The sequence below is a fragment of the Rhinopithecus roxellana genome, chromosome 2 (genome assembly GCF_007565055.1).
Source record: "Rhinopithecus roxellana isolate Shanxi Qingling chromosome 2, ASM756505v1, whole genome shotgun sequence".
Taxonomy (NCBI): domain Eukaryota; kingdom Metazoa; phylum Chordata; class Mammalia; order Primates; family Cercopithecidae; genus Rhinopithecus; species Rhinopithecus roxellana.
This window is the reverse complement of record NC_044550.1, coordinates 151,997,240-152,069,328: the sequence shown is the minus strand read 5'-3', so window position 1 is coordinate 152,069,328 and position 72,089 is coordinate 151,997,240. Positions and strand designations below refer to the sequence as shown.

General features: G+C 41.9%; 1 long non-coding RNA gene across 1 annotated transcript; it reads left to right on the top strand.

The window, feature by feature from the left end:
* The first annotated feature begins 15,863 nt into the window (after positions 1-15,863).
* LOC115893664 lies at positions 15,864-46,910 on the top strand. Its single transcript, XR_004053730.1, has 2 exons — positions 15,864-15,904; positions 46,330-46,910. It is a non-coding gene; the product is annotated as an uncharacterized LOC115893664 (long non-coding RNA).
* The last annotated feature ends 25,179 nt before the right edge of the window (positions 46,911-72,089 follow it).

The window sequence follows — 72,089 nt, the reverse complement described above, 5'->3', positions numbered from 1 at the left end:
GCAGCAGACTAATTGAGAAACCAGCACTCAAATCTGGCAACTCCTGAAGCCAAATTGAATGTTCACCCCAAAGTTCCTTCCCATGCACATCAACTCAGAATGCTTACAACACAATGACTGTGGCCTTCTCTAGTGAAAAAAGAACAACAGTCATGAGAATGACTGTATGGGAAGCTTTTAGTAGGGACGCAGCTGAAAAGCACCCTTTGCAGTTAAATAGAGCTTCTCTTAAATCTAGAAAAACCAAACACTCCATAGAATGCACTCATTTGCCATCAGACTTATGGGAATAATTGTATTGCAGATTTTAAACAAAACCCAGAGTTTTACTGGCAACCTGTCGGAGCCTGGATTGAGTGAGGCTAAAGGAAGAAGAACTAGATATGGGGAAATTTTTGATCCCAAGCACTACTGGAATTAAATACATGTGTGATCCTGGGTGGTGGCTACTTTCATAAAATGTGTTTTTGTAGAACTTGTGAATTTCTCAGAAACACTGACTTGCTAAGTTTGAGAATTTGTTCTACTTCTGGTCTGAATAAGCAAACGTTGTTTAGTTTCAGTTCCTCTTCAAATCCAAGACTCTCGTTAGATTTCTATGAAAGCTACTTGGCAAAGGACCCAGTCCATCTATAGAGGCCTGCTTCAGCGTGGAGTACAGTACACAATAGTCTGTATTTAGATTATGCTACAGCTGAGGGCTAGCCACTTGATAGAGCTCCTCTATGTTAATGGCGTTAGAACGGAAATTCTTTATCCTTGTAGCTGTACCATAGGGTGGGGACCAGGGACACTCAACAGAGTTGGGAGTCCTTGTGCCTCCTTACATTTTGCACCTCAGGCATCTCACATGCCTCATCCTGGTTGTGATCCTGCTGTAATCTGTTCTCACTCTGAACCACATGGAGTTAGCATTAAATGCTATGGGAAATCTAGAAATTTTCTCATGCTGAGTTCCTTTAAAGAGAGTCACCATCTTGGTTCTGATACTCTCTGACTGGTCTTGGACAAGCCTTTCTTTGTTAGCAACTTGAAACTGTGGGAGGCTCTCTGTGGAATTACTGTTATGTTTTGGAATAACAATAACAGTATTTTGCTGCTGAAAAAGGCCATTTTCCTTCTGTTTGCTTTTTTTTCACATATTGCCTTTCTTTTCTTTGTAAAATCTCTTTTGTTTCATTTTTGTTCTCAAATCACTGTGTTTAGAACAACAATAATTGAGAGTCTAGCGGGAAGTTTTTATAAACTAACAATTGGGTTTAAACAAAGGCTTAATAGTCAAGTTCTGAATAGTTGGACTCCTGAAAAGTTCTAGCTAGAACGATCATAAAGATAACCTTTTTAAAAAGTATACTAGAGGAGTCCTTTTTACTAATTTTTCTTTTTTAAGTGAAGAGTTTTGTATGCATTAGGTAAGACCAACCAATCCAGTTTCTCATAGCTCTGTATCTGTTGCTTGGTCAGATCACAGTGAATTTACCTGGGTTATAGGATACCCTGCACCTGGACAGGGGTGAAGTTTCATGAACATGGATTTATTGACTATATTGTGCCTGTAAGAGGCTGAGTTTGCTGGGAAAAAGGCACTAGCAGATCACATTCTTGAGAGTTAGTGATAATAATGAACATGATTATGTTCATGATTAATGTACAAAGACTGTTATCACTTTTTTTTTTTTTTTAAGAGATGGGGGCCGGGTGTGATGGTTCACACCTGTAATCCCAGCACTTTGGGAAGCCAAGGTGGGTGGATCACAAGGTCAGAAGTTTGAGACCAGCCTGGCCCATGTAGTGAAACCCCATCTCTACATGGTGGTGCGTGCCTGTAGTCCCAGCTACTCAGGAGGCTGAGGCAGAAGAATTGCTTGAACTTGGGAGGTGGAGGTTGCAGTGAGCCAAGATCATGCTACTGCCTTCCAGCCTAGGTGACAGAGCAAGACTGTGTCTCAAAAAAAAAAAAAAAAAAAGAAAAAAAAGAAAAGAAAATAAAAGGAAAAAAAAAGAGATGGGTGTCTCTTTATGTTGACCAGGCTGGTCTCAAACTCCTGGTCTTAAGTGATCCTTTCATTTTGGCCTTCCAAAGTGCTGAGATTACAGGCATGAGCCACCACACCCGTCCTGTATTGTATATTTTATATAAGCCTCATGACAATCAAATAAATTCTTTTTATTACTCATATATTTTAGGTGAGCAAAAGAAAATTCAACAAAGGCAGTAACACATCTAGAGTTACAAAGGAAAAGGTATGATTTGTGCTCAGGTCTTACTTTTTAAAGCAAATTGAGGCTGAGCATGGTGGCTCAAGCCTGCAATCCCAATGACTTGGGAGGCTGAGGCAGAAGGATTGCTTGAGGTCAGGTGTTCCAGACCAGCCTGAGCTGGTGAGACCCCCGTCTTTACAAAAAAAAAAAAAAAAAAAAAAAAAAAAAAAAAAAATTAACTAGTTTTGGTGGTGTTGGTGTACACCTATAGTCCCAGCTACTTAGGGGGTTGAGGCAAGAGGAGCGCTTGAGTCCGGGAGGTTGAGGCTGCGGTGAGCTGTGATAGCACGACTGCATTTCAGCATAGGTGACAGATTGAGACCTTGTCTATAAAGACAAGATAAACAAAAGGAATTGAGTGGTGTCACACAGAAGTTAATGCCGTTGAAAGATTTTTATTACATTTCCCAAGAGGAGAAGGCATGTCATGTCACACAGGGTCACATGGGGAAGTATTAGAGGTCAAGAGGTAGAAGGGGAAAGCATAGGCCACAGCCTGGACTGGGATTTCTGCAGGAAAGGCAAGGCAGGGCAGGGTAAACAGTGTAGGACTGGCTAGTCTGCATCCTTCTAAGAGCAGGCTTTGGGGCATTGGGGCCGTCCCTAGTCATCTGGTGCTTGGCCCTTGGGTGTGTGAATTTGATAGGGGAAGTGATTTGGGGTATGAACTGAGGACTGGTTGGAAGGTTTGTAAATGATTTTCATGCACCTGTGAAAACTGGATTTCTGGGGAGATGTTAACAACTTTGGTCATTAGTTTGGCCCTCTGATTAATGGATGCCAAATAGAAAACAGAACAAAGTGGCATCAGGGCAGGAGCCTTACTCTAGAGGCAAAGTTCTTCCCATGAAACCATCTAAACTCATCCAATTCCAACTAAAGCCACTGAGTTGCTTTAGTTGGAAATCTGGCCATTTGCTAAGCCCTTCAGTTCTCCTCACACTTGTCTCTTCAAGCTCTCTTTTTCTTTTTTTATGCCTCCCTCCTTGCCTTGGGTCAGACTGTCTTGACATCACAGTGTCCTAATCCATCCTTCTCCTCCAGTGCAACCAAGCTGCACCCTGTTTCCAGGACTATCTTTTGTAAATGATAGGTTTGATCGTGTCACCTCCTTTCTTACATCTTACATACCTCCCTATTGCCTTGAAATTTCTCAGCAGAACACAAAGAACCCTTCATGAGCAGACCTTTGCCTACTTCCTGACTGTCTATCTTACAAAACTGTGGTATTGTGTCCATTGATTTACCTGAGCACAGATTTTATGAAACGTTTGGAGAACTGGGGAGACAAAGAGAGATTCTTAACTCAGTTGGTTCTCTTACAGAATGAGCTTCACTACTGTGCAGAAAATGGATGCATTGCTAGTTTCTTTTTGGCTACTGTGAACTTTTTCTTGAAAGCTCTATGAGATTCTTCTGCCTAGAAGAGGGATTCTAATGCATTTGAGGTATCAGTTTCTTAGCCTTCAAACCTCTTACAGCTAAGAACGGGCCCTGGAAGAGGCACTAGGCTGCAGATTGTTTCAAGTACCACAAGGGGCTGCTAGAGAGCAACAGAAGCTCCAGAGAAATTTCTTTAAAATTTCCCCTTTTGGTAACATCCTCATTTCCTTAGTCTTGGTAGGAAGTAAGTTGCTTTCCTCTTTTTGCAGCTATATTAGTGGCTACAGCTCTGTCACAGGTTACCCATACCTGTCTACTTGTAGTAAATTTCTGTATACCAATCCCTCAAAGTGCTCATCTGCCTTCTCGCCTGTTTGGAGGGACTCTTGATAAGCCTTCCCATGCCTCAGCTTGAATGGATACGCCTTCCCATGTCTCAGCTTCTTGAATGCCATTTAGAGGAGCAAGATGAGTGCATGTATCTACCAGGGGACTTGCTAGCGCATTGGCATCTCAGGGTCAATTGCCAAAGGATGCCTCCTAAGGGGGACAAATTGTAAAAAGTACTGCTGCCTCCAGGCCAAACTGGCCCTACCCCTAGGTAGTCTTCGGGCAGAAAGACCCAGTTGGGTTTTGGCCTTCACTTACTTCTTTTGTCAGGCAACCTGGAGACCAACTTCTAGAAGAATTAGTAGACTAACAGGAACTGAGAATCACATTATATATACATATATATGTGTGTGTGTTATATATATACACACATATACACAGAATACACACACACACACACACACACACACACACACACACACATATATATATATATATATAATTTTCTGGAAATATTGCAAGCAAACTTTGTACAGAATGGGTATGCATCCCAAGCAGTTGAGATACCTGCACTTTCTAAATTGTCTGAAACAGACTTTGCAATTATTCAATTATAGTTGTTAGGTCTTAATCACATTGAGCACAATTTTTGTATTTGCTTTCAGTATACGGAATTGACATGCCCTTGTGATTTCAAAGATGCAGTTACTAATAGACTCCCAAGGGGAGGTACTTGGGACGTTCTGCTTTGGTTGTTGCACTCCCAGTTCAAGACATTGAAAGAAATGTGGAAAACTTCCCTGATGATATAAGACAGAATATTTTCTTCTTTCATGCAGCAACCCAATCTGTGTTATCCTTTCTTGTGTATTCCTATATAGTCTCTTGAATTCACTGTCATGTTTGATTATTGTATCTATCAGTTAGATTAAGTTTGACTGCATAAATCACACAATCCAAATATCAGTGGCTTATACAATACAGAAACTTATTTTTAATTTCATGTCACAGAAACCTGGAAGTCACCCAGACTGGTATGGTAACTTCACAGTCATCAGAGACCCAGAAACTATCTTTCTGCTCATTCTTCCACCCTTAGTGTGTAGCTTCCATCCTCACGTTTACTTCATGGTCCAAGATGGCCAGCGGAGCCCCAGCCATCAGGCCCAAGTTCCAGGGAGGAAATTAAGAAAAATAGAAGAGCCAAAGGTTATATGCCTCCTTGCTGAGTCAGCCCCCTTAGGACACTTTTTAAAAGTCTCATTCAACAATTTCCATTTATACCCCACTAGCCATTTCTATCTGCAAAGGATGCCAGGAAGCCTAGTTTTCTAGCTGGGCACATTGAGACCTTTGACAATAGAGGAGTCTGTTGCTAAGGCAGAGGAGAGAATAGGTGTGGGGTAAGCAACCATAGCCTCTACCACATATGAGAATTTAATTATCTGATGCCCAGGAAAATGCAGACTAGAAAACAAAATGCAGGAGGAGTTACCACACAGAGTTGCTGCATTGCCCTAGACAGTCATGGCGGCCTAGCCACTGGCCAGTCGGTGGACTCTCTCAAGATCCTCTTACCTGGACCCGTCCTGTTCATTTACCATTCACACTCTCTCTATTTCCAGCACTGCCCTCTCTCAGTCTCCAGACTCACATAGCAATTACTGACCATATGGCACCTCACAGGACACTAAATTCAAGATGCTCCCAAATGAGCAAGGAACTGGCTCCTTCTCTTAGTGCCCGTGCATCAGCTGCCCAAACCGCAAACCTGGGTGTTATCCCTGACTCCTTCTTCTGACTTGTATACTTTACAAGTTCTTCCTAAATTACTCCCAGATCCTCCCTGTCCTCCTCATTTCCAGGACTGCCACCAAGATCAAGCCTGCATCACCTTTCACCTGGACTGCTGCCGCAGCCTCTTGACGGGTCTCGCCTTCTTTATTTTTCCCTCTTACCAATCCATTCTCCACACAGCAGTCAGAGAAATTAATATTTTTTTTAAAAAAGAACAAACTTGATTATGTCACTGCATGGCTTACTACTTATCAATGGCTTCTTACTACCCTTAGAGAAAAGCCCAGCTCAGTAAGGACTGAAGGCCCTGTGTGATCTGGCCCCTGCCCCGTCACTCCATGCCCTTCTCCCCTTTTCTCTGGCCCAGCCACAGTGATTTTCTTTCCCTCTTGCTAATGAGCTAATCCCTTCCCTGCCTCGGGCCTTGGCATACACAGTTCTGTCTGCCTGGCACTCGTTTTCCTCAGATCTCCATCTCTTTGTTTAGTGCATTAAACAAAGCATTTTTTGAGGCATTAAGTCCATGTACCCCCAAACCATGCCAGGTTGCTAGAGACTCTCATAGCTCACTGCCCTTGTGCCTTGAAGCATTCCTCAGCCTTCTAATTACTCGCCCCACTATAAGATCCTTGAGGCCAGGCCTCCTCTGTCTATTCCTCTCTGGATCCCCTGTGCCCAACACAGCCACTGAACACCTATTCGTTCAGTAATACAGCCCTTCATTCATTCACTCATTCACTCAAAGACATTTATTGTCATCTCTGTCCGCATTTCTGGTTTAGTACTGGAGAAAGACTTGGTAAAATAAGTACCCAAATAGTTTCTTTGTTAGAGTAAAAATCAGGACTGAAAGCAGAAAGAGAAGGCATTATGAAAGATGTAAACAGGACACAGGAGGCGCAAGGAGGGTGGAAGGTGGATTTTCTATCAAGAACATGAATGGGAAGATTTTCTGCCATCTCAACTCTAATTTTCATCCCTATTTTCACCCCGAACCTTACACTAGACCAAGTTACATAAACCCAGTGTGAGATAAGTTTAGTTGAAATATTTTTTAAACCAATTAATTGCCATTAGTGCTGCCTCCTTGGAGCTTCTGACTTCAGAAAAATAATCCAGGAAGGTTCTGCCACTAATTCTTCTACCTTGCCCACCACCATTTTTCTGATTATTTTGCTACTCTCAGACACTGTGTCCGTCATAGGCTGGCTCTGGTCATCTTGGAGTCAGTGTAGAACAGGACTCCATGTGCCAAGCTAAATCTGCCCTGCTTCATCATCGCTCAGACTCCCAAATTGGGTCAATATAGTTTTAGAATGTAAAAGTATATTTCTATTCAGTATATATAATATCTATATAAAATATGTATTTATATATTCCAGTATATATATACTAAAATACATATTTATATATTCTAGTGTATATATATATATATACTGAAATACACATATGAAATTTATAAATTGTATTTATAAATACATAAGGAAAGAGTAGGAATACCAAGGAAGGCCTGAGGGCAGCTTTGATGAAGATTATGGGATGGTTAACCACCCATATTGTCCAGTCATCCTGGACAATTGGCCATTGCTTTCAGTCTATTAACACCCTCAAGATGCACTGAACATATGTTGACAGTCAAGCACTGATGTGTCTTAGAGCATCAGCCGGTGAACAATGTTAAGTTTCCTGGCTGGAATTTGGAGATCAGAGACTATTTTGGGGGCCCTAATCTTCAAACACCCAGCTTTCTTGTGGGCCAATCTGTCGTCCACCTGCCTTGCCCACGAAGGAATAGAGAGTGGATGAAGAAGCTAGATTTCTTCATGTGAAATCTCTGAGCCTGGGGCATGGGAGAGCCCACCCAGGTTCAGGCCCCAGCGCAGGCATCTTACCTGCCTAAGTGGTAATCCCTGAAAGGGGAAGACCTTCTGGAGAATTCTTTACTTCCTGTCCAAAGCGGCAAGTTGGCCACAAGGGGGAAGCATCACACAGAGAGAGTGTTCTGACCCATCTGCTGTTTGCTCTGACTTTCCTATTGTTATCTGGGCCAGGAAGGCAGGTGAGGAGGGGCCACTGCAGACGGCTGTGGTTCAGCTGAGACCATGCCCACCTGGTGTCTTGAATACGGCCATGAAACCAATGAACACTCGATGAATAGTAATTGACATGTGATGAATATTCAGGATTTAAATTATTAATGAAATTAAGCAGAGCACTGGAAAAGGTAAGTCTTCTTAGATCTGAAGATTCATCATGTGCTGAAAACTGGGAATTGAACAGTCTGGTTCCAACATGGGCCCTACAATGCAGTCACTGGTCGTGGACTTTACAGGTCATCTTTTGGCCTCATCTGTCACATGGTAGCATTCTCCTTTCTGTCTTTATCACAGTGCTGCTGTGAGGATGAAGCAAGAGAATATGAAACTGGTGATGAGGTATTGCAAATGTATAAGACCTACAACTCAGGCAAGCAAAAAAAAAAAAAAAAAAAAAAAAAAAAAATGCTGCTGACTATTACTGTAGATAGTCATTACTTTCCTGAGGTGGGATGCATGTGTGTGTGTAAGTGTGAGATTCAGCCTGGCATAACTTAGTTTAAATCTTGGCTCAACTTAATAATTGAAATAGCCTTTTAAGGCTATGATGCCAACCTTCCTGTTTTCCAGGACTTTTCCAGTTTTAATACCCAAAGTCCTGGGCCCTGGAACCTCCCTCAGTCCCAGGCAAACCAAGACTCAACTCAAGTCTCCTCAGGCTCTCTGATCCCCTCCTCATCTTCATTTCTTCTCCAAAAAGACTCTGAGTGTAATGGTGGAAAGGCGTGGCTCCCGGACTCTTAGCAGGAAAGAAGAGCCCAGACCTTTGGGTCCCTGTGCAATACGCTGAACCTTTTCTGCCTCTCTTGAGGGTGGCAGGACTGGCTTTGCAGACTTCATGAGCTCCCATGCTGGGACCCACTGCTAGAGTCTGTGGCTTTTGCTCTTTGATCTCAGTCTCCACCAACTCCATCCCCTTAACTCTGCCCTTTGGCCAGGCCAGCAGCCCTCATGCCCACCAGGGCCGCTCCCTCCACTTGTGCACTTCTGAATCATCTGCTCACCATGGGGTGGCCTAGGGCAGCTGGAAGTGCTGCCTGTGGCTCATTTGATTATCCACCTCCACAACAATGCCCATCACTGCTCTGTCCCATTATAAGCTGCTGTGGCAGACAAGGGCTTTTCCCCAGAATGCCTGGGGCCACGAGGACTACCAACATGTCTCCAGCCTTCCTCACACATCACTGGGTACAAGCGATGGCTTGTGCTGGGCAGAACTTGAAGATGATCCCCAGGATTCCAGGCCCTTGGTGCACACACCTTCTCCCATTATTCAAACACTCACGTAGGTGCTGTGTGTGGTGAAGGGCTTTTGTGGATGTGATTAAAATCCCAAATCAGTTGATCCTAAAAGAAGGAGATTACCCAGGTGGCACAGACCCAGTCACATGAGCCCTTTAAATACATGTTCAAAGGTTAGGAACAGATAAGTCAGAAAGATTGGAAGTGTGAAACAGCCAGAGGGAGGGGCCACATGGCAAGGAGCTGAGGGCATCCTCTAGCAGTCGAGAGCCATCCCTGCACAAAAGCCAGCAAGACATTGGTCCCACAACGGCCAGGAAAGGAATTCCAGAATTCTACTAACAGCTGGAATGTACTTGAAAGTGAACCTTTCTCTACTTGGTCCACCAGATGGAAATACAGCCTGTTGATACCTTCTTCTGCCTTCTTCCCTCGGATGAGGGTCCAACTGAAACATGCAGTCTCCTGACCCATGGAAACTGTGAGATGATAAACATGTGTTGTATTAAGCCACTAAGTTTATGATAATTTATTACATAGTATAGAAAACAAATACATTTCCCCTCCTTCGGGTAGATGGGAAGAGGAAGCACCTTTACATCTTTCTTTCTCCCCAACTCCTTTCTCTCTTCTCCTTTACTACAATCTTTCCAATCGGACAGGCAGACTTTTCCTTCCTTAGTACAGCCAGACCTGTGGTCTTACTGCCATGTGGGAAGAGTCTTTTCTCAACAATTCCAAGGATGCACATGATTTGAGACCTCCAGGTATAAAATGACTGTGCTCTGAGTACGCTAGCATGACTTGGAAATGGAGACAACTGAGGATTAATATGGTGGTTTACCATTCCCCAAATACTATCCCCCTTACACGTTATGAAGATGCAAATGTTATTTATGATCACAGCAAATGCTGCAAGCTGGTGGTCTGAACAAGGAGCAAAACAAATTTTACTACTTGACATTTTCTGAGTAGGTGTTCAAACCTACTATTCCAAGACTAATATTGTCTATTCCAAATTAATTTACTTCACAAATATTGTCTCGACTTTCTGTTACTGGTTGTCAACACAGACTTAGTATTGGCAAATCATTTACTCATATTTGTGAAATGTGTGTCTATTACCAGGGGCCACTAGGCTATGTGTTAAGGCCAGTTAGAAGCAACAGAATCAAAGCAACACTTTAAACTGGAGGGTCAATTTTATTTGAAGATTGTTAGAAAAAGTTAAGTACTTTTGATTTGTAATTCATTTTATTATGGAGACAACTGAGGATTAATATGGTGGTTTACCATTCCCCAAATACTATCCCCCTTACACGTTATGAAGATGCAACACGTTTTTTGAGATGGGATCTTGCTCTGTTGCCCAGGCTACAGTACAGTACAGTGGCATGATCATGGCTCACTGCAGCCTCAACCTCCCAGGCTCAAGCAATCATCTCACGTCAGCCTCTTGAAGAGCTGGGATTACAGGTGTACCACCACACCCGAATAATTTTTTTTTTTTTTATTTTAGAAACAGTCTCACCGTGTTGCTCAGGCTGGTTTCGAACTCCTGGGCTCAAGCGATTCTCCACCTCTGCCTCCCAAAGTGCTAGGATTACAGGTGTGAGTCACCACTCCTGGCTTGATTTCTAATTTAAAGCTTATTCGTAACATTTAAAAGGAACAGTGATCAGTTGTGGAGGTGAATGGAACCACATATGAAATTTCAAGACAAAAACAAGTGTTTTCAGAGAATGTATAGGCTTGATTTAGCCTGTGCCACAGAACTCAGGGGCAATGTGACTATTCTCTTCTATCATTGGCAATCCATTGGGAAATTAGAAGACCATTACCTAACCACACGTAGAAAATGGATAGGGGAGAGAGAAAGGAGGAAGGGGTATCAGGGTTTATAAGAAAAATGAAAAAAGATAGTGGTGGTAGGGGTCTACTCCCACTGTAGGAATACCAAAGACCCAAGGCTGGTTAGATTAAAGTCATAGAATCATAGCACATTTGAACTAGAAAGCTTTAGTTAGTCAGTTTTTAGATGTGTAAATGGTACTATGTTTTTATTTGTACATTATTTTCACATATTCAACCAGAGGTATAGTCCCTCAAGGAGGACTGGGATTTTTATAGTTGGGATACAAACAGAATTAAGAAGTCAATGTTAAAATTTTGACAATCAGAATTCACTCTCAATGCCCATTTCAGGAATAGTAGTTGGGAAAGCCACACATTGAATTGCAAGAGCCAGATACTTGAGAGAAAAAAATAGTGTATTTTTCAAATTCCAACAGCTTTTCTTTAAATATTTAGTAACAGAGCTTGGAGGACCAAGCATAAATTTTTTACTATAAACCAAAAAGCTAGAAGAATGTAGGATATGACAAATTCAATTTCCTGCCACACAGGAAGGCAATTTTAAACTTTCTTAAGTGGGAAGAAGAGCTTGAGGGGAGAGGAGAGGAGAGAGCAAGAAAAGGCAAATGACCCCGGGAGAAGGTGAGCATTGGACACTCCCTAGGCAGCTTTGAGGGTGAGAGGAGTGAGGAAATGTCTATGCCATATCCTGACTGAAACTCTGTGAGGATGGAGCTTGTTAGACACCCTGAGCCTATGCAATAAGATAATTAAATTAACATTTAAAATTTTGTGTGATCTTTCAGCCCTGAATTCTATGATGATAAATCTTCCTATGCAGATTGGATGCATATTTTGGAAATCTAGATTGCTGGCTTTACTGAAATTTTTTTGAGTTTCTTCTGATTGTGAAACGTTTGTTAGATTACGGTTACAAGCACTGCAGAGAAGTGTGAGGTAGGGATGAGTATTCCTCTGCTCACAACCCCTTTTTCCAATGTGGGCTGAGGGTGGGTCGTCAGCTTTCGCAGATGACTTCTGTGAACTTCTGTGAGAACTCTGACAGCATGAGCCTTTGGGTTTCCTTCTTCGTGCTGAGAAAGTAACTAGGAAGAAAAACCAGTGACCAATGGAAGACAATCCCAAAGGGAAGACCCACATGAACTGCTGGTCATTGCCTCATCTCATACTTCATTTTTAAAAAGGGTCTTATTGCAATATAATTCACATACCATACAACTCACCTAAAGGGTACAATTCAATGGTTTTTAGTATATTCATAGATGTGCAGTTATCACAACAGTCTACTTCAGAAAGTTTTCATAACACCCAGAGGGAGCCCTGTAATGCTTTAGCCATAATTTTTTTCCTCTCTTTGACCCACCCCCCCCAACCCTAGGCAACTAATAATCTACTTTATTTATTTAAATTGAATTATATTTATTTATTTATTTTATTTATTTATTTTTTAGAAACAGGGTCTTCCTCTGTTGCCCAGGCTGGAGTGCAGTGGTGCAATCACAGCTCCCTGTAGCTTCAAACTCCTGGACTCAAGTGATTCTCTTGCCTCAGTCTCCTGAGCAGCTGGGACTCCAGGTCCATGCCCAGCTAATTTTTAAAAATATTATAGAGATGGGGTCTTGTTATATTGCCCAGGCTAGCCTCAGGTTCCTTGGCTCAAGCAATCCTTTCACGTTGGCATCTCAAAGCACTGGGAGTATAGGCATGAGCCATTATGCCTGGCCTACTTTCTGTCTCTATAGATTTTTCTGTTCTGGACAATTTATATTTAGGAATCATACAATATGTAGCCTTTTGTGACTGGATTCTTTCACTTAGCATAATATTTCAATGTTGTAGCATCCATCAGAACTTTATTCCTTTTTATGAACAAATAATATTCCGTTGTATAAATATGGCACATTTTGTTTATCCATTTATCAGATATGAACATTTGGATTGGTTCCTCCTATACTACATTTTGTGTGTCCCCTAGTGTCTGGGGTTTACTACTAAGCTCCTAACAACTATCTACTTCCCTTTTCTGAGAACATAGGTGGACTAAGAAACCCTGTTCCCTCTGGAATTCAGACAAATCAAATTATATATGTGTTGAGTGACACTTGCGGTGATGCCAAAGAGAGAGGCTTAGAGAGTACCTTGTAGTGGTTTGTAATGACGGTGATCCAGGCAGAACCTGAAAGGCTCAGAGTCTCACATTCCCTCAGAGGTGATCAAGGCTCAGGAGGCCTGACTCACATCAAACTCAACTGAAACCCCAACCTAAAGCCAAACCACTTTATAAACCAGGACGCTAATTTATGATTTTACAATATTTCCAAACAGACCTGGAGGCCAGAGTTGGCTGATTTACATATGACCTTACTGTAGGAAACAGTACAGGAGATGTCAGGTTACTATCAGATAGTTGCCTCGCAGTGCAGGCATAGGGGACTGGATAACTTTAAATAATTGACATTTAAGCCATAACACTTGAACATGCTTCCATATATGCCTGCTAAGCTTTCTTCTGGTCATGACACTGCTTCTCAATAGTACTGGGTAAACACTGACCACTTCTTGCCATTTTCACCATCTCCTTCTTCTCATTCCAAGTTGAGCACTAGCCTTTTATGTGGGCTGAAATTTTAGAACACAATTATTTAGAACAGTAATATCCAAAAACATTTTGGGGAGTGCTAATCCCATATACATTTATTTATGAATTATATACATGCACTAAAATTTATTTGCATATTAATTTATATGTTAAATATTTTTCCAAAAGTCAACAAATGATGGATATTTCTACAAATAAATAAAAAAAAAATGCTTGTCCTCCCCATTTAGGGATCCCTGTTTTGCATTTTGTTGTTGTTGTTGTTCTTGCATTAAATCCATCTCAGGTCTACAGTTATATTTTAACCATCTGATCTTTTGGTTGGGTTTACTTTCATTTGTACCAGCCTTAGAAGCCTATCTTTTAAGGGAGGTTATTTAGAAGAGAGCAGAAAGGCTATCTCATCTGTTTTATATTGATTCCGTTAGTTTCCATTTTAGCTGAGGTGACATTTTTTGTTTACCTCCCAAGATTCCAGAGAGAAGCCCACTGCAGCCTTCTAAGCACTGACTGAAACATTGCATGAGAGTTATGTTATGGACTTAGGCTTCTCTGAGAAGAGAAATGGTAGGAGATGAGTGTCTGGAGTGGGCAGGGGAAGTTACTCCTAGCCTAGCAGAAATGTGCGTTAATGGTACCAAGATGGTGAAATTGGGGGTAGTAAAATAACATGGGAATTGGCAAGAATGATTGAGAGCCAATGCTCATTAGCAGTTAGCCTGTTGGAAGTAGGCACTGTGTTCTGCCTTTGAACTACACACATTAATGTATCGATTGGACTGTGGAGATACTCAGAGAAATTGAAGTGAGACTGGATCCCCTAGAGCACAGAACATGATGATTCCAGAAAATTATCTGGTGGTAAATGAGAGACACCATAATTGAGAGATACCAGTAAATTAGAATTTGGTTTCTCTGGAGGGAAGAGTTTTGGCTTAAAAAAAGAATGAGTTGGGTTTCAGATGAAAAGGAAACTGCTTCCTGAGAGACCAGTGTTGCTAAATGAGAGAATTCTATCCTTGAACTGTCAGTGGTTTTTAAAGTTGCAAATTGGAATAACCTGGGAAGCCATAAAAATGCTGGTGCATGAGTCTCACTTCTAGACTTTCTGATTTCATTCATTTGAGATGAGGTTTGGCCACTGAGATTAAAAAAACCACACACAGAAAACCTCCAGATAATTCTAATGTGCAGCCAAGGTTGGGAACCACTGCTCTAGAGGGTGAAAGAATGGAGTGGCTTAAGGAAATTAGAGAAGGAAGCTTGGGGAGGAAGTGGAGGGACCTGGAACAGCCTAAGTAATCCTAGAAGGCTGAACCTCAGAGGCTTTGTGACTTCATCTGCCTCACTCCCTTAGACACTGTGGAGAAGGGATTCACAAGGAAAAGGAAACAGGAAAAGCCTGGGATTTCTATTGCATGTCAGGAAGGTGACCATGAAACTGAATCGTGCAGCCTTCTGTTTAGGAGCTGACCTCCATCTTGGTTACAACAGCAGCTGTTACTCAGTAACTCCCTCAAAAGTCCAGTGCTGGAAGCAGCAAAAGTGCTCTGTAATTGGTGTCTCTCATTGGATCCTCTGCCTTCTCTTCCTTCCCTGCACCAAGCTCCCCACTCCCACCCTTGCCTCTCTGTACAGGGAGCCCTCCAGCCCAACCATGGGTTTCCTTTCAATTCTACCACTCTCCAGGCATGAGAAGGAAGGGGAGAGAACGATTTCCTTTGGCCTAGAAATATCTGGGAGAACCTGCTATGTGATCCTTGAGCAGACACAAAAGAGAATATTCTGGAGCTGCATTTTCCAAAGTGTGTTTCTTAGATGCTGGATCCTCAAGGTGTTTTCCCTGTATCCACGCAAGCTTGGGAAATGCAGCAGGCTTCTGCACCCTCGTTGAGATACACACCGCCTGTGAGTAGAATAAATGCTTTGAGATCTGGAGAAAGAAACCTGTTTGTTTTTCTTTAACCCTCATATCCCCAACTCATCTGGCCATGGAATTGTTTTTTTCTGCTTAGCACATTAACATCTTGCCTCTTTCTCATGACACACTTTTGGGAAACTGCCTCAGAAGCTACAATCAGTTGCTTCATTCACAAAGGACAAAGAAGGCAGCTGCATCCTGCACACATGAAACGGGGCGAGAACCCCAGTTAGGCCCTGGCCTCTCTTGGTAATTGTGCCCTTTTTCCACCCCCTCTGTAGCCCCCCTCCCGTTGCCATGGCAATGCCCCAGAGAGTAAGGACTAGGTCTTCTATTTCTTTCCTGCATCCCTCCTCCCCACCCTGCTCTGTGTCTAGAAGAGAGCTGAACACGCAGTAGGTAATGTTTGGAAAATTTGATTGATTGAGGGTTTGGGGGTTTCATTTGGACCATCTGCAGGTGGGCTGGGTAGCAGGAGAAGGCCTCCCACAGTTTGCTTCTATGTGTCTGGGTAGAGGAGTCGGAAAAGACGGTGGGAGAGTGCAGGTCTGGGAGCTCACACAGCTTTGGCACTGCCTGTTTTGTTTTTGTTTTTGTTTTATGCTACAATCATAAATATTTCACAAATTAGGAATGGTGAAGGGCATGACAAAAAAGAAAACATTTTGATTTCTTGGTATGTCAGGGTTCAGGGTTAAATTTTTCTTTCCATAAAATGTCTGGTCATGTTGCTTGTTATAATGTTGTTTTTGTAAAAAATAATTTCCTTTTAAGTTGGAGGGAAAAAAAGAATGTCTTACTTTTGCCTGTATCTTTAAATGGTGACCATATTTTCAAAGCCCCAAGCCAAGACACAGAGCCTGATACACAGCCTTACAGGACATTTGAAATAGGGAGACTTCCAGGACAGAGTATTTGGAGTGGAGGTATCTGGCCTCCTAGCTGCTACACCCAATGCCTTAGGAGTAACATCATTTCTAAATTACAGATGCAGTGAGGCCAATTTGGATATCCATTGGGGAAACCTGGGGACAATATATGTTCTCAATTGATATCTGCTTATCTATCTATCTATCTATCTATCTATCTATCTATCTATCTATCTATCATCTTCTATCTATCTATATTTCTCTATTTATTGCCAGAAAGTCAAGAGCAGCCTTCCTAGAGGACAAAACAACAATAAAACCTACAGGAATTCTCTCTAGAGTCTCAGTACATGCAAGACCCAGCTCTTTGCTGCCTGTGTGGCTGCCCAGCCCCAGCCTCCGCAATCTCTGAATGAAGGGTTTGTGGGCATCTGCATGATGCAAGCCATGCGCTGGGGAGCCTCACAGTGCAGAGTCTGTCTTCTGGCTGGCTGAGAAGGCTTCCCAGGCTCTGAAAGTATCAATTCTTCAGGCGAGAGCGTTGGTGGAGGATTATCTTTTAAATCAGCTGGTTCTTATTTTCTTAAGTGTGAAAGAAGGAGGGTGGTCAGGAGTGTGTGTGCGTATGTGTGTGTGTGATGGGCCAACATTTGTATAGTATCTGCCATATGCTGAGAACTTTATGCAAATCTTGTATATAATTGCCATCTATCTATAGGTATGTATGTATATATATGGATGTATATATATGTTTGTGGATATAGGTATATCTATAGATAGATAGCAATTTATATATGTTTTATGTATATCAGATATATAGCTATATATATTTCAGATATATATCTGAATGTATATCAATATATCTATACACATCAAGTTGTTTTATTTTTACAACACTCTTTTAATGCTGATAAACAGAAAGGAAAATGGGCTGGGCACAGTGGCTCATGTCTGTAATCCCAGCACTTTGGGAGGCCCAGGCAGGAGGATTACCTAAAGCCAGGAGTTTGAGATTAGCCTGGGCAAAATGGTGAGACCCCCATCTCTACAACCGTTTCATTTGTTAAAGAGAGAGAGAAAAGGGAATAGAGGCTGAAAGTGGGAAAACAGAAGGCTTACCTTGGTCACACGGTGGGAGAGCAGCTGAGCCTTGTTCCCAGGTAAGGTCTGTCTGATCCGGAGAGTTCTCTCCATGTCACCATTTTCCCTACCATTTCAACCTTTAGAATACTGTGGACTAAGGCAGGAATGAGACTGAAAATATGGGCCAGGGATAGTGCAGCAATCCCAATGCCTGCCTGAAATTTCCAATTGAAAATCCTACTCTCCAGGTGCTGTGGCTCATGCCTGTTGTCTTGACAGTGTGGGAGACAGAGGCAGAAGGATCAGGTGGGGTCAGGAGTTCCAATACCAGCCTGGGCAACAGCGAGACCCTGTCTCTACAAAAAAGAAAAAAGGAAAAACAAATCCTACCTTCCTTCCACACCACACTTCCTCTCCTTTCTTCTTTTCTTCCTTCCTTCCTTCCTTCCTTCCTTCCTTCCTTCCTTCCTTCCTTCCTCCCTCCCTCCCTCCCTCCCTCTCTTCCTTCCTTCCTTCCTTCCTTCCTTCCTTCCTTCCTTCCTTCCTTCCTTCCTTCCTTCCTTCCTCCTCCCTCCCTCCCTCCCTCCCTCCCTCCCTCCCTCCCTCCCTCCCTCCTTCCTTCCTTCCTTCCTTCCTTCCTTCCTTCCTTCCTTCCTTCCTTCCTTCCTTCCTTCTTTCCTTCCTTCCTTCCTTTTTCCTGGGTCTTCCTCATAGCATAATCCTGGACCTGGACTCTCCTCTCTTTCTCCACAATCACTTCCTAGATTATTTTACCCATTTCCAAGGCTCTACACACCATCTCTACAGTCTGATAACTTGGAAATTTTTATTTCTTGCAAAGATCTCTGTCTTCCGAACTTCAAATCTATATATCAAAGCATCTACTCAACATTTGCCCTTGGATGACTCATAGTCATTTACCCAAATATGGCCCAGATGGAACTTATGACCCATTCCTCCGCCTGCTTCTTTTGAGTTTCCTATCAGCAAATGAACTTCATGCCCCCCCAAGTTTCTCACACCGGAAACCTTAGGGTTCTTCTTGATGGCAGCCTCCTTCTCATCCCCACATTCAGTGAGTTCCCAGATACTGTCTGCTTTACCTCCTAAATCTGTCCCGAACCTGTATTCTTTTTTTTTTTCAATGCGATGACTTATTTACTGGGCAACTAATGTGAGCTAGGTACAGCTTTGGTAAAGGTATTTGAACTGCCTAAAAGCCCAAGCAGGTATGGATGGTTTTCTCTATTTTCAGGTGAGAAAACAGAGGCTCAGAGAGGGCTGTTACTCTCCTAGCATCACATAGCTATTCATTTAAGCCTCTTGTTCTTTTCAGCATATTTTCATATCTACCCTTGAAGGCCCTCCATAAAGAACTCAGGGTCCCAGTTTCTCAAAAAGGTCCTAGTAGTTCACAAAGATGTTTCTGGAAGCTTCTGGATTAGAAGTAAATGCCAGAGCTGTGCAGGAACTCTAAAAGGAGGGGACAGGAGGTGGGTGAACAATGGAGCCTGGAGAATCATCCAGGCAATTCTGACAGTAGTTATTCCATGAAAGAAGGAGAAAATCAGGTTTTGAAGATATTGCGAATATGGAGAATTACTAACATTGGCCTGGGCAGCGATGGTTGTCACCCTGTAGAGCAAGACCTGGCAACTGACATGCTGGACAAGGTTCCTAGGAGGAAGAGTGGGGAAGGAAGTACCGCGACATTCCTTGGAATGCCTTCTGGTGTGCGAAGCCAGCTAGTCGATAAAAACTAGGGAGCCTGTGAGAGCTGTTTCCATTTTAATTGCCCTGTGTGGTGATAGTCACCCAATGTCTCTTTTTAAATATTTTTTTCTTATGCTTTGACAGTTTATAGCTTTTGTAGATCAATCCTTATATTTCATGTAGGGGAGAGAGACAGAGAGAAAAAAGCAAGGTTATTGGTGACCTAAACTGGATTAACAGAACCTGTATTCTTATGCCCACATCATCAGCCTAGTCTAGGCCACTATTATTTTTCACCTTGTCGAGTATAATAACCTCCTAACTAACCTCTTAGCATTCATTTTTGCCCTCTTTCCAATATATTCAGCATACAGTAGTCAAAGTAATCCTTTAAAATATACATTTGATGATGTCAGGCCACTGTCTACAATCTTCTAGTGGCCTCTCATTGGATTTAGAATCAAGTCTAAAATTATTTCCATATTTTACAGGGGGATGATATTCAAAATATTTACTCCTCTATACAGCAGAAGCATAAACAAATTAGAACTGATGTTAATTTCAGCGCTGGAGCAAGATTTGGAGATGGGTGCCTGTGGTGCTGCTGTCACTTCTTTAATCCCAGGGAGTCCAGGGGGTTTATGAGAAGGGCCACAGCAGCAGGGAGTGGGGAAGTGTCATCCTATTTGTTGTCAGCATTCAGTTTAGCAACTTGAATGTGTTGAAACACCCTAGGTATTTCAAACACAGGAGTAATCAGGAAATTTGTCACACAGATGCCCAGATATGAATAACTTCGGGAAGCAGCTACCATTCCTAGGACTGAAGCAATTAAAAGGGAAGAGATGGGGCCAGAAAGTAGCAACTCAGAGAAAGGACTCCTGCCTGCTGGTCCTGGCACCTCAGGAGGGACATGGTGGGGCTGGTGATGGGTGTGACAAGAGCGGCGCAAGGCTGGAGGAGCTGACCTGTGTTGTGGGAATGACAGGAACTGATATTTTTGCACGGTGTACATCCAGCCCATTGTATATCAGCTGACTGGTAGCCTGCCTTCAAGGATTCCTTGGCCTGCCCCCTCTAGCCCCTTCTGTCCCCTTTACTCCACACCCTCCCTTGCTCATTATGCTCCAGTCACACTGGCTTGTTTTCGTGTCCTTGGACAGGTGAAGCTCTTCCTACCTCCAGTCTGTTACTCTCATTGTATACTCTGTCTTCTGGTTATCTATTGCTGTGTAAATGACCACCCCAAACCTAGGGTTGGAAAACAACTGTAATCATTTATTTTGTTCACACAGCTGCAATTTGCAGGCATTGGAGAGAAGGCTCGTCGGCTCCATGCAGCATCACCTAGGGTGGTTTGACTAAGGGTAGCAGCATCCCCTCAAGGTGGTTCCCTCATGTGGCTGCAAATATGCTGCTGTCAACTCAGCCACTGCTGAGGCCTGAGGTCTCAGTTCATCCCCACAGAGGCCTCTGCATGTGGCTGGGTTCCAAGGGTGAGCTTCTAAGAGAGGAGGCTGATTGGAAGCTGCATCACCTTTTATGACTTACTTCCAAAGTTATACGACATCATTTCAGATATGCTTTCTTGGTTAAAGCAGTCACAAAGACCTGTCCAGGGACAGAAGGAGAGGACGTGGACTCTGACACTTGATGGAGGAGGGACAGGTTCCAGAAGGGCATGTGGGGCAGACATATGGTGGTGACTAGTTTTGGAAATACAATCTGCCACTCTATTTTAAACTAGTCATTTCTGAGAATCTAGTTTAAATTTCACCCATTTCCCTAGGTTAGTTAACCCAGACACAAATACAATCAAGGCATTCCTCTCCTCCTTTGTGGCTCTTATCATAATTTCACACTATACAGTAATCTATGTAGCATTTTTGTTTGTCATCTTTTGTTTCTTGTTTGTCTTTACTGTAGACTGGAAGCTTCTGAATCTAAAACCATGTCTTCCTTAATTAGCCTTAATTTGCAGTACTTGTTTCATCACCTGGCATGCAGCAAGTGCTAAATAAAATCTCACCGAATGAATACTGTAATAAATGTTGAGCAAAATCTGCCCCCTGCAGTCCAGACAAATCATGAATTCAAGTAGTATTTGGTCATAGCTTCATCACGAAATCATGCATTAAATGACTGCAAATAGAAAGGAATGGTAACACAAATTTCAGTTATCACTTTGTAAATGGCTAAAAATGTCCTGACTTAATTTCACTGTTGTTGATAGATGTTCAGTACAGAAAACCACATATTCATGTGGGCATTTCTCCCAGAAAGGCTCTTTTCAAACCAAAGACAAGTTTCATTTGAGAGACTTTTGGCCCAAACAGCCTGGTTATCACTCACAGGGCTGATATAGTAAACTCCAGCCAGGGGGAGTCTGGCAATATCACAGAAAGGACAATTTCTCTTCTTTATTTGTAAACTGTTCACCTTCAGGCTGAGTGTGGTGGCTTATGTCTATAATCCCTGCACTTTGGAAGGCTGAGGTGGGAGGATGGCTAGAGTCTAGGATTTCAAAACCAGCCTAGTGAGACAACATAATACAACATAGTGAGACCCCATCTCTAAATTTTTTTTTTTTTAAATTAGCCAAGCATGGTGGTGTGTGCCTGTAGTCTCCTCTAATTGGGAGGTTGAGGTGGGAGGATTGCTTGAGCCTGAGGATTGCTCAAGGCTGCAATGAACCATAATTGCACCACTGAGCTTCAGCCCAGGCAACAGAGGGAGAAATTGTCTCAAATAAAATAGGATAAAACAAAATAATTAAATTGTTCACTTTTGGTCAGAGACTTCGAACATCAAATCAAATAAAAATATTAGTAATTTATTCAAACTCAGAATCCTAAGATGTTAGAGAAGCCACTGCTGTCATTGATGAGGTGGGGGCGGGGATGAGATGGAGGAACTGGTGGAATGGAGAAGGGGGTTTGGGTGGGGTGCTGGGTGGAATATTAATACTGGTTAAGGACAAGCTTCCTCCCAGGTGCTTTACACGTGTGATTTCATCTCAACCTTACCATAGTCTTGTAGGTAGGTAGGGCCATCCCCATGTGAAAGATGAGAAGATCAAAGGTACAAGTGGTTCAATACTGTGCTCATAGTGACACAGTTCACAAATGTATGTGTTAGGATTCCTTCTTCAGTTCTCAGTGGTTCCCAAGCCCACATAATTCCTACTGCACCAAAAATGCAGGTTCAAGTCAAGAGATGTCAACAAGCTGTTATTGGGGGCTCTCAGGTACACCAAGCACTGAGCAAACAGTGGCCCAATAGGGACCACATATGCTTCCTCCATTTGCTGATATGGGTTTGATATGGATCCAATTCTTCCAAATCCTAAAATTATAATAAAATAGGGATATCAGTGGCAGAATAAATTGGTATATTTCAGAATGTCAATTTTCCAAAATGTAGTAAGAGACTAAAAAATCTTTTTATCCTAGAATTTCAGAATTCTTCAAGGAAAATAGATAATCAAGATCATGCATGAGGCCAGGTGCAGTGGCTCATTCATGTAATCCCAGAACTTTGGGAGGCTTAGGTGGTGGGATTGCTTGAGGCCAGGCGTTTGAGACCAGCCTGGGAAATGTAGGAAAACACCATCTCTACAAAAAATAAAAATTAGCCTGGTGCGGTGGCATGTGTCCATGGTCCCAGCTACTCGGAAGGCTGAAGTGAATGTATTGCTTGAGCCCAGAAGGCTGAAGTGAATGTATTGCTTGAGCCCAGTTCAGGGTTGTTGAACTCCAGACAACGATGGCCATTGTAGTTATACCTACAAAACAGAAAAGAAAAAAAGAAGGCAGGAAATCCAGTAGGGGATTTAAAAAACTGGTATTTTTATACAATGGAACATTATGCAGCCATTACAAATCACTCTTTGGAAAAAATATATAATAACAAGGAAATGCTGAAGATATATTTTTAAAATGCAAAGAACCAGCATATACTCTTGTTCAAGCTGGGCTACTTTATTCTTCCCTTGCTACCCTATGGTAGAGCTAAGATACAGCTCTAGCATTTGACTGGACCATATTATCGGTTTAGAGAAAATGAAAAATACAAACATAGAGAGTAATAAGAACTAGACAGGCTGGCCTGTGACCTGCAGGTTATTCATATTCAGCTGTGACTCCATAAGGAGATGCCTCTGTCTCTGGCCCTGGTCATGGGCAATGGGCATGGTTAAGCCTCTGATAGGAGAGTATCTTTGTGACTGAGAAACATCCGAGTCTCCCCATCTACCCACAAGGCCCATATTCCAAGTTTCATCCTCCTGTCCACCCACCTACCTCGTCCTGAATGATCAATACAGGGAGCACCCAGCTTGTCTGGAGAGGACCACAGGACTGTAGATTGGAGGTGCCAAGAGATCAAACAGCATCAGAATAGGCACATGAAACACAAAAACTACTTTTAGTATATACCAGTATAAAAATCTTATTTCCCCCAGGTAACTGGAAAGAACTAGAGCTTTGAATTGTGTTGATTTCTGAAAGAATGGCTTGTTAGCTCAAAGTAGCAAATAATTAATGGAAATTCTGTGTCCTCCCTTAAGAGTCTAGACCCTCACTAGTCCAATAGAAATATAATAAAAGTACCTATATAATTTAAATTGTTTTAAATAGGCACATTTAAAAAGTAAAAAGAAACAGGTGAAACAAATTTTGTATTATATGTAATTAATAACATGTTATTTAACCCAACATATCAAAAATATCACTTTATCATATAATAGACATAATGAATTATTAATGAGATAGTTTATATTCCTTTTTTGGCATCAAGTCTTGGAAATGTGTTGTGCATCTTACATTTATAACACATCTTAATTTGGACTGGCCACATTTCAAGTGCTTGGTAACCTTGTGGGGCTGTGGCTACATATTGAATACCAAGTCTGGACTCTAAATAAACCTAAATAGAAATTGGAACTAGAGGATCATGGCGGATGGGAGGCAGGACTAGATTGCACCTCCAGAGAGAGCAGCATGTGGAGGCTTGCATTGTGAATTTTAGCTCCAGATCGACTGCAAGAACAAACCAGCAATCCCGAGAGGACCCACAGACCCTCTGATGGAAGTGGACTGCCCCTGCAGGACCGAGGAGACTCTCCAAATACCGTGAGTGCCCCAACTGCAGAAGTGGGAAAGGTAGAACCCCCTCTCCTGAATGCACACCCCCACTGGAGAAGCTGAAGGTTTGTTTGCGGGAGAAGTTTCCGACTTTACCTGTAGCTGAGTCAAGTTAGAGAGCCGAGCAAAATACAGGGGTAGAGGAAGCAGCAGAAAGGCCTTGGGAGCTCGCTGGGTCCCCAAGCAGCCCATTCCTGCCCTGCACCACAGAGATCCATAGGGAGGATGGACAGAGGGGCAGGAGGTAAAACTCCACAGGGAGAAAGAATTATCTAGCTGAACTTTGTAACAATTGGAATGGGGCGGGAAGCCTCCTGGCCAGAACTCAGGGGAGGGCACAAATCTGGAGTACAGACTTCACAGGCAAGGGAAGAACTAAAGCCCCCCCCCCCCCCTTTTTTTTTTCCACAGCTGGGAGACAGCCTTGGGCAAGTTTTCAAGCCCTTCTCACCCTCTGCCTAGAAACAGACTCAGAGATGTTGGTGGGGGGTCACGGTGGAAGTGAGACTGGCCGTTCAGTTTGCATGGGAGCTAGGTGAGGCCTGTGACTGCTGGCTTTACCTCACTTCCTGGACAACCTGCATGACTCAGCAGAAGCAGCCATAATCCTCCTAGGTACACAACACCAGTGACCTGGGAATCTCACCTTCATCCCTGACAGCAGGTGCAGCAAGACCCAAAGAGAGTCTGAGCTCAGACACACCTAGCCCTGCCCCAACCTGATGGTTCTTCCCTATCCACTCTGGTAGTGTAAGACAAAGGACGTATAATCTTGGGAATCTAGGGCCCAGCTCACCACCGGTTCCTCTTCACACTACTGCAGTTGATGCTTTCTGGAAAGCACCACCTCCTGGCAGGAGGTCAACCAGCACAAAAATAGAGCATTAAACCACCAAAGCTAAGGACCCTCACAGAGTTCATTGCACCCTCCACCACCTGCACTGGAACAGGCTCTGGTATCCATGGCTGAGAGACCCACAGATGGTTCACATCACTGGATTCTGTGCAGACAACCCCTGGTAGCAGCCCAGAGCCAGGTAGACTCACTGGGTGGCTAGATTCAGAAGAGACACATCAGTCACTGAAGTTTGGTTCACAGGAAGCCACATCCATAGGGAAAGGGGGAGAGTATACATCAAAGGAACACCCTGTGGGACAAAAGAATCTGAACAACAGCCTTCAGCCCTAGACCTTCACTCTGACAGAGCCCACCCAAATGAGAAGGAATCAGAAGACCAATCCTGGTAATATCACAAAACAAGGCTCTACGACACCTCCAAATAATCACAGTAGTTCACCAGCAATGGATCCAAACCAAGAAGAAATCTCTGATTTACCTGAAAAAGAGTTCAAGAGGTTAGTTATTAGGGTAATCAGGGAGGTACCAGAGAAAGACAAAGCACAATGCCAGGAAATCCAAGAATGATAGAAGAAGCGAAGGGAGATATATTCAAGGAAATAGATAGCTTAAAGATAAAACAATCAGAAGTTCAGGAAACTTTGGACACACTTTTAGAAATGCAAAATGCTGTGGAAAGTCTCTGCAAAAGAACTGAACAAGTGGAAGAAAGAAATTCAGAGCTCGAAGACAAAGTCTTTGAATTAACCCAATCCAACAAAGACAAAGAAAAAAGAATAACAAAATATGAACAAAGGCTCCAAGAAGTCTGGGATTATGTTAAACAATCAAACCTAAGAATAATCAATGTTCCTGAAAAAGAAGAGAATTTTAAAAGCCTAGAAAATGTATTTGGGGGACTCATTGAGGAAAACCTCCCTGGCCTTGTGAGAGACCTAGACAACTAAATAAAAAAAGCACAAAGAACACCTGGGAAATTCACTTTAAAAATATCTTCACCTAGGCACATTGTCATAAGGTTATCCAAAGTTAAGATGAAGGAAAGAATCTTAAGAGCTGTGAGACAGAAGCACCAGGTAACCTATAAAGGAACACCTATCAAATTAACAGCAAAGTTCTCAGCAGAAACCCTACAAGCTAGAAGGGATTCGGGGCCTATCTTCAGCCTCCTCAAACAAAACAATTATCAGTCAAGAATCTTGTATCCAGTGAAACTAAGCATCATACATGAAGGAAAGATATAGTTGTTTTCAGACAAACAAATGCTGAAATAATTTGCCATTACCAAATTTGAGAGAATTTGCCATTACCACCACTACAAGAACTGCTAAAAGGAGCCCTAAATCTTGAAACAAATCCTGGAAACAAGTCAAAACAGAACCTCTTTAAAGCATAAATCACACAGGACCTATAAAACAAAAATACAAGTTATAAAGCAAAAGTAAAAAACAAAAAAACCCAGAGTACACACAATAAACTTTAAAGCAACAATGGTAAAAAGAGACTAAGAGGGACATTATATAATTATAAAAGGCCTTTTCCAACAGGAAAACGTCACAATCCTAAACATATATGCACCTAACCCTGGAGATCCCAAGTTTATAAAACAATACTAATAGACCTAAGAAATGAGACAGAGAGCAACATAATAGTGGGGGACTTCAGTACTCCACTGATAGCACTAGACAGGTCATCAAGACAGAAAGTTACCAAAGAAACATTGGATTGTTTCTTGGAACAAATGGACCTAACAAATATGTACAGAACATTTTATCCAACAACCACAGAGTACACATTCAAAAGTGCATGGAATTGTCTCCAAGATAGACCATATGATAGGCCATAAAATGAGCTTCAATAAATTTAAGAGTACTGAAATAATATCAAGCATTCTCTCAGACGACAGTGGAATAAAACTGGAAATCAACTCCAAAAGGAACCTTCAAAATCATACAAATACATGGAAATTAAATAACCTGCTCCTGAATGAGCACTGGATCAAAAATAAAATCAAGGTAGAAATTAAAAAATTCTTTGAACTGAATGATAATAATAGCACAACCTATCAAAACCTCTGGGATACAGCAAACACAGTGCTAAGAGGAAAGTTCAAAGCCATAAATGCCTACATCAAAAAGTCTGAAAGAGCACAAACTGACAATCTAAGGTCACACCTCAAGGAATTAGAGAAACAAAAACAAACCAAACCCAAATCCAGCAGAAGAAAGGAAATAACCAAGGTCAGAGCAGAACTAAATGAAATTGAAACAAACAAAAACATACAAATGATAAATGAGACAAAAGTCTGGTTCTTTGAAAAGATAAATTAAGTAGATAGACCATTAGCAAGATTAACCAAGAAAAGAAGAGATAAAATCCAAATGACGTCACTAAGAAATTAAACGGGAGATATTACAAGTGAAACCACTGAAATACAAAAGATAATTCAAGGCTACAATGAATACCTTTACATAAATAAACTAGAAAATCTAGAAGAATTAGATAAATTCTTGTAAAAATGCAACCCTCCTAGCCTAAATCAGGAAGCACTGGATATTCTGAACAGACCAATAACAAGCAGCAAGATTGGAATGGTAATTAAGAAATTACCACCAACAACAAAAAAAAATGTCTAGGACCAGATGGATTCACAGCAGAATCCTACCAGACATTCAAAGAAGAATTAGTACTAATACTTTTGACACTATTCCACAAAATAGAGAAAGAAGGAACCCTGCTTGATTCATTCTATGAAGCCAACATCACCCTAATACCAAAACCACAAAAGGACGTGTCCAAGAAAGAAAGCTAGAGACTGAAATCCTTGGTTAACATAGATGCTAAAATTCTTTTTTTTTTTTTTTTTTTTTTTTTGAGACGGAGTCCAGCTCTGTCGCCCAGGCTGGAGTGCAGTGGCCGGATCTCAGCTCACTGCAAGCTCCGCCTCCTGGGTTTATGCCATTCTCCTGCCTCAGCCTCCCGAGTAGCTGGGACCACAGGTGCCTGCCACCTCGCCCGGCTAGTTTTTTGTATTTTTTTTTAGTAGAGACGGGGTTTCACTGTGTTATCCAGGATGGTCTCGATCTCCTGACCTCGTGATCCGGCCGTCTCGGCCTCCCAAAGTGCTGGGATTACAGGCATGAGCCACCGCGCCCGGCCGATGCTAAAATTCTTAACAAAACACTAGCTAACTGAATCCAACAGCATATCAAAAAGATAATCCACTATGGTCAAGTGGGTTTCATACCAGGGATGCATGGATCATTTAATATATGCAAGTCAATAAATGCGATACACCACATAAACAGAATTAAAAACAAAAATCATATGATCCTCAATAGATCATGAAAATGCAGATGCAGAAAAAGCATTTGACAAAATCCAGCATTGCTTTATGATTAAAACTCTCAGTAAAATCAGCATAAAGGGACATGCCTTAATGTAATAAAAACCATCTACGACAAACCCACATCCAACGTAATACTGAATGAGGAAAAGTTGAATGCATTCTCTTTGAGAACTGGAACAAGACAAGGATGCCGACTTTCACCACTCCTCTTCACCATAGTACTGGAAGTCCTCGTCAGAGCAATTAGACAACAGAAAGAAATAAAGGTCACCCAAATCAGTAAAGAGGAAGTCAAACTGTCACTGTTTGCTGATGGCATGATCATCTATCTTGAAAACCCTAAGGACTCCTCCAGAAAGCTCTTAGAACTGATAAAAGAATTCAGCAAGAGAGGTGCGCCCAAGATGGCCAAATAGGAACAGCTCCAGCCTCCAGCTCCCAGCGTGAGTGACACAGAAGACAGGTGATTTCTGCATTTTCAACTGAGGTACTGGGTTCATCTCACTGGGGTGTGTCGGACAGTTGGTGCTGGTCCGTGGGTGCAGCCTGGCCAGCAAGAGCTGAAGCAGGGCGAGGCATTGCCTCACCTGGGAAGCACAAGGGGGAAGGGAATTCATTTCCTAGCCCAAGGAAATTGAGACACACAACACCTGGAAAATCGGGTAACTCCCACCCTAATACTGCACTTTACCAAGAGTCTTAGCAAGCGGCACACAAGGAGATTATATCCCACACTTGGCCCAGAGGGTCTCACGCCCACGGAGCCTCCCTCATTGCTAGCACAGCAGTCTGAGATCTAACTGCAAAGTGGCAGTGAGGTTGGGGGAGGGACGCCTGCCATTGCTAAGGCTTAAGTAGGTAAACGTAGCTGCTGGGAAACTTGAATTGGGTGGAGCCCACCACAGCTCAAGGAGGCCTGCCTGCCTCTGTAGACTCCACCTCTGGGGACAGGGCATAGCTAAACAAAGAGCAGCAGAAACCTCGGCAGAGGTAAATGTCCCTGACTGACAGCTTTGAAGAGAGTGGTGGATCTCCCAGCATGGAGGTTGAGATCTGAGAACGGACAGACTGCCTGCTCAAGTGGGTCCCTGACCCCTGAGTAGCCTAACTGGGAGACATCCCCCACTAGGTGCAGACCAACACCTCACACCTCACACGGTTTGGTACACCCCTGAGATGAAGCTTCCAGAGCAAGAATCAGACAGCAACACTCACTGATCTACAATATTCTATCTTCTGCAGTCTCCACTGCTGATACCCAGGCAAACAGGGTCTGGCGTGGACCTCAAGCAAACTCCAACAGACCTACAGCTGAGGGTCCTGGCTGTTAGAAGGAAAACTAACAAATAGAAAGGACACCCACACCAAAATCCCATCAGTACGTCACCATCATCATCAACGACCAAAGGCAGATAAAACCACAAAGATGGGGAAAAAGCAGTGCAGAAAAGCTGGAAATTCAAAAAATCAGGGTGCACCTCCCCCTCCAAAAGAACGCAGCTCATTGCCAGCAATGGAACAAAGCTGGATGGAGAATGACTTTGACGAGTTGAGAGAAGAAGCCTTCAGTCAATCAAACTTCTCAGAGATAAAGGAGGAACTATGTAACCAGTGCAAAGAAACTAAAAACCTTGAAAAAAGATTTGATGAATGGCTAACTAGAATAATCAATGTAGAGAAGTCCTTTAAAGAACTGACAGAGATGAAAACCATAACATGAGAACAACGTGACAAATGCACAAGCTTCAGTAACCGACTCAATGAACTGGAAGAAAGAGTATCAGTGATTGAAGATCATATGAATGAAATGAAGCGAGAAGAGAAGTGTAGAGAAAAAAAGAGTAAAAAGAAATGAACAAAACCTCCAAGAAATATGGGATTGTGTGAAAAGACCAAATCTATGTCTGAGTGGTGTGCCTGAAAGTGCGGGGGAAAATGGAACCCAGTTGGAAAACACTCTGCAGGATATCATCCAGGAGAACTTCCCAAACCTAGTAAGGCAGGCCAACATTCAAATTCAGGAAATACAGAGAACACCAGAAAGATACTCCTCAAGAAGAGCAACTCCAAGACACATAATTGTCAGATTCACCAAAGTTGAAATGAAGGAAATAATGTTAAGGGCAGCCAGAGAGAAAAGTTGGGTTACCCACAAAGGGAAGCCCATCAGACTAACAGCAGACCTCTCGGCAGAAACTCTACAAGCCAGAAGAGAGTGGGGGCCAATATTCAACTTTCTTAAAGAAAAGAATTTTCAACCCAGAATTTCACATCCAGCCAAACTAAGTTTCATGAGTGAAGGAGAAATAAAATCCTTTACAGACAAGCAAATGCTTAGAGATTTTGTCACCACCAGGCCTGCCCTACAAGAGATCCTGAAGGAAGCACTAAACATGGAAAGGAACAACAGGTACCAGCCATTGCAAAAACATGCCAAAATGTAAAGCCCATCAAGGCTAGGAAGAAACTGCATCAACTAAGGAGCAAAATAACCAGTTAATATCACAATGACAGGATCAAGTTCACACATAACAATATTAACCTTAAATGTAAATGGACTAAGTGGTCCAATTAAAAGACACAGACTGGCAAATTGGATAAAGAGTCAAGACCCATCAATTTGCTGTATTCAGGAGACCCATCTCACATGCAGAGACACACATAGATTCAAAATAAAGGGATGGAGGAAGATCTACCAAGTAAATGGAGAACAAACAAAAGCAGGGGTTGCAATCCTAGTCTCTGATAAAACAGACTTTAAACCATCAAAGATCAAAAGAGACAAAGAAGGCCATTACATAGTGTTAAAGGGATCAATTCAACAGGAAGAGCTAACTATCCTAAATATATATGCACCCAATACAGGAGCACCCAAATTCATAAAGCAAGTCCTTAGAGACTTACAAAGAGACTTAGACTCCCATACAATAATAATGGGAGACTTTAACACCCCACTGTCAACATTAGACAGATCAATGAGACAGAAAGTTAACAAGGATATCCAGGAATTGAACTCAACTCTGTACCAAGAGGACCTAATAGACATCTACAGAACTCTCCACCCAAAAGCAACAGAATATACATTCTTCTCAGCACCACATCGCACTTATTCCAAAATTGACCACATAGTTGGAAGTAAAGAACTCCTCAGCAAATATAAAGGAACAGAAATTATAACAAACTGTCTCTCAGACCACAGTGCAATCAAACTAGAACTCAGGACTAAGAAACTCACTCAAAACCACTCAACTACATGGAAACTGAACAACCTGCTCCTCAATGACTACTGGGTACATAACGAAATGAAGACAGAAATAAAGATGTTCTTTGAAACCAATGAGAACAAAGATACAACATACCAGAATCTCTGGGACACCTTTAAAGCAGTGTGTAGAGGGAAATTTATAATACTAAATGCCCACAAGAGAAAGCAGGAAAGATCTAAAATTGACACCCTAACATCACAATTAAAAGAACTAGAGAAGCAAGAACAAAACACATTCAAAAGCTAGCAGAAGGCAAGAAATAACAAAGATCAGAGCCGAACTGAAGGAGATAGAGACACAAAAAACCCTCCAAAAAATCAATGAATCCAGGAGCTGGTTTTTTGAAAAGATCAACAAAATTGATAGACCGATAATAAGACTAATAAAAAAGAAAAGAGAGAGGAATCAAATAGATGCAATAAAAAATGATAAAGGGGATATCACCACCGACCCCACAGAAATACAAACTACCATCAGAGAATACTATAAACACCTCTACGCAAATAAACTAGAAAACCTAGAAGAAATGAATAATTTCCTGGACAGTTACACTCTTCCAAGACTAAACCAGGAAGAAGTTGAATCTTTGAATAGACCAATAGCAGGCACTGAAATTGAGGCAATAATTAATAGCCTACCAACCAAAAGAAGTCCAGGACCAGACGAATTCACAGCCAAATTCTACCAGAGGTACAAGGAGGAATTGGTACCATTCCTTCCGAAACTATTCCAATCAGATGGAATCCTCCCTAACTCATTTTACAAGGACAACATGATCCTGATACCAAAGCCTGGCAGAGATACAACAAAAAAAGATAATTTTAGACCAATATCCCTGATGAACATCAATGCAAAAATCCTTAATAAAATACTGGCAAACTGAATCCAGCAGCACATCAAAAGGCTTATCCACCATGATCAAGTGGGCTTCATCCCTGGGGTGCAAGGCTGGTTCTACATATGCAAATCAATAAACATAATCCAGCATATAAACAGAACCAAAGACAAGAACCACATGATTATCCCAATAGATGCAGAAAAGGCCTTAGGATTGTCTTGGCAATGCGGGCTCTTTTTTGGTTCCATATGAACTTTAAAGCAGTTTTTTCCAATTCTGTGAAGAAACTCATTGGTAGCTTGATAAGGATGGCATTGAATCTATAAATGACCTTGGGCAGTATGGCCATTTTCACGATATTGATTTTTCCTATCCATGAGCATGGTATGCTCTTCCATACCATACAATGGGGTTTTTGACATGATTGTATATTTAGAAAACCCCATGGTCTCAGCCCAAAATCTCCTTAAGCTGATAAGCAACTTCAGCAAAGTCTCAAGATACAAAATCAATGTGCAAAAATCACAGGCATTCTTATACACCAGTAATAGACAAACAGAGAGCCAAATCATGAACGAACTCCCATTCACAATAGCTTCAAAGAGAATAAGGAATCCAACTTACAAGGGATGTAAGGGACCTCTTCAAGGAGAACTACAAACCACTGCTCAGTGAAATAAAAGAGGACACAAACCAATGGAAGAACATACCATGCTCATGGATAGGAAGAATCAATATCGTGAAAATGGCCATACTGCCCAACGTAATTTATAGATTCAATGCCATCCCCATTAAGCTACCAATGAGTTTCTTCACAGAATTGGAAAAAACTGCTTTAAAGTTCATATGAAACCAAAGAAGACCCCGCATTGCCAAGACAATCCTAAGCCAAAAGAACAAAGCTGGAGGCATCATGCTGCCTGACTTCAAACTATACTACAAGGCTACAGTAACCAAAACAGCATGGTACTGGTACCAAAACAGAGATATAGACCAATGGAACAGATTAGAGCCCTCAGAAATAATACCACACATCTACAGCCATCTGATCTTTGACAAACCTGACAAAAACAAGAAATGGGGAAAGGTTTCCCTATTTAATAAATGGTGCTGGGAAAATTGGCTAGCCATAAGTAGAAAGCTGAAACTGGATCCTTTCCTTACTCCTTATACGAAAATTAATTCAAGATGGATTAGAGACTTAAATGTTAGACCTAATACCATAAAAACCCTAGAAGAAAATCTAGGTAGTACCATTCAGGACATAGGCATGGGCAAGGACTTCATGTCTAAAACACCAAAAGCAATGGCAGCAAAAGCCAAAATTGACAAATGGGATCTAATTAAACTAAAGAGCTTCTGCACAGCAAAAGAAACTACCATCAGAGTGAACAGGCAGCCTACAGAATGGGAGAAAATTTTTGCAATCTACTCATCTGACAAAGGGCTAATATCCAGAGCCTACAAAGAACTCAATCAAATTTACAAGAAAAAACACAAGCAACTCCATCAAAAAGTGGGCAAAGGATATGAACAGACACTTCTCAAAAGAAGACATTCATACAGCCAACAGACACATGAAAAAACGCTCATCATCACTGGCCATCAGAGAAATGCAAATCAAAACCACAAGGAGATACCATCTCACACCAGTTAGAATGGGAATCTTTAAAAAGTCAGGAAACAACAGGTGCTGGAGAGGAAGTGGAGAAATAGAAACACTTTTACACTGTTGGTGGGATTGTAAACTAGTTCAACCAGTGCGGAAAACAGTATGGTGATTCCTCAAGGATCTAGAACTAGAAATACCATTTGACCCAGCCATCCCATTACTGGGTATATACCCAAAGGATTCTAAGTCATGCTGCTATAAAGACACGTGAACACACATGTTTACTGCGGCACTATTCACAATAGCAAAGACTTGGAATCAACCCAAATGTCCATCAGTGACAGACTGGATTAAGAAAATGTGGCACATATACACCATGGAATACTATGCAGCTATGAAAAAGGATGAGTTTGTGTCCTTTGTAGGGACATGGATGCAGCTGGAAACCATCATTCTCAGCAAACTATCGCAGGACCAGAAAACCAAATACCGCATGTTCTCACTCATAGGTGGGAACTGAACAATGAGATCACTTGGACACAGGAAGGGGAACATCACAAACCAGGTCCTATTGTGGGGTGGGGGTAGGGAGAGGGACAGCATTAGGAGATATACCTAATGTAAATGACGAGTTAATGGGCGCAGCACACCAACATGACACACGTATACATATGTAACAAACCTGCACTTTGTGGACATGTACCCTAGAACTTAAAGTATAATTAAAAAAAAAAAAAAAAGAAAAAGAAAAGAAAGACACAGAGAAGTTAAGTGACACATTATAAATCATGGAGAGAATGAATGCCCATCCTAGAGCAAAACTCCCCTTCTTCTATTGTGCAAACTGGTACTCTTTCTTTGAGTCCACTTAAAGGTGATACCTAAATACTTTGCATACATCTTTCAGCAAATTTACACTCTTTAATTCATATCCAGCAGAAAACATTATTTTTTACTAGGATTTTCTTTGGAATTGACATGCCATTTTTCCAGTTTTATTCTTGCCTTGCCTAAGAATGCCTCTGAGACAAGTGACCATAGGCTTACTTACTTTAAAGGTGTTTAAAACAGCAGAGCCTTTCAAATAATTTTAATGACTTTAAAAGGTGGTATGGAAAGCATTTTTATTTTAACATTTTAGAAGGCATTTCCAGAATACAGTTGGTTTAAGGAAACTCTGGAATATGTTAAATGATGAAATGTGTTGTGATAATAAAGCAAATACATCAGCTTAAAAAAAAGAATTCGGCAAATTTTCCAGATACAAGATTAATGTATGCATATCAGTAGCTCTTCTATACACCAACAGCTACCAAGTGAAGAATCAAATCAAGAACTCAACCTCTTTTACAATAACTGAAAAAAAATGAAATACTTAGGAATATACCCAACGAAGGAGGTAAAATACCTCTATAAGGAAAACTACAAAACAATGAGAAAGAAATCATAGATGGCACAAACAAATGGAAACACATCCCATGCTCATGGATGAGCAGAATCAATATTGTGAAAATGACCATAGTACCAAAAGCAATCTACAAATTCAACACAATCCCCATCAGGATACCTCCAATCACTCTTCACAGAATTAGAAAAAACAATTCTAAAGCTCATATGGAACCAAAAACGAGCCTGCATAGCCAAAGCAAGACTAAGCAAAAAGAACAAATATGATGCATCACACTACCTGATTTCAAACTTTACTGTCAGGCCATAGTCACTAAAACAGCATGGTACTGATACAAAAATCGGCACATAAAACAATGAAACAGAATAGAGAACCCAAAAATAAACCCAAATACTTACAGCTAACTGATCTTTGACAAAGCAAACAAAAACATAAAGTGGGGAAAGGACACTCTTTTCAGCAAATGGTGCTGGGATAATTGGCGAACCACATGTAAGAGAATAAAGCTGGATCCTCATCTCTCACCTTATATAAAAATCAACTCAAGATGGATTAAGGACTTAAAGTGAAGACCTGAAACTATAAAAATTCTAGAAGATAACACTGGAAAATTCCTTCTAGACATTGGCTTAGGCAACGATTTCATGACTAAGAACCCAAAAGCAAATGCAATAAAAACAAAGATAAATAGCTGGCACCTAATTAAACTAAAGGGCTTTTGCACGGTAAAAGGAACAGTCAGCAGAGTAAACATACAACCCACAGAGTGGGAGAAAAATCTTCACAATCTATACATCTGGCAAAGGACTAATATCCAGAATCTACAACCAACTCAAACAAATCAGCAAGATAAAAACTAACAATCCCATAAAAAAAATGGGCTAAGGACATGCATAGACAATTCTCAAAACAAAATATTCTCAAAACAAAATATACAAATGACCAACAAACATATGAAAAAATGTTCAACATCACTAATGATTAGGGAAATGCAAATCAAAATCACAGTGCAATATCATCTTACTCCTGAAAGAATGGCCATAATAAAGAAATTAAAAAAAAAAAAACAGTGGATGTTGGCGTGGATACAGTGAACATGGAACACTTCTACACTGCTAATGGGCATGTAAACTACTACAACCACTGTGGAAAATGGTGTGGAGATTCCTTAAAGAACTAAAAGTAGAATTACCATTTGATCTAGCAATCCCACTACTGGGTATCTACCCAGAGGAAAAGAAGTCATTATATGAAAAAGATACTTGCATACACATGTATATAGTAGCACAATTCACAATAGCAAAAATGTGGAACCAAACCAAATGCCCATCAATCAACGAGTGGGTGAACTGTGGTATATATACACAAAGGAATACTACACAGCCATAAAAATGAATGAATTAACAGCATTTGCAGTGACCTGGGTAAGATTGGAGACTGTTATTCTAAGTGAAGTAACTCAAGAATGGAAAACCAAATATTGTATGTTCTCACTGATATGTGGGAGCTAAGCTGTGAGGATACAAAGGCATAAGAATGACACGATGGACTTCGGTGACTTGGGGGGAACAGTGGGAGGGGAGTGACGGATACAAGAATATGAATATGGTGCAGTGTATACTGCTCGGGTGATGGGTGCACCAAAATCTCACAAATCACCACAAAAGAACTTACTCATGTAACCAAATATGACCTATACCCCAATAACTTATGGAAAAATAAAAAAATTAATAAAATAAAATTAACATAAATTCAAAAAAATAAACCTAACTAATATTTATAGAGGTGAAAAAAGGAACCCATTTGAATAATTGACAATGCTGGATTGGTTAAATAAACAATAATCTATACAATAGAACCTTATGTAGTCATTAAAAATACTGGTTTTTTGTTTGTTTGAGAAAGTGTCTTACTTGTTGCCCAGGCTGGAGTACAGTGGCATGATCTCGGCTTACTGCAACCTCCACGTCCCAGGTTCAAGTGGTACTCCTGAGTAGTTGGGATCACAGGCATGCACCACCATGTCCAGCTAATTTTTGTATTTTTTGTAGAGACAGGGTTTTACCATGTTGTCCAGGCTGGTCTCCAACTCCTGACCTCAAGTGATCCACCTGCCTCAGGCTCCCAAAGTGCTGGCATTATAGGTGTGAGTCATCACACCTGGCCAAAACATCTATATATACTGTTTTAAAAGAAGCAGGTTACCAAATGGCCTTTTTGGTACTATTTTTCTAAATCATGTGTTGTATGTGTGCATGTACATAGACCCCCATGTCTCTCTCATTCTCTAGTCCCTTCCCTGCTTCTTTTTTCTTCTTAGCTGAAATCATTCAATTATATAACATATAATAGGATACATTTGCCCAGTCATTTGTTCAATTTCTGTCTCCCCCGAGAAGACAAAAAGCCTATTGTGCATAAAACATGTTTCTAGGTCCTGAGTATCAAACACCAAACCAAAATCTAAAATATGTCCCTGTCTGCCTGAGGCTTAATTTTCAGTGGGGGAAGAGTGTAAACAAACAACCGAATGAGCAAATCTGCCATGTCATATATACCCTCCTTCCAGATTTTATCATCTTATATGTGCTTTAATGAAAAGAGCAACACAGCATAACAGAAAAGGCCAAGGATGAAGCACAATGGTGGGAATGGGGAGCCCCTTTTTTAAGTAGGTGCTGAGGGAGGATTTCGCAGCTGCTGTTTGAATAGAAACTTGAACAAAGTGAAGGAGCAAGTCAAGCAGGTATCTGGGGGAACAGATTTCCAGGCAGAGGGAACTGTAAGTCCAAGGATGTTTACAGAAATGAGAAAGACTGTGAGAAGATGGAGCACTAGGGGGCTGGAATCAAGATTTCAGTGTGGCCATTTTAAAGTTGAGATGCCTTCGTCAAAATCAAAGTGTCAACTGGTGTCTAACAGGCTGGTTAATCAGAAGGGATTCTCAATGAATCAAAACTGATATCACTTATAAACAAACAGTAAGGCCATATTGGAGCCTACCAGGAATGCCTATTAGATGTCCAAGTGGAGATATGTAATTCTGGAGTTCAGGGGAGAAATTTCTATCAGGGCTGGAGATAAAATGTGGGGGTTATCAACATACAGGTGGTAGTTTAAGGCATGGGACTGATGAGATCACTAAGCAAGTTGCTATAGAGAAAAAGAAGTGAAAAGGTTGAGCACTGGGCCAATCTTAGAGTTGGGGAGAGGAAGAACCTGCAAAAGTGAGAAGTGGTCATGGAGATAGGAGTAAAACCAAGAGAGGATGGTGTGCTGGGAACCAAAAGAAGAGTGTGTTTCAAAGAAAGTGGGATAGATGTCAAGTGCTCCTGCAGGATTAAGAAGAGCACTGAGGACTGACCACTGGATTTGGACATGGGGAGGTCACTGGCCTGGACAAAAGCAGTTTTAGTGGAGTGGCAGGAATGCAAGCCTGCGTGGAGTGTGTTCAAGGCACAACAGGAGCCAGGGAGTCTAGATAACTTTGAAGACTGTGTGCTGAAAAGGAGAGCAGAGAAACAGGGCTGCCGTGAGAGAAGGAGAGAAGGATGTGGGGGCCACAAAGAGTTGTTCATTGTTTGTTTCTTTGTTCTGGATGGGAGAGATTACAGTATATTTGCTTACGGATAGAAATCGTTTGGCATGGGGGAACCACTGATTAGGAGCTAATTGCAGAATGAATCTCTGAGTAGGTAAAAGAAAATAAAATCAAGTGCAGAATAAATAGTAGGAACACGGTCAGTTCATCCCTTGTACCAGGAGGGAAGGCAGGGTATATAGACACAGATGTGGGGTTGGTAGACCGGTGGGGGAGAATGTAAAAGTTCTTTTTTTACTGCTTCAGTTTGTTCAGTGAAATACAAAGCTAGACCATTATAGCTGGAAGGAGCTATGTCAAGGTGCTAAAAGTGGCTCTCTCTGATAAGTGGAATCATGGGCATTTATTTTGCTTTTATATTTTAAATTTCTCTCTAATATCATACATCTTTTCTTAATGATAGGCAGCATCTTTAAGAGACCTCCTTTTCTGCTACTCATAAGGGTGAACCTAATCTGCCACTTACTAGTTGTATGTCTTTGAACTACTTACATTTTTTTTAACTTTTCAAAATTTAAAATTTTTATTTTTAAATGGGCAAACAGTTGTACATATTCATGGAGTACACAATGATGCTTCAATACATATAATGTAGAGTGATCAGATCAGGGTACTTAACATATTTGTAATCTCAAAGTTACTTATTTTGGGGGGTGGTCTTGGTTTCTTTTTTTTTTTTCTTTTTTTTATTTTGTATATGTATATTTTGTATACATATATATTTTTTATATATGTATATTTTGTATATGTTTTATACACTGTATTCTTAAACTAAGCTAGAGCAAAGAAAATGTTATCAAGAAAATGAAGAGAACATATATTTACTATTCATTAAATGGAAGCAGATCATCATAAAAGTCTTCATCCTCATCATCTTCATGTTAGGTAGGCTGAGGAGAAGAAGGAAGTGGAGGGGTTGGTCCTGCCCCTCAGAGGCAGAAGGGGCAGAAGGGGCAGAAGAGGCGGAGAAGGTGGAAGAGGAGGCAGGAGAGGTGGGCACACTCAGTGTAACTTTTATTTTAAAAATTCAGTGCATAAAGTGGACCCATGGTTTCTTATTTGTAAATGGGGATGATAATGTCTGTGCTATTTAGTCCACTGGTCTGGAAGAATCTTAAATGAGAAAATGTATATAAAAATAATTTGAAAGGAACCAGTATGGCATGGATAGAAAATGTTCCTATTGTGGTTATTTCTGGTTTCTGTAGGGAAGTAGGAAGCAGGGGAGGGATCTAAGAATAGGCTGGAATCATCAACTCATTCCTTACAAACTACTCCATTTCAAACTACTGAAGAGCAAAAACTACTTTTCTGATTCAGATAGTGCTGCATCCTTTAATCAAACTTCTGACTAATGTTAAAAGCTTTGTATTCAGCTCTGGAAAACAAAACACCAAACATGTTTCCTTTGCTTTTACGTTGAGTTAACTTCATTATTTGACACTCTAAGTTAAAATGTTTCCTACCGAGCCAGGTTTTTCTTTTTGGCTTTAGAAACATTAATTTTGAACATTTATCCACATTTTTGCATTTGCATTCAAAACCAGCCAGAGAATATATAGCCGCGATTATTCTTTTGTTATTTTTTCAAATTACTGTGATTGCATTGTTAGATATGCTTCAGCACATGGGCCCTGCTGGTCTGTCATCATTAGACAAATTCATAGAAATCTACCAAATAAAAAATCACAAGATAAAGATAAAACCACTTATTTAAGGCACTTTGTACGAATTAAGTAATGATAGTGGAGTCACATAACTCTTCCTAAAGTATAATTCTGAACTGCTTTTGTGTTTCTTGGCATTTGAATATTTCATTGTCAGACTTAAGATTATAAAATAAAGACAATAGTGAGCTTTTGCTGTTCTGCAATGTGTATACTATTGAAGATAAATGCTTGTTAATCTTTGCTTTCAATTTATTTACAGCCCCCCGCCCTTTTATGGTAAGAGAGTATAACCCCAGCATTAAAGAACATTTTGAAAAATGAGAAAAACACAACCACTGCATCATCTGAATATAATTATTTTCCCTTTTGTGTGTTCCTTGTCTACTTTTGTCTTTTTATGTACACAGCTTTACCTGGTTTCAATTGCAGTATGTGTACAATTTTGAATATAAATTTAGGGTTTCATTTAAAAGAGAATTTTTTCAGGCTACAGCATAATTTTACGTTTCTACCTTTTGTCAAAACTTGACTGTGTCAAACAAAGCCTGAGATCAGGAGACCTTGTTAAGACATCTGAAACAACTTCAATGATCTCGCTGCTCTGTGCTTCTTCAGGACTGCAGAAATAATTGATCACCTTGGGTACCTAACAAACCCTTCACAGGCCTGCAGTGATTTCATTCTAAAGGGGCCCCAGACTTGGAATAATCTTCCATAGAATCATCAGGGATCAAAGGACTCTTCTTCCAGAGCGAGAAATGCCTCTTAGGGGGTGGGTCAGGGACAGGATCTGATGGGTGTCTCTCGTGTCTTCTCAGATGGTGCTTAATTAAAATTTTGAGTACTTTTTGGTTTTCATCTTGGTGAAAATCCTATGATCTACACTGTTTCAGGATAATTTTCAGGATAATTAAAACAATGAAACTTATTTCATAATTGTTGCTTATTTCCTGTACCATTATGTTTCCAGTTTGTGGTAGGTTGATCACAAACGTGGCCCCAATTTTCCCTGCTTTTCGTATCCATACCCTTTGCAGCATGAGTTTGCAACTATTCCCCATCTGGAATCTGGGCTGGCCTGTGTTATGCTTTGGCCAGTGGAATGCAGTAGAAGTGATGGAGGATCAGTTCTGAGTTTAGAATTTAAGAGATTGTGGCCGGGCGCGGTGGCTCAAGCCTGTAATCCCAGCACTTTGGGAGGCCGAGACGGGCGGATTACGAGGTCAGCAGATCGACACCATCCTGGCTAACACGGTGTAACCCCGTCTCTATTGAAAAAATACAAAAAACTAGCCGGGTGAGGTGGCGGGCGCCTGTAGTCCCAGCTACTCGGGAGGCTGAGGCAGGAGAATGGCGTGGACCCGGGAGGCGGAGCTTGTAGTGAGCTGAGATCCGGCCACTGCACTCCAGCCTGGGCGGCAGAGCGAGACTCCGTCTCAAAAAAAAAAAAAAAAAAAAAAAAAAAAATTTAAGAGATTGTGCCCACATCCTCTCTCCTTGGTGGAACACTATCTAGCTGCCATGTCCACTAGAGTGTGTTAGCCTGTGGGAGAATCATGTGGATTAGGAACAAGTCAACCCAACTGAGGCCCATACCCCAAACCTGCTGACCACACATGCCCCAGGGGAGCCCAGTCAAATTTAGCTAAGCCCAGTACAGGTAAGCAGAACTGTCTAGCTGAGAAATCATACCTAATTGCTACTTAAGCAAGTAGGTGTTTTTTGTTGTTGTTGTTGTTGTTTAAGACAGTCTCACTCTGTCACCCATGCTGGAGTGCAATAGTACAATCTCAGCTCACTGAAACCTCTTCCTCCCAGGCTGAAACCATCCTCCTGCCTCAGCCTCCCAAGTAGCTGGGACTACAGGTGTGTACCACCATGCCCCACTAAATTTTGTATTTTTTGTAGAGGCAAGGTTTTGCCATGTTGCCCAGGCTGGTGTTGAACTTCTGGGCTTAAGTGATCTGCCTACCTCGGCCTCTCAAAGTGTAACTATTACAGGTGTGAGCCACTGCACTCAGCCTATGTTGTTTTTAAAAAACTATTTATTCATTTTCCATTTTTTGTTAATGAAACACATTTAATGCATATGCCCTTTGACCCAGCAATGCCACATCTAGAATTTACAAATGTGTATACATTACATATGTGACATGACAAAGTACAATGACTTTGGTGCACTGTTTATGATAGCAAAATACTAGAAACAGTCTGAAGTGGTTAAATAGGTTATGTGCATTTATTTATTTGTTTCTGTTTATTTTATTTGTACAAATTTATGGGGTACAATTCTAATTTTGGTTACACGGATATATTGCATAGTGGTAAAGTCAGGGCTTTTAGGGTATCTATCAAACAATGTACATTATACCCATTAATTTCTCATCACCCATCCCCTCCCACCCTCCCACCCTTCTGAGTCTCCATTGTCTATCATTCCGCATTCTAAGTTCATGTGTACACATTATTTAGCTCCACTTACAAAAGAGAACATACAGTACTTGTCTTTCTGTGTCTGAGTTGTTTCTCTTAAGATCATGGCCTCCAGTTTCATCCATGTTGCTGCAAACAAAACAAAACAAAACAAAGCAAACATAATCTCATTTTTTTTAATGGCTGAGTAGTATTCCATTCTGTAGACATACTACATTTTCTTTATCCAATCATCCACTGATGGACACTTAGGTTGATTCCATGACTTTGCTGTTGTAGATAGTGTTGCTATAAACGTGTGCGTTCAGGTGTCTTTTTTAAATATAGTAATTTTTGGGGGGTAGATTTTAAGTAGTGGAATTGCTGGATTTTATGGCATTTCTATTTTTAGTTCTTTGAGAAACCTCCATACTGTTTTCCATAGAGGCTGTACTAATTTACATTCTCACCAACAGTGTAAAGTGTTCTCTTTTCTCTGCATCCTTGTCAACAGTTGTTGTTTTTTGTTAAGTGACTAAGTAGTTGGGTGATTTACTGTACAGTAGTATTTTGGAAATACATATTAATAAAAGGTTCTAACACATTTTGGACAATTATTTTTTTCCTCTTGGGTTCCTACTGTTGCAAAATTGAGGTGGGGGGCCATAGAGAGAGAGAATATGCCTTACTCCCATTACCACTACTTACATTCCATGAGAGGCCTAAGATTTTTTGAGGCCATAGATTGAATGAGGAGGACTTCTAACTGCCCCTGCCCTTGAATTCTTGAGCTCTGACAGTCGACCTTAGAGCTCTCATGCTGCTTTCTTAAATAAGATTAGTGTAAAGTAGGACTACCTTTATTTTATTTTTTCCCCTTTTAATCCAATCTATCAAACCTGTAATGTATTCTCAACAGATTTTCAGGTGAACAGGAAACCAGGAAAGATAAATGAAAAGTTGAGTGGTATTGTTAAAGGAGAAACGGTCTCTACAGCTGTAAGGTAACATCTAATTAACCTCAGATTCAGGCCAGGACTCAGGTAATAGAAGTGCTCAATTCAAAAGGAACTCACAAACCACCTGAAATATAAGCAATTCCTCTTTACATAGGAAATATGCTGTTGCTTTTGTTGTTATTTATTTTCATTCTAATTTTAAATTATTTATGATATTTAAAATTCATACCTTTATCTCAGATGTAGCATTTCTTAGTACAGCATGTATGTAACTACATAATTCATCATATAAAATTATGTTGTTGTATGGGCTTAGGTATCTCATAGACCAAGAAAGTCCCCAGAAATAGCAACACTTCTTCAACGACCAGGCCCAGCATCAGCTAGTCTTGGTCCTGTATGTGACACTGAGTTCCTGATTTCTTTTTTTTTTTTTTTTTTTTTTTTTTTTGAGACGGAGTCTTGCTCTGTCGCCCAGGCTGGAGTGCAGTGGCCGGATCTCAGCTCACTGCAAGCTCCGCCTCCCGGGTCCACGCCATTCTCCTGCCTCAGCCTCCGGAGTAGCTGGGACTACAGGCGCCCGCCATCTCGCCCGGCTAATTTTTTGTATTTTTTAAGTGGAGACGGGGTTTCACTGTGTTAGCCAGGATGGTCTTGACCTCCTGACCTTGTGATCCGCCCGCCTCGGCCTCCCAAAGTGCTGGGATCTGATTTCTTAATTAATGTGCTCTGATGAGGAAGTTGATTGAGTTATTTCAGGAAAAGAAAGAGGTGAACTAAATCTGCCCTTCTTTCATATTTAAACATTCATTTTATACATTTTATTGTAAATAAACATGTATACATATACATACACAACTAGTTTTAGAAATTATCAAAATACAGAAAGATAGAAGGAAGAAATCTAGTCCCTCATAATCCTATCACCCCGAAACAATCACTATGAACAGCTTGGAATATTTATTTCCAGTGTTTAAAATTTTTTCCTATACCTAATTGGAACTGCAAATACATAAACAGAAGACACTCATATAAAACCTAAGTGAGAGACTGAGCATGGTGGCTCTCACCTGTAATCCCAGAACTTTGGGAGCCCAAGGAGGGCAGATCACCTGAGGTCAGAAGTTTGAGACCAGCATGGGAAACATGGTGAAACCCCATCTCTACTAAAAAAATACAAAAAATAGCTAGTGTGGTGGTGTGTGCCTGTAATCCCAGCTACTTGGGAGGTTGAGGCAGGAGAATCGCTTGAACTCAGGAGCTGGGAGTTGCAGTGAGCCAAGATCACAGCATTGCACTCCAGCCTGAGCGACAAGAGTGAAACTTCATCTCCAAAAACAAAACGAAACAAAACAAAACAACAACAAAAACCTAAGTGAGAATAAGAGCAAAGTCAGAAATTCTTCTGTATTTGGAAGACAAGTGCATAGCTCTCCACCCATTTCCTCCTGTAAAGGGTAAGTACAATGACGGTCACAGGGAGAGCGGTGGTGATAGTGAAGTGAAGTCATGGACAAACAGGCTTAGCTCAGGACCTGGTAGAGTGCAACATTCACCATTAATCACAACAAAAAGAGCAAATATCAATCTAGTGCTCACTACATGCCAGACACTGTTCTAATGACTTCCTGTATTTTAACTCATTTAATCCTCCCAGAAATCCCGCTAGAAGCAGGTATTAGAATTCCCATTTTACACCTGAGGAAATGAGGCACAGAATCATTAAGTAACTTGCTCAAGATTGGAGCTTGGATTAAAATCCACAGTCTGTTTATGGTGTCGTTGCTCTTAAACACCATGTGCTTATTTTATTATTTTCTTTATTATAATTGTCCATTTCACTCCCTCGTGGACTCCAACAGGCACGCTGACCATTTAGAAGGGCCCATTTGGCACAGCTGTGGAGACTTCGTCTCACCATTGCAATCATTTATCGACTTAAAAGCATATTCCTTTGAAACTGAAATCTGAATGTCATCCATCACAATTTATTTGTATTATTGCCCATCCATACATTTTCGTCTTTCCACTTTTCTTTCAGAACACAATAAATTATATTCAAATGGCAGTCAAGGAGGAAACTTTCCTTCCTCATCAACAAAGCTGATCGATGGGCACTGAAGCCCCAGGGAAGCAGCATCTGTTGTAACTCAAGGATCCCGGCTTGAGCTGAGAAGGAAATTAACAGGCGCAGAGTGGTTGGCAGCCCAACATTTGTGCAAGTCTGGCACATGCACACATCATTAGCAACTATGCTGGAGAAGAATGATCAAGGAGGTGAGGAGGGGAATGGATCTGATTAAAGGGATGTTCAAGAAAGGAAATTCCGAGCACTTGGGTAAAAGCTTCATAGCTAAAATGAATGAACTCGAGAGCAAAGCAAACAGCCAGGTACATTTGGGATATGCTGACAGACAATCTGGATAATTCTGCCTCTGAAACTTTCAAAACAAAGTCAGTTCATGCAGTGAATTCCCCAGAGTGGCTGCCTCTTTCACTTAGCTCCTTTGGCTGTGTCTCCTTCACTAAAATGAAGCCCCCATGAAGGCAAAGATTTTGCTGTCTTGTTCATGGCTCCAATCTTGGCTCCCGGTTGATAATATTAAATTTTCACGGAATAAGTTAATGTATACTTGTGTTGACTCAAGCTAGGCAGATAAGGTCAGAGATATTCAACAGCATTCAAAAGCAATGTGCATGCTGGAAGAATGGCATGGTTCAACTAAAACTGATTGTTTACGAAAGTGTATGGAATCAGTGGTGAAATACTGGCAGAATATCTCTTTGTGTGCCCACCACTACTGTAAGCAATGCAAGAGATACAACAGAAACACGATCATGATCAGCAGCAAACATTTGTTGAGGGCTTGCTGTTGGCTGGCATGTTCTAAGCTCATTACTCTCATTAGCATGTGTAATTCTCTCAGCACCACCTATGGGGTAGGTAGGTACAAGTGTAATCACCCCCACTTGACATACAAGGCAGCTGGTGCCAGGTCGATTTAGCAACTTGCCCAGAGTCCTACAGCTAGTACATGGTAGAGCTGGGATTCCATCTGCTCTGCTGTTTCCTGCCAATCTCTGTCGTCCTGACCCTCCAGGAATTTACCCTTAATTTAAGGACACAAAAGGGATACATATGAAGCAGAGAACAATTAAGTCTTAAACTCTGTGACCCTGGAAACAAAAAAGAGAGGAATAAGTGTAGGCTGGTTTTCAGAGAGACCTTCTGGAAGGAGGCAGTACTTGCACTGTCTTGAATTTCATCATTAGTTTGTATATCCATCTACGCAACCTCCCATCTAGTCATCCTCTCATTCTCCCATATAATCGCCTAACAAACATTTATTAAGCTCCAACTATGGGCCAAGCCCTGAGCACTGAAGTGTGGGTTTTGTGCTGAAATAGTCATATTTCGGTTGCCTGCTCATATAGGGGGTTTTCCTTAGGAAGGACCGATTGGTGCTGTTGATCAAAACTGAAAATGCTCACACCCTGGGTACAGCAATCCTAGCGGAATTACCCATGGTGAAATGATCTGTGTTTAAGGTTATTCTCTGCGGTACTGTTTTTGACAACAAAGGATTAGAAATGGCCCACATGTTCATCAAAAGGGAACTGCTTAAATAAAACATGATAGCATACCTAAAGAGATTACTAAGCTGCTGTGACAGGAGTGAAGAAGCTGAGAGGGAGATATCTTAAGACATTTAAGTGAAAAAAGCAAAGAGGATATATATAGGATGCCACCATTTGGATAAAGGGCAGGGGGGAATAGAAACATCTTTGGTTGTTTATCTATAAAATATTTCTGGAAAGATACACCAGATACTGATAAGATTTATGGCTTTTGGTGGAGGGAGCAGGTAGTTAAAAGGCAAGAGGAACAGGAGGGGTTTTCACTGAGTGTCCCTTGGTATGTTTTAAATTTTGAACCTTTTTGGTAATGTATTGTCTATATTCCCCTAAAAACACACAAACACAATAAAACCAAAACTCATGTGCCCAGACCCCAGTGTTAGTGGTATATCAATGGTGGAGTTCTAGTTTGGTTCCTCAACACTCCCCAGGCAATTAGAAGGGAATGCTGGGTGCCAGGATGGGTTCCACAGCTGCCTGACTTTCACCTAAGTGACATATTGTTTCTGTCCTTGGCTGAGCCAGGTTCCCTCACAGGGTTCCTCTCCTTTAGCCAGGGAGCTTCTTCCTCTATCTTGTGTTTGCAATTTGGAAGAGGGTGGCCAGCATGGGCCTGACTGAGAGGGTGACATTTGTGCAAAGCCTGAAGTAGGTAAGAGCATGAGCCCTGAGGGCATCTGAGGGAAAGGAATTCCAGAAAGAGGGAATAGCAAGTTCAAGCTTTGGAGGCAGACGTGAGTCAGACCAGGTGGCAAGTGTGCCTGGAATAGAGTAAACAAAAGGGAGAGAAGCAAGAGGCAAAGACAGAGGGAATGCACATTTTGTGTGGGAGTGAGGGAGCTGTGAACTGTGCTGAAATAGTCATACATTTCCTTGAAAATTCCACATCCAGACACTGCAGTTTGTTTGCTCTGCGGTTTGTTGGCACTGATGTCCCAGTTCTACTAATTGGCCTACCTGTTGGTTCCTGAGCCCCACTCCCCACCCTGCACTCAGGTCTGGTGTTGGTGTCCCAACCTCATTCCCTGTCTTGGTAACCAGCTCTGTAGCCTCGTCTCTCCCAGCTGCCACCTGGGAATGGGGACCTGTCGTGGAATCCTGGTCTGGGCTAGAGAGTGCTCCCAGTTCATACCCTGCGGGGACTATAGGACCATGAAGAGGAGAGACTGGAACAGGGAATCCAGGAGCTCTTCCTTCAGCCCTGGTGCTAAGGCGGTCTTCGTGATGTCTCCCAAACCACACACCTTTACCTCAGGTAACTTTGAACTTGTTGACTTTGCACAAATTACTTCCGCGTTTCGCTCAGGTGAAACATCCTTGGTGTCCTCAGAGAGGCACTCCCTAACCTTCCGATGTAAAGTAGCTACCTTCTAGCCCAGTCTCTGTCCCCATACCCGCGTAATTTCTTCGCTACGTATATGGTTTTGTTTATTGTCTCTCTCTCCCCACTGAACGCCGGCTTGAGGAGAGTGAGGGCTTTATTTAGGATCCCAACACCTGCGGGCAGTTTGGCCTCCTGTTACTTGTCTCAGTGAGAGGGTCTGGTTCCAGATTTGGTTTCTCCAAGTCAGTCCTCCGTCTCACTGAAGTGCCAGACTGACCACAGTGGGAATGGAGAGTCCTAGGAAGTTGGATGAGATGTGTGACCACACAGAATGGCATATGGATGGGGTGCTAGGAACACAAAGCTCTAGCCCTGGTCCCCATCCTGAAGCAGAGGTGATAGAGACAGGAAGGTAGCATTCACCAACACTTTGCAGAAAAAAATACAGGTCCTTTCACCTGCTCAAAATTGTACTTCTCTGGTATTATTAGAGCTTTAAAATGAGTGTAAAGTGCTTATTATTTGAAGGGTCATAGTCGTCATGAGATGGCAACCCACTTTTATTCTTATTGATTCTTTATTCTTGAGAAGAACTTTGACACCAGTAGATTTGGGTTCAAATTCTGGCTCTCAAACTTGCTGACTTTGGGCAAATCAAGGCTTTCTGAGCCCATGTTCTCATTTAAGATGTGGATGGGGCAGTGGGAATGAGGGGATAATATCTACCTTCACTATTGACAGGATATAACATGTGGAGTAGAGTCTTTAGTACATAGTAAATGCTCAATGGATGTTCAACATTTTTCTTCTTCCTCAGCCCTCCTCCACACCTGCCATTATGAAAGGTAATTTTCATGTACTTAGTGGTCTACAAGATTAATACTTGCCTGGAAATTGTGAGGACTATGAAAATAAAGCCTATGATCTTTGAGTTCACTCTTATTTATTATGTTCTTTGATGTTCAATGTCCTGGTCACAGTTTTAACATCCATAAGAGTGCATCAATTCATATTTTTCTTGTGTAGAAATCACACTATAATTCAGCCCATTTCTTCACCAATGCACAGGTGTGTTAGTCAAAGTCTAGGCTCAGCTGCTGTAACAAAAATACTCCCAAACACAGTAGCTTAGTGATAGGAGCTTATGTCTTCTTACACAATAATCTGGGAAAAGCTGGCTGGGCGGAATTTGCAGCTCTGATCTAGAAGGATATCCAGAGGCCCAGGTTCCTTCTCTCTTGTTGCTCCACTATTCCCTAGGTTGATACTTCTGTCCACACTATCCAAAGGAGAGCAACACCAGTATATCCACATTGTAGTCTGAGGGGAGAGAGAGGAAGTCCAAAGCTTATCCTTTCCTTTTAAAGAAGTTGCATCGGCTGGGCATGGTGGCTCATGCATGTAATCCCAGCACTTTGGGAGGCCGAGGCAGGCAGATCATCTGAGGTCGGGAGTTCAAGACCAGCCTGACCAACATGGAGAAACCCTGTCTCTACTAAAAACACATAAAAGTAACCTGGTGAGGTGATGCATGCCTGTAATCCCAGCTACTCGGGAGGCTGAGGCAGGAGAATTGCTTGAACCTGGGAGGCAGAGGTTGCGGCGAGCCGAGATTATGCCATTGCACTCCAGCCTGGGCAACAAGAGCAAAACTCCATCTAAAAAAAAAAAGAAAAGAAAAAGAAGTTGCATTAACTGCTTCTACTCCTAATCTTTTGGTACAAACTTAGTCATGTGACTGCCCCTGGCTCCAGGGGCGTTTGCAAAATTTTATCTTTAACTGAGTGGCCATAGGCTCTGTGAAAACTTAGTAACTGGAGGTCTATCACTAAAAGGAAGAAGAGGACCAACGATATGGGGGGAGGGTGGGGGCAGTAGACTTCTTAACACTCTTGGTCTGAATGGAATCAGATGAGGATATGTCTGGCTGGCTGGGGCAAGCCAATGGCCACTAGAGAAAAGCAACTGCTGACAGATTCCCAGAGCTTCCTCTGAGCCTACAGGTGGTGGATTTTGAGTAAATAGTGAGTACACACTTTTTTCCCCTACCATTAAAAAAGATGGATGTCGGGCGGAGCAAGATGGCCGAATAGGAACAGCTCCAGTCTCCAACTCCCAGCGCAAGCGACACAGAAGACCGGTGATTTCTGCATTTTCAACTGAGGTACTGGGGTCATCTCACTAGGGAGTGCTGGACAATTGGAGCTGGTCAGCTGCTGCAGCCTGACCAGTGAGAGCTGAAGCAGGGCGAGGCATCGCCTCACCCGGGAAGCGCAAGGGGGAAGGGAATCCCTTTTCCTAGCCGGGGGAACTGAGACACACAACACCTGGAAAATCAGGTAACTCCCACCCCAATACTGCGCTTTAAGCAAACGGGCACACCAGGAGAATATATCCCACACCTGGCCGGGAGGGTCCCACGCCCACGGAGCCTCCCTCATTGCTAACACAGCAGTCTGCAGCGATCTAACCGCAAGGCAGCAGTGAGGCTGGGGGAGGGGCGCCCGCCATTGCTGAGGCTTAAGTAGGTAAACAAAGCCGCTGGGAAGCTCGAACTGGGTGGAGCTCACAGCAGCTCAAGGAAACCTGCCTGTCTCTGTAGACTCCACCTCTGGGGACAGGGCACAGCTAAAAAACAACAGGAGAAGCAGCAGAGGCCTGTGCAGACACGAACGACTCTGACAGCTTTGAAGAGAGCAGTGGATCTCCCAACATGGAGGGTGAGATCTGAGAACGGACAGACTGCCTGCTCAAGTGGGTCCCTGACCCCTGAGTAGCCTAACTGGGAGACATCCCCCACTAGGGGCAGTCTGACACCCCACACCTCACAGGGTGGAGTACACCCCTGAGAGGAAGCTTCCAAAGTAAGAATCAGACAGGTACACTCGCTGTTCAGCAATATTCTATCTTCTGCAACCTCTGCTGCTGATACCCAGGCAAACAGGGTCTGGAGTGGACCTCAAGCAATCTCCAGCAGACCTATAGCTGAGGGTCCTGACTGTCAGAAGGAAAACTATCAAACAGGAAGGACACCTATACCAAAACCCCATCAGTACGTCACCATCATCAAAGACCAGAGACAGATAAAACCACAAAGATGGGGAAAAAGCAGGGCAGAAAAGCTGGAAATTCAAAAAATAAGAGCCCATCTCCTCCTGCAAAGGAGCACCGCTCATCGCCAGCAACGGATCAAAGCTGGTCAGAAAATGACTTTGATGAGATGAGAGAAGAAGGCTTCAGTCCATCAAACTTCTCAGAGCTAAAGGAGGAATTACGTACCCAGCGCAAAGAAACTAAAAATCTTGAAAAAAGAGTGGAAGAATTGACAGCTAGACTAATTAATGCAGAGAAGATCATAAACGAAATGACAGAGATGAAAACCATGACACGAGAAATACGTGACAAATGCACAAGCTTCAGTAACCGACTCGATCAACTGGAAGAAAGAGTATCAGCGATTGAGGATCAAATGAATGAAATGAAGCGAGAAGAGAAACCAAAACAAAAAAGAAGAAAAAGTAATGAACAAAGCCTGCAAGAAGTATGGGATTATGTAAAAAGACCAAATCTACGTCTGATTGGGGTGCCTGAAAGTGAGGGGGAAAATGGAACCAAGTTGGAAAACACTCTTCAGGATACCATCCAGGAGAACTTCCCCAACCTAGTATGGCAGGCCAACATTCAAATTCAGGAAATACAGAGAACGCCACAAAGATACTCCTCCAGAAGAGCAACTCCAAGACACATAATTGCCAGATTCACCAAAGTTGAAATGAAGGAAAAAATCTTAAGGGCAGCCAGAGAGAAAGGTAGGGTTACCCACAAAGGGAAGCCCATCAGACTAACAGCAGATCTCTCGGCAGAAACTCTACAAGCCAGAAGAGAGTGGGGGCCAATATTCAACGTTCTTAAATAAAAGAATTTTAAACTCAGAATTTCATTCCAGCCAAACTAAGTTTCATAAGTGAAGGAGAAATAAAATCCTTTACAGATAAGCAAATGCTTAGAGATTTTGTCACCACCAGGCCTGCCTTACAAGAGACCCTGAAGGAAGCCCTAAACATGGAAAGGAACAACCAGTACCAGCCATTGCAAAAACATGCCAAAATGTAAAGACCATTGAGGCTAGGAAGAAACTGCATCAACTAAGGAGCAAAATAACCAGTTAATATCATAATGGCAGGATCAAGTTCACACATAACAATATTAACCTTAAATGTTAATGGACTAAATGCTCCAATTAAAAGACACAGACTGACAAACTGGATAAACAGTCAAGACCCATCAGTCTGCTGTATTCAGGAGACCCACCTCACATGCAGAGACATACATAGGCTCAAAATAAAGGGATGGAGGAAGATCTACCAAGCAAATGGAGAACAAAAAAAAGCAGGGGTTGCAATCCTAGTCTCTGATAAAACAGACTTTAAACCATCAAAGATCAAAAGAGACAAAGAAGGCCATTACATAGTGTTAAAGGGATCAATTCAACAGGAAGAGCTAACTATCCTAAATATGTATGCACCCAATACAGGAGCACCCAAATTCATAAAGCAAGTCCTTAGAGACTTACAAAGAGACTTAGACTCCCATACAGTAATAATGGGAGACTTCAGCACTCCACTGTCAACATTAGACAGATCAACGAGACAGAAAGTTAACAAGGATATCCAGGAATTGAACTCATCTCTGCACCAAGCGGACCTAATAGACATCTATAGAACTCTCCACCCCAAATCAACAGAATAGACATTCTTCTCAGCACCACATCGCACTTATTCCAAAATTGACCACATAATTGGAAGTAAAGCACTCCCCAGCAAATGTAAAGGAACAGAAATTATAACAAACTGTCTCTCAGACCACAGTGCAATCAAACTAGAACTCAGGACTAAGAAACTCAATCAAAACCACTCAACTACATGGAAACTGAACAACCTGCTCCTGGATGACTACTGGGTACATAACAAAATGAAAGCAGAAAAAAAGATGTTCTTAGAAACCGATGAGAACAAAGATACAACATACCAGAATCTCTGGGACACCTTTAAAGCAGTGTGTAGAGGGAAATTTATAGCACTAAATGCCCACAAGAGAAAGCAGGAAAGATCTAAAATGGACACTCTAACATCACAATTAAAAGAACTAGAGAAGCAAGAACAAAACACATTCAAAAGCTAGCAGAAGGCAAGAAATAACAAAGATCAGAGCAGAACTGAAGGAGATAGAGACACAAAAAACCCTCCAAAAAATCAATGAGTCCAGGAGTTGGTTTTTTGAAAAGATCAACAAAATTGACAGACCGCTAGCAAGACTAATAAAGAAGAAAAGAGAGAGGAATCAAATAGACGCAATAAAAAATGATAAAGGGGATATCACCACCAACCCCACAGAAATACAAACTACCATCAGAGAATACTATAAACACCTCTACGCAAATCAACTAGACAATCTAGAAGAAATGGATAATTTCCTGGACACTTACACTCTCCCAAGACTAAACCAGGAAGAAGTTGAATCCCTGAATAGACCAATAGCAGGCTCTGAAATTGAGGCAACAATCAATAGCCTACCCACCAAAAAAAGTCCAGGACCAGATGGATTCACAGCTGAATTCTACCAGAGGTACAAGGAGGAGCTGGTACCATTCCTTCTGAAACTATTCCAATCAATTGAAAAAGAGGGAATCCTCCCTAACTCATTTTATGAGGCCAACATCATCCTGATACCAAAGGCTGGCAGAGACACAACAAAAAAAGAGAATTTTAGACCAATATCCCTGATGAACATCGATGCAAAAATCCTCAATAAAATACTGGCAAACCGGATTCAGCAGCACATCAAAAAGCTTATCCACCATGATCAAGTGGGCTTCATCCCTGGTATGCAAGGCTGGTTCAACATTCGCAAATCAATAAACGTAATCCGGCATATAAACAGAACCAAAGACAAGAACCACATGATTATCTCAATAGATGCAGAAAAGGCTTTTGACAAAATTCAACAGCCCTTCATGCTAAAAACGCTCAATAAATTCGTTATTGATTGAACGTACCTCAAAATAATCAGAGCTATTTATGACAAACTCACAGCTAATATCATACTGAATGGGCAAAAACTGGAAGCATTCCCTTTGAAAACTGGCACAAGACAGGGATGCCCTCTCTCACCACTCCTATTCAACATAGTGTTGGAAGTTCTGGCTAGGGCAATCAGACAAGAGAAAGAAATCAAGGGTATTCAGTTAGGAAAAGAAGAAGTCAAATTGTCCCTGTTCGCAGACGACATGATTGTATATTTAGAAAACCCCATTATCTCAGCCCAAAATCTCCTTAAGCTGATAAGCAACTTCAGCAAAGTCTCAGGATACAAAATTAATGTGCAAAAATCACAAGCATTCTTATACACCAGTAACAGGCAAGCAGAGAGCCAAATCAGGAATGAACTTCCATTCACAATTGCTTCAAAGAGAAGAAAATACCTAGGAATCCAACTTACAAGGGATGTAAAGGACCTCTTCAAGGAGAACTACAAACCACTGCTCAGTGAAATCAAAGAGGACACAAACAAATGGAAGAACATACCATGCTCATGGATAGGAAGAATCAATATCATGAAAACGGCCATACTGCCCAAGGTTATTTATAGATTCAATGCCATCCCCATCAAGCTACCAATGAGTTTCTTCACAGAATTGGAAAAAACTGCTTTAAAGTTCATATGGAACCAAAAAAGAGCCCACATTGCCAAGACAATCCTATGTCAAAAGGACAAAGCTGGAGGCGTCACGCTACCTGACTTCAAACTATACTACAAGGCTACAGTAACCAAAACAGCATGGTACTGGTACCAAAACAGAGATATAGACCAATGGAATAGAACAGAGTCCTCAGAAATAATACCACACATCTACAGCCATCTGATCTTTGACAAATCTGACAAAAACAAGAAATGGGGAAAGGATTCCCTATTTAATAAATGGTGCTGGGAAAATTGGCTAGCCATAAGTAGAAAGCTGAAACTGGATCCTTTCCTTACTCCTTATATGAAGATTAATTCAAGATGGATTAGAGACTTAAATGTTAGACCTAATACCATAAAAACCCTAGAAGAAAATCTAGGTAGTACCATTCAGGACATAGGCATGGGCAAGGACTTCATGTCTAAAACACCAAAAGCAATGGCAGCAAAAGCCAAAATTGACAAATGGGATCTAATTAAACTAAAGAGCTTCTGCACAGCAAAAGAAACTACCATCAGAGTGAACAGGCAGCCTACAGAATGGGAGAAAATTTTTGCAATCTACTCATGTGACAAAGGGCTAATATCCAGAATCTACAAAGAACTCAAACAAATATACAAGAAAAAAACAAACAACCCCATCAAAAAGTGGGCAAAGGATATGAATAGACACTTCTCAAAAGAAGACATTCATACAGCCAACAGACACATGAAAAAACGCTCATCATCACTGGCCATCAGAGAAATGCAAATCAAAACCACAATGAGATACCATCTCACACCAGTTAGAACGGCAATCATTAAAAAATCAGGAAACAACAGGTGTTGGAGAGGATGTGGAGAAATAGGAACACTTTTACACTGTTGGTGGGATTGTAAACTAGTTCAACCATTATGGAAAACAGTATGGCAATTCCTCAAGGATCTAGAACTAGATGTACCATATGACCCAGCCATCCCACTACTGGGTATATACCCAAAGGATTATAAATTATTCTACTACAAAGACACATGCACACGTATGTTTATTGCGGCACTATTCACAATAGCAAAGACTTGGAATCAACCCAAATGTCCATCAGTGACAGACTGGATTAAGAAAATGTGGCACATATACACCATGGAATACTATGCAGCCATAAAAAAGGATGAGTTTGCGTCCTTTCTAGGGACATGGATGCAGCTGGAAACCATCATTCTTAGCAAACTATCACAAGAAGAGAAAACCAAACACCGCATGTTCTCACTCATAGGGGGGAACTGAACAATGAGATCACTTGGACTCGGGAAGGGGAACATCACACACTGGGGCCTATCATGGGGAGGGGGGAGGGGGGAGGGATTGCATTGGGGAGTTATACATGATATAAATGATGTATTGATGGGTGCTGACGAGTTGCTGGGTGCAGCACACCAACATGGCACAAGTATACATATGTAACAAACCTGCACGTTATGCACATGTACCCTAGAACTTAAAGTATAATAAAAATAAATAAATAAATAAATAAATAAATAAATAAATAAATAATGGATGTCATCCAACAAAAACAAGGATAAACAATATCATGCCCATATTGTATTTTTAATTGTTTCATACATTTGTATCCATCTAATAATTCCATAATTGGACCCAGGTTGCTTTATAACTCAGTTGAAGTTTGTCTGAAACTCAGAAACAAGATGTTGCAGCTCAGGAAGTCCTTGTGACCCTTGGCCATCTTTAGGGTCAGTGCAGAAACTGAAAGCTGATGCGGATTATGTGCTCCTTTGATGGTGTCTGTGGTTGCATGGAAAGTTGTACGGTCACAGGCAAAGCATCTGGACCAGGGTGCCAGGCCTTAGGTTTCCTAATTCCAGCTCTCACGTTGATAAACTCTAACTTCAATTACCTCAGCATTCATGCTTCCAATTCCATTTCCATTATTAAGGCCAGAAGGAGCAGGGTGCCACAGTATTTGGGGGAAAGAATAACTTTTAACAATCATGAAGTTCTCTGCAAATGTCAACTACAGCTGCATGGTGCTAGGAGCTTTAGGATCCTCAGACTGGGTTGAAACACACACAGTAGAGAGCACACTTCGCTCCTGCTTGTATTCTTATTTCAGTTTAGGAAACAACGGTATAGCCATTCTCTCCTTTGAGCCTCCATTTGAGGTGAATAATTATTGTATTATTGCTATTATTTTCATTTTACAGATGAAAAAACTGAGATGCAAGGAGATTGTGGGTATGATTTGAGGACATATCAGTGATAGGTGGTTCTCTGCTGTCTCTAATTCCATGATATTGAGATCAGTTTTTTTTTTGAGACAGAGTTTCGCTCTTGTTGCCCAGGCTGGAGTGCAATGGCATGATCTTGGCTCACCACAACCTCCGACTCCTGGGTTCAAGCGATTCTCCTGCCTCAGCCTCCCGAGTAGCCGGGATTACAGGCATTTGCCACCGTGCCCGGCTAATTTTGTATTTTTAGTAGAGAGTAGGTTTCTCCATGGTCAGGCTGGTCTTGCACTCTCGACTCCAGGTGATCTACCCGTCTTGGTCTCCCAAAGTGCTTGATTTACAGGCGTGAGCCACTGCACCCAGCGAGATCGATTTAAAAAATTATATCAGGACATATCTGTGAAATGAATGGGTAGTACTGGAAAAAAAAAAAAAAAGCAGTCATGTTAGAACACTTTAGACTCTGTTCTAGTAAAGAGAACTCCTGTGGTCACCTCAGTTACCTTTCCACCCACTCCTGCTTTGGGTATCAAGGTAGGAAATGGTATCAGTGCTATGGAACAGGTAGGCTTTTGGGAACATCTCATGTGTTTTGGCCACACTCTGGTTGATAAAACTGGTTCACACAAATCAACAGGCCTGTGAGCTGAAGGAAGATGGGACTTAGTCATATTTCTCTTTGCAGGTACTTCTAAAATTCTGTGGGATGAATGCTCTTGTTTGGTCCTCAGAACAGCTCAGAAAAATAAGCATTCCATGACATTTCCATGGAATAGGCCCAGAGATGGAGGCTGGAGGAGGCCAGGTCATAGGCTGGGTGGCACGGAGCGAAGACACCGCATGGCTGGGACTGGACAGTGGTTCCCTGTTCTCCTATCTCAGTGCGTCTCTCGCCCCTCACCCTGCTCAGCCCTCCAGCTGCCTTGTCTCTGAACCCAAAGCCCTCATTTGTATGCCCTCTGAAGCCTCCTGTGATTATCCATTTTCTCTCAGAAGAAGCTGAAGGCTTTTCTTCAGGGAATCATTCAGAACTTGAGACAATTGGTCTGCTTCTTGCTTTCAATAAACGTGGAAATGCATCCATTAAAACACACAGTTCCTGCTCTTGAAAATACAACTGTGTTTTCCTCCCCTTCATCCTTGCTACAGAGATTTGATCACAGGTCTATTTTATCACTTGGTTTTTCTAACAAATGAACAGAATCAGTAGAACTATCTTCAGAGTCCCTGAGGCCTCCTCTTGTCCTCTGTCCCAGAAACCCAAGTCTCATTTTCCACAGCCTAGTCTCTTTTTCCACAGTTAAACTGAGATAAATTCCAAAATTCTCTGCAGATCCTATTTTGATCTCCATTGACTCTAAGATTCACCACCGCACTCTTTGCCCCTCAAAGTGGACCCTTTTTTTAAAAAAATTAATTAATTAATTAATTCATCAATTTATTCAGAGACAGGGTCTTGGCCTGTCACCCAGGCTGGAGTGAGATGGCATAATCATAGCTCATTGTAGTCTAGACCTTCTGGCATCAAGCAGTCCTCCTGCCTCAGCCTCCCAAAGTGCTGGGATTGTAGGTGTGAGCCAATGTACCTAGCCTAATTCACTCTTTTGATAAATAGCAACATTTATAAGTAAAAATCCCAGGCACTACCTCCCTACCCCTCATGGCAAGTGGGTTGTAGAATGACTCCAATGATTTCTGGTGCTACCTTCTGGTGTAATCCCTCTCCTTGAGTGTGGGCAGGATGTGGGGGATGTCGAATTGGCTTTTTTTTTTTTTTTTTTCTGAGGCAGGGTCTCACTTTGTCATCCAGGTTGAAGTGCAGTGGTGCGATCTCAGCTCACTGCAGCCTTGACCTCCCAGGTTCAAGCAATCCTCTCACCTCAGCCCCGCTAGTAGCTAGGACTACAGATGCACACAACCACACCTGGCTTTTTTTTTTTTTTTTTTTTTTTTTTGTAGAGATAGAGTTTTGCCACATTGCCCAGGCTGGTCTCGAACTCCGGAGATCAAGTGATCCACCTGCCTCGGCCTCCCAAAGTACTGGGATTGCAGGCCTGAGCCACCACACCTGGTCTGGAATTTGCTTTTAACCAATAGAATATGGCAAAGGTGATGGGACATCACTGCTGTGATTAGGGTACATACAATTGCAAGTCCTATTTTGTTAAAAGACTTAGTCTTTCATTGATTTTGATAGTTTGTGAGTCTGGGTTGGGAAATGGGCCCCTTGCTGTCTTCTCTAATCCTTAATCTCCTCCAAGCAGACCCCTGCTGCCGTGCAAATCGGCTCATGCACATAGATGCATCAGACATGCTTGAGGCCTGGGCTCAAACTGGCTTCACCTGTTTTGTGTGTTTAACTGCTGGAGCTCTGAAGGCAGGACTGGGTTTTGTCTTTCTCTGTATGCCAGCAGTGTTGTTTGTGCATGGTGGGAGTGTGATGAACACACTGTGGATGGACGACCTGCCCAGCATTCCCTGAGGATGTGGACTGAAGGATGCCCACAGCAGCTGGGTCTTAGCAGCAAGAGTGTCATCAGTAACCATAACTACCCTTTGATAAGAAAACGAGAGCAGGACCATCTGTAGGCCATCTGGGAGACCCAGCTCTGGTGACTGGGTCCTGGCACATGTATTTGCTTTGGCTGCCCCCTTTTTCTCTAGAGAGCAGGGACTTTGCATCCCCAGAGTCCAGCACAAGCAGGATCTCAATCAGTGTAAGTCTGAGTGGGGTTTCCATTGCTATCCAGTGTCTTAGCTTGGATTCTCCTCAAAGCAGATCCTAGGACAAGACTTGGGTGCAGGTTGCTTGTTCAGGATGTGATCCCAAGAAGCAGAAGTAGAGGAAGTGATATTGGGAAGAGAGAAAAGTCCACGAAGGGCATGTTATTGCGTGAGTTACTGCTGTGGGCCAGTAGGCTCAGTCCTGTCAAGGTATTCCTGGGGAAGGTTATGCAGCCTCCACAGTCACCTACCAGAACACAAGGAGACTGGGCAAATTCGCCAACTCCATTCCCATTGGTTAAAGGTTGCAAAAATAAATTAAATAAATAAATAAATAAAAACAAAAAAACAAGGTTGCCTCCCTGGGGACTTAATTTGCCACACTTGTGGGTTGTTCCTGACATCAGAGCAAGCTCCGGGATGTGAGGAGCCCTCAGGCAGAGAAGCAGAGAGTGCAACAGGCCAGAGATGGGAAGCTGTCAGCAGGCTAAAGCTAGCTGCCCACCTCTGCCGCAGGTGAATGCGGGTAGATGCAGGTGGACACAGGCAACTCTAAATGTGGTGGGGGTGGGCAGCAAGGGGCTCTGCTACCCCAGCCTCTGGGATTGGGAGGGGAAGGAAGCACAAAATCATTGTTTTTCATTGAAAAATATCTGCTCCTGGAGTCAGTCTCTTTGAGGGAGGCCTGACAATTTATTTTTGGAAGACACAAGAAAGGTCATTATTTTTAGTTATTAGTTTTAGTAATTATTAATGCCACCTCCATTCTCCAAAGAGTTCCGCTTTGGACAAAAAATTGTCACAATACCATTAGACAATAACAGTGACCACACCCACCCACTCCCATTCCCACTCCCATCACCAAGAGCTTGTTGCACGTGTGTTTTGTGTCCACCTCTGTCCTGAACCAAGAATCTTTGAAGCTGGTCAGGCACAGTGGCTCATATCTGTAATACCAGCACTTTAGGAGGCCAAGGGAGGTGGATAACTTTAGGTCAGGAGTTCAAGACCAGCCTAGCCAACATGGTGAAACTCTGTCTCTACTAAAAATTCAAAAATTAGTTGGGCGTGGTGGTATGTGCCTATAATCCCAGCTACTCGGGAGGCTGAAGCAAGAGAATTGCTTGAACCCAGAGGCAGGGGATACAGTGAGTCAAGATTGCACCACTGCACTCCAGCTTGGTCGACAGAGCTAGACTCTGTCTCAAAAAAACTAACAAACCAAAAAAAAAAAAAAAAAAAAAAGAGAAGAAGAAGAATCTTTGGAGTCAATAGGTGGCTCTGTGAAGGCTGCAGAAGCTCCCCCAGGGAGCCCTTGGGGGATGGAGCCCACTGGCTCACAGCAGCAGCTCATTCATTAATATGCCCTTCATGGACTTTTCTCTTCCCAAATCACTTCCTCTAGTCCCTCACTTCTGCTTACTGGGATCACTTCCTGAGCTCGGAATCTTCTAAGTCAATGATATCCAAGACTGTAGGGTCAGGAGCTGGCTTCATCCCTATTTATGCAGGAAAGCGGGACACTCAGAGGGCCAGGGAGGGGCACCCCCTTCCCATTCAATTCACTGCAGCCTGCCTCCCTCCCTACCCTAGCAGAGTGCTTGGCTTGTCCACTTGTTTAGCTTTCAGTCCATCCTCATGTCCCAGGTTCCTTTCCAAATTCCTCTGGGACTGCCAGGTGTCTCAGACCACTGGTCAGCTGGCGCCTTGACCTTCTCATCTTCTTTCAGCCTGTTTTCCCTAGGGCTGGACCCAGCTTTCTGATCCTTCCTTGACTTACAATGCTAAATATGAAGCACTCACATTTTTGCCAGAAGCCCTCTCTTTGCTCCCACACTCTTGGCTCAGACCTGAGTCCTATACTACATCAGAACTGAGTTCATTGCACCCCTTGGCCTTGAATCTGGGCTGCTGGAAAGGTTTGCCTTTTGCTGCTGCCTCAGTTGCTTTCCTTTCATTTCCATTTCACACAAGTCCTGGTATTCCCGGTGTGCTCTTCGACAAAGACAGAGTCCGGTGGTAACAAGATTTGGCACAGAGGGTACTGAAATAAATGAGAAAAACTTAAGGAACAGAAATGATGAGTTCCATGAGATTCATTCTTTCATAAAAGTATGACTGAAATATCGAGCAACACAGTTCCAGAATGACAGGAGGTATTTAATGCTTATGGACTTGCATAGACCAGGAGCATGCCCAGAAGTCCCAGGGCTTCTGACAACCAGATGGGTGAGAGTAGGGAGGCATCATCCTAATTCATCTCCCATGCAACTCAGAGTGCGGATTCCCCTTGTGGCTCAGGAAGGATGGCGTTTGGCCAGGAAAAGTGCACTGCATGTAGTATATCAGCTATATGGCCCTGGAAATAGCAATAGTGTTGGGATGTTTTTTGCTCAGGCCTCGAGTTTCCATGAAGCAGGTAATTCTGTCCTCTTTCTGCCAGCTATTCATTCATCCCCCTGCCTGCTCCTAACCTGGCTGCTCACAGGAAGGATACATTCAGCTCTGCTCTAAGTTTTATGGGGCCAGGCATCTGGAAGCAATTCTGTGATAACTCCCTGTTGCTGGGGCTTGGGTGAGGAGTCCAATACTGGGCTGCAGCATTAGAAAGCCTAAGCCTTAAGCCACGTTCTCCTTATTGGCTACATTGTAATAAAGGATATTTTGATCTCATTTTCCAGATACTCATGTCTATCTCTCAATTAGTTCTCAATTCCAGTGGGAACAGGGAGGTGAATTGTTGGACTTCTTCAAAACTCACCATGTCATTCCAACTTCATAGCATTGGTAAAAGGATTCAATGAGTCTTTAGAACAGGGCTTAGCACTTAGTGAAAGTTCAAAAGAGTTAGCTATTTTTTTATTATTAGTAATAATAACAGTAACTCAGCCCCTCATTATACCTACATGTTGAGAAAAAAATGAACAATATAAAGTATGTACTTCAAGCATTGGCAAATAACATTTAGGACAAGGGAAGGAGAAAGCATACAGCAAAATGAGAATTGGGAGAAAAGAAGTGGGCCCTATGGATCAGTCACTCTAAGACCTAAGGAGAGGCACAGACTGCCTCCCTGAAGGAAGGCTCAGGACCTTGCCTCCAGCTGGAGCCTTGGGCTGCTGTGAGCAGTTGGTCAACTCCTTCCGGTAGCAAATCCTGAAAAGGATCATTCTACCATTGTGTGGCAGGAGTGCCACACCCATTGTCACCTCAAAGGCCAGGAGTGGCGAAGAAAGTAGTGTCTTTTTCTCTTTTTCCATTTCTTGCTCCTGGAGGGAAAATGGAGAAAAGGAGAAAGTAGCCCAGAGCCTCCAAACCATATTAAGTCCAGGTCTTGCTGAGGCCAAGAGAAGGGCCATGAATGCAGATTTCTTCATTTGTTTGTTCAAAGTCCTGTTGATGGGAAAGTTCATCTGTTCTCATTATTTATAATTAAAATATTGATGGAGTGGCTACTATGCATCTACCTCAGCTCACTATTTAATTCGGGTGTTAACTTGCCCAGGGAATATCTCTAAGAAAGATGCCAATAACTCATTAGCAGCTGATAAAGGACTCTTTTACTTTTCTTCCAAGCTATTTTAAAATGCAACAGTTGGGAGATTTATCAAGCATTTGTTATTATAAGTAATTACTGGGTGTTTCTTATAACTTGCCTGAGGGTGGCAGCATTTACAGGGGTCTCCCTAATTTTCCAGTGACTCCCCAAATGCACACTATGACTTTCATTTTTATTTTGAAGGAACTCAAAGAAATTTAATAATCCTAAGAGGGCGTGCAAATTGTGAAGAGATAGATATCACGGAAATGGAAATGTTCCATTTTACATTATTCATAGAGACAGCTAAAGAGCCTTGCTGGCAGCAAACACATTGTCTGGAGTGTCTCTAGCAAGTCTGCGCTAGGAGTAGTGGGTGAAGGGGAAGACTTGGTGCCCCTGGCCTTTCTAGTGTTCTGTTCTCAGGGCATTCCAGCTTCACCTGGTCCCCAGTGATTCAAGATGAAGCAGTATTAAAGGAGAGCCACTTCTTCAATCCTTCAGTCTCTCTGACTATCTGACTCTTTCTTCTCCCCTCAGCAGATGGTTGGGATTGGAGGGGCTATGATGTTTGGCTCCAATAACCAAGGGATCTGAGTCTAGGATTGGGTTTGGGGAGTAGAGCTCTAGGTACACGATTGGGTGGGATTGCATGAGAGAGACTCTAAGAAACCTGGTAGTACTTAGTACTGAACCCCTAGGAACCTCAACACACCTTCATTCATGGAGATTCCTACCACTCCCCCAAACCTGACTTATTTAACAGGATAACTCTTATTGCTATGCAGGGAATAATTATGGAGAAGGAAGCAAGAATGGAAGCAAAGAGAACTGTTAGAAGGCTACAGACATAATCCAGGGAAGAGATAGTGACTTGGACCAGGGCAGGTTCTTCACCACTATTAATAGTTTATGTTGGATAATTCCTTGTTGCGAGGTGCTGTCCTGTGCATTGCACAATGTTTGGCAGCATCCTTGACCTCTATCCACTAGATGCCAGTAGAACCTCTACCAGATGCCAGTAGAACCCTCTCCATGTGACAGTCCAAAATGCCTCCAGATATTGCCAAATGTCCACTGAGATGCAAAATTGTCAAATGGGATTGAGAACAAGTGGACTAGGGTGATAGCAGTTAAGATGTAAGAAGTGATCAGATTCAGGATTTGTTGAGTTTATGCATGAGAGATGAGAGAGGAATCAAGGATGACTTCAAGGTTTTTGGCCTGAGTGAGGGAAAGGATTGAGTTTCCACTGACTGAGATGCAGAAGACCATTGGTGGAACAAGGTTGAGGGCAGGGCAGCCTGGAGTTCTTATGAGAGTTCTGGACTGGAGTTCAGTATATGTATCACATTGCTTATGTAATTTCAGAAAAGGCAGGAGGGAGCTAAAGGCTAAGTTCATGGATCTATAAATGGTATTTAAATGACAATAGGGCAAGGAAGCATTGCCAAGACTTCTGAGGACCTTGGGGCCACAGATATATTCTAGGTGGTCCTGTCTTCTCAGGTTTGAGACTTAGGGTTAGGTATGTCTTATCTCAATGAGGGTCAGTGGTTACCCTGCACTTTAGATTCTTCCTATTAGAGAGGTCAACAGGATGTCTCTGGACCTTTAGAATCAAAGCAATGGGCTGGAGCCAAGTCTCTGATGTCCACAGCCTTGGGTCTGTATGGAATTATTTATGATTTCATATTTGCTTTAATTATTCAATGTTTGATTTCACCCCATGGAAGAGGAAGGCATAGTTTGGAGAAGAAACTAACACTTAAATGTCTTGCATACCTGATTTATCAAACTGAAAAAAAAAAAAAAAACCCATTTTCTTCATTTGCAAAAAGTCCATTGTGCTTTACCTATCATTCTTCGAATAGAGCCGGAGCTGAAAAGTATTTTGCTAAAGCACAGCTATATATAGAAACTTCTCATCTGTCTGAAGATATAAACAACTGCAGGAAGTTTGGAATATGTTGTTAAGACTGTTCTCTTGGTTTCCTCCTCACAGATCCTCTTGCTATTCTGCAGGGAATGTGTTTCTGTCTATTTGGTGTGTGGTTTCCGCTGCTCCTCTCTTCCTAAAATTTCAGTGGAGGCTCTTCTTACTTCACTATTGTTGAAGATACTGACTAAAAGAAAATGGCGCACTGCTTTCCAATTGAATGAGCAGATTTTTTCAATGTCTGGGAAAACAATAAAATCTATCTCTTCTACTCTCTTCTCTTCTCTCTTCTCTTCTCTCTTCTCTTCTCTTCTCTTCTCTTCTCTTCTCTTCTCTTCTCTTCTCTTCTCTTCTCTTCTCTCTTCTCTCTTCTCTTCCCTTCCCTCCCCTCCCGTCCCTCCCTTCTCCTTTCTCCTTTCTCCTTTCCCTCTTCCTCTTCCTCTTCCTCTTCTTCTTCTTCTTCCTCTTCTTCTTCCTCTTCTTGTTCTTCTTCCACCTCCTCCTCTCCTCCTTCTCCTCTCTCTCTCTCTCTCTTTCTCCCTCCCTTTCTCTCTCTCTCTCTCTTTCTCTCTGACAGGGTCTGTCACCCAGGCTGGAGTGCAGTGGTGTGATCACAGCTCACTGCCACCTTGAACTCCTGAACTCAAGCGATTCTCCTGCCTTAGCCTCCCAAAGTGCTGGGTTTACAGGTGTGAGCACCGTGCCCAGCCAAAAATCTCACTATTTCACAATGTAGCTTGCAGGAGAGAGGGGTCAGAAGGTAGAGAGAGAGGCCCTGACTTAATTAATAAAAATTCTGCACTAAAGAATTTTGTTTTTACTTTATTTCTTTTGAGTAAATACAACAAAAACTAAGGTAATAAAAATTATTTAAGCAGAAGTTCTGCTGGAATACACTTTAATAAGTGTAAAAAATATATAATATGTGCACATTGAGTGCTTTTTAAAGATTGCCTAAAAACAGAATTTCCTTTAGAGTTTCTATATAATTAACTAAATTGGTACATTAAAAAAAATTGCAATTTCACAAAGTCTGTGTTAGTGGATTAAGATCAATGAGGTTTTATGCCTGATGCTCCCTTGCTGTTACAGGGCTTGCTAATTTGCCTAACAGATATGGTCTTTGCTGCAGGGTGATGGTATTTCAAACATAGGTTAAAATTAAGAGTAATAGGAGCAATTAATCATAAGGATTTTGTTTTTCTTTTTTGCTTACCTTTTTTTCAAGTTTGTGCCTTAGGTCCATGAAATCATAAGTTTATTTTACCTTCTTAAATTTAGATAAGCCAACTATTTCTCTGTTTGCTTTTCTTTTCAAAAATCTTATCCTCTCAAAGAAATAAAGAGAATTGCCTATATTACATTCAGGGTCTAAGATCTGGGGTCTTCATTTTCTCACCACATCCTTAACAAAATGACCACCAAGCACCTCCCTATTACCCCAAAACAAAACTTTTATGGGCATTTAGGAAGTTTCTAGGGTCTGCCCAATAGAACCTGCTGCAATGATGGAAATGTTCTACATCTGCTTTTTCTAATACAGTAGCACTTGCCACTTGTGGCTATTGAGTATTTGAAATATGACTGATGATAAATGGAATTTTTATTTCAATTAATTTTAATATTAATAGCCACATGTGGCTAGTGGCAACCACATTGGATAGCTATACTAGCTACACTGTTTCAAGACAGTGTACTAAAGAAGTAGAATTCTATATAAGCTTAAAACTGTCCCTTCCCCCTTCCTCTCCCCTTCATCTCTCCCATCCTCTGTCTATCCTCCCTTAAACCTGCACTAAGTATCTACCACCTGCAGGCATTGCGCTTGGCACTGGGGAGCAGAGACTAAATACAGCCTCTTTAGGAATCAGCAAAAAAAAAACAAAACCAACTCTAGGAACCAGCAAAAGTTGGGATGACAATGACAGGTTGTAGGAAGAACAGGTATGCAGTCAGTGCCCAATGAAAAAATATATTCATATCTCGGGTATCTATTTTTGCCCAATCTTATTTTTCTTGTATGCTAAAACTCACCAAAATATTCATCAAAAGTAGCCCAGTAAGGTTTATCAAAAAAATTTAATGAAAGATTGATGACTCTGAGATCCCAAAAATGTGGAGTGAGAGAAGCCATGAGGAAACAGAGAAATGGGAACAAGAGGAACTGGGGGTTAGTCGGGGATAAGTGGATGGGGAGGCTCCAGCTAGGGGCATTACATGGTGGCCTTAAATGGGTTAGGATGGTGAAGGCCTGGGAAGAGCTGCTACAGGAAGGATTCAGGGCATGAGGATGGGAGAACCTAGAGAAGGTCATAAGTACTTAGATTCCAGTTTGTTTTGGCCTAAGAATTATGCCTGGAAACCTAGGCAGGAAGGATCTCAGCTTTTTTATTTACATAGTTGCCAACAGTGGGTTCTGGGTTGGACCCAGAATAAAGAGGAAATAAGAGATTAAGAGGCTAATGACCCGTTGGCCAGCCAGGCTGATGGAAGCCCAGGACATGTTCATGACTGTCCCTGGAACATACTGGGATCTCCAACTGCAATTAATGCTATATATAGTGTCTGTCCCAGTCTTGCAGTGCTGTCCTTGATCCTATACTCCAATGGATGTCTGAGTGTGATGTTACTAATGAGTCATCTCCGAAAGGACAGATGAACTGTTCTGCCTTGGGCACATATTAGGAATGAGGGAATAAAAAGGAACAATCTGAATTACAGTGACTAAGTTAAAGAAGGCACTTTCCAGAACTTAAGCAGTGGCAGTGAAAGAAGCGGGGGGTCTAAGACAACAGATGTCCTGTTGGAGGGTTGTTGGACACTTAGGGTTCTAGCTGTCATTCACTTATTCTGTTATTGCATTCATTTATTCATTCAACCCATATCTGTTCAAAATCTTTAATATTCATTCCAGAGACTGTGCTAAGTACTGTGGACACAGTAGGGAAAAAGATTTATGATGCAGTGGGGCAGAAGGATGTTAAATGATTATAAAAAGCACAATAATTGATTTATGTTTCTGATATATGCTGTGAAGAAGAGTTACAAAGTGCATTATATAGGAAACTGACCTAAGCTAGAAATCATGGTGGCATTTTCTGAAGATGTGATGCATTAGCTGAAGAGTTATTCAGGACAGGGTGGGAAAGAAGAGCATTTTCAGCAGTGGGAGCAATGCACCGTACTCCTCCTTCCTGGTACCTTTTGCACCTGGCATTATGTCGCCATTTATTTAATTACTTGTTGATTCTCTCTCTCCCCATCCAGACTACCCACTCCAAGAGGTCAGGGGGTGTATTGGTCTCGGTTACTGCAACATGTTCAGTGTCCATCCTAGTAGTGCCTGGAACATGTGAGGTCTCAGTTAGAACCTATTGAATGTACATGTGTGGAAGCTCAGAAGGAATTTGGAGCATTTGAGAGTCTAAAAGGAGGTCATTGTTTGTGAGCACAGAGTGGGGAGTTGACAGGTTCAAAATAGGATGGAAAAGTTACCCTGGGCCTTGTGAGCCACATGAAGGATTTGGGGCTCTATTTCAAGAGCCATGGGAAGTGACCAAAAGGTGTTAAATAAAAACTGATGAGATCAGATTTGTAGTTTAAAAATAACATTCTGACTGCTGTATGAAGAGTAGGTTGGAAGGGAGCAGGAGTGGGCACAGGAAGATCATTTGGGTTGCTTATGCAGTGGTCCAGCAAAAACATGATGGCATCTTTGACTAGGAAGATGAAAAGAGATGGATGGACTCAAGAGGTTAGCTAAAAAGATAACCGCAGACCAGGCACGGTGGCTCATGTCTGTAATCCCAGCACTTTGGGAGGCTGAGGCAGGTGGATCACCTGAGGTCAGGAGTTTGAGACCAGCCTGACCAACATGGTGAAACCCTGTCTCTACTAAAAACACAAAAATTAGCCAGGCGTGGTGGCACACACCTATAGTCTCGGCAACTCCAGAGGCTGAGGCAGAAGAATTGCTTGAATCCGGGGGGGAAAGGTTGCAGTGAGCCGAGACCGTGCCACTACACTCCAGTCTGGGTGACAGAGTGAAACCCTGCATCAAAGAAAAAAAAAAAAGACAATTGCAGAATGGTCAAAGGATCTGACTAGACATTTCTTCAAAGAAACTATGCAAATGGCTAATGAGCACAAGGAAAGATGCTCAACATCATTAACCATCAGGGAAATACAATTCAAAACCACAATGAGCTATCACTTCATAACCACTGGATGGGTAGAACCGAAAGGACAGATTATGAGGGGTGTTGGTGAGGACAGGGAGAAATTAGAACCCTCAAACACTGCTGGTGAGAATGTATAATGATGCAGCCACTTTGGAAAGCCATCTGGCAGTGCCTCAAAATGTTCAGCATTGAGTTACCATATGACTCAGCAATTCTGCTCCTAGGTATACACTCCAGAGAAATGAAAACAGATGTCTAAACAAGCAGCTGTACACAAACAGATGTCTACACAAGCAGTTGTACAGAAATGTTCATAGCTACATTATTCATAATAGCCAAAAATGGTAACAATCTGAATGTCCATCAACTGAAAAGTGGATAGATAAAATATGGTATAGCTATACCATATTTTATAATATATGGTATATTATAAAATATATACTATATATTTTCTATGTATGTCACTGTATAGTAGTGAGATATCATACAGAAATAAAAAGGAATACAGTATTGATATATGCTACAACATGGCTTGACCTTGAAAATATATGAAGTGGAAGAAGCCAGGCACAAAAGACCATATATTGTACGATTCCACGTATATGAAATGTCCAGAATAGGCAAATCTATAGCGGCAGAAAGTAGATTAATAAAAAGGCAAAATAGAAGGAGAAAATGACAGAGGTGAGAAGGACACAGTGAGGGGGTATGAAAAACCATAAAAGGGAAAATTTACCTAATAAATCTGAATATTTTTCAAGCTTATCTTCAGGAACCTGGCAAAATGGTTTCCTACATGGAGCCTCTAGTTTGGGCAGAGAAAATTGAAGTTTTGAGAAAATCCCCTTAAGAGCTGTATGTTGCTTATTTAAACCACTGTCCAGTGGAGGAAACAATTTGGAGCCTTCCTAGAAGCACTTACATTTAAAGACCCTCCTATCTGCTGTGTCATTAGGGGACCAGCATGGCAGCCATTAGATTAATTTAATAGACTTTTATATAGCATTTATCAGCATCTGTATGGCAGCGATATCATACAGAAATGCCAGCAGGGGATGTACAAAGCCTGTAACTAGTGAGAGTGAGATCGGTGGGAAGCATGAGGGAGCTGAAGGCCCCTGATTCATGTTAAATAATAATAGCTTCCCCCAGGTCACAACGCCACCGCAGATGAGAGGATCTTTAAAGTTTAACTGCCCTCACTGGAAAAGCTGGCAGTTTTATCCCCAGGGCAAGCCATCAGAGAGGGGACAAAGCAGTGTTAGGCAGGCTTATGGATTAAAAAGAAATGTCTTCCTATGAGTGGCATGTGTAATGTGTGGATTTTGGTTAATCCCTTTTCTGTCCTGAGGCCTGGAGAGGCTCTGTGATGTTTATGTGACCCGAGGAAGGGATGGGAAAGCAATAGGGGCTCCTGGAGTGGAACAGTAGGATCTGAGATTGCCAGGATTTCAATTGAAAAGGAGACCAGGCTCCAGAGGCCAGAGACGTC